At 42.9% G+C, this 71087-nt stretch overlaps 5 protein-coding genes across 5 annotated transcripts; 3 read left to right on the top strand and 2 right to left on the bottom strand.

Moving 5' to 3' along the window:
• Positions 1-10750: 10750 nt before the first annotated feature.
• Positions 10751-27559, top strand: fignl2 (fidgetin like 2). Its single transcript, XM_047570043.1, has 3 exons — positions 10751-10977; positions 12412-12552; positions 22993-27559. The coding sequence occupies exons 2-3, from the start codon at positions 12528-12530 to the stop codon at positions 25026-25028; spliced, it is 2061 nt and encodes a 686-aa protein (XP_047425999.1). The 5' UTR covers positions 10751-10977; positions 12412-12527; the 3' UTR covers positions 25029-27559.
• Positions 27560-33241: 5682 nt separating this feature from the next.
• On the top strand, positions 33242-51730 carry stat6 (signal transducer and activator of transcription 6, interleukin-4 induced). Its single transcript, XM_047579814.1, has 23 exons — positions 33242-33762; positions 38440-38585; positions 38775-38919; positions 39555-39635; positions 40442-40607; positions 41619-41719; positions 42041-42189; positions 42987-43103; positions 43232-43399; positions 44059-44146; positions 44233-44355; positions 44523-44615; positions 45637-45840; positions 45916-46010; positions 46105-46238; positions 48107-48256; positions 48358-48415; positions 48510-48557; positions 48906-48971; positions 49542-49601; positions 49804-49863; positions 50032-50109; positions 50247-51730. Exons 2-23 carry the CDS (start codon positions 38452-38454, stop codon positions 50290-50292), a joined length of 2364 nt encoding a protein of 787 aa, XP_047435770.1. The 5' UTR covers positions 33242-33762; positions 38440-38451; the 3' UTR covers positions 50293-51730.
• Positions 51731-52441: 711 nt separating this feature from the next.
• mipa (major intrinsic protein of lens fiber a) lies at positions 52442-56095 on the bottom strand. Its single transcript, XM_047579827.1, has 4 exons — positions 55390-56095; positions 55096-55260; positions 54901-54981; positions 52442-54791 (listed from the first exon to the last, which is right to left on the bottom strand). Exons 1-4 carry the CDS (start codon positions 55747-55749, stop codon positions 54606-54608), a joined length of 792 nt encoding a protein of 263 aa, XP_047435783.1. The 5' UTR covers positions 55750-56095; the 3' UTR covers positions 52442-54605.
• Positions 56096-58104: 2009 nt separating this feature from the next.
• ptges3a (prostaglandin E synthase 3a (cytosolic)) lies at positions 58105-61595 on the bottom strand. Its single transcript, XM_047612068.1, has 8 exons — positions 61427-61595; positions 60538-60651; positions 60310-60379; positions 60127-60225; positions 59781-59870; positions 59639-59695; positions 59491-59518; positions 58105-59072 (listed from the first exon to the last, which is right to left on the bottom strand). Coding segments are annotated over exons 1-8 (480 nt in total). The 5' UTR covers positions 61429-61595; the 3' UTR covers positions 58105-59052.
• Positions 61596-65153: 3558 nt separating this feature from the next.
• On the top strand, positions 65154-70721 carry dtx3 (deltex E3 ubiquitin ligase 3). Its single transcript, XM_047569909.1, has 5 exons — positions 65154-65649; positions 65855-65895; positions 66385-67187; positions 68308-68525; positions 68778-70721. Exons 2-5 carry the CDS (start codon positions 65883-65885, stop codon positions 68851-68853), a joined length of 1110 nt encoding a protein of 369 aa, XP_047425865.1. The 5' UTR covers positions 65154-65649; positions 65855-65882; the 3' UTR covers positions 68854-70721.
• Positions 70722-71087: the final 366 nt, after the last annotated feature.

The following is a 71087-nucleotide window of genomic DNA, read 5'->3' as shown; positions in this document are numbered from 1 at the left end:
TTGAAAATCATTCAGACAGCTGTACAGTTTAACCTTGCAGGACCATGTCTTAGTCACTAATTGATGGGTTGGCACGCACACCAGTTTTTTAATTGATGAGTATGTGGCTAGGTATTAGTGCACATGCTAGTTTTCAAGCGCGCTTTACAAAACACCTTCAGATCTCTCTGATGTCTCTTCACATTTTCCTTGAATTTTAATCTGCAGAAGCCATTGCCGAGAGGGCGGATCCACTGTCCACTATTGTGATTGTAACTATATGTCTTTAAGACACTGATTTCAACTCTGCAAACTACCCTCAGCCACGATACTGTCTGATGTAATAACACAATTCCTGAGGGCGCTCGTGTTTGGGAGCGACACAAACCAGTCAGGCTAGTGAGTGAAGTCCAGGAAGTAATAGATCCGTCTGGCTGGTCGGAGCAGAATCCTGTCTCCTTCCTCCATGCAGAAGGCTGGATCAGTGTGGTCGTCTCTACTCTCATGGAACCAGATGCATTATTGATGGATGGCTGATTGGGAACTCAATTACGCAGAGATTACTGGGCTGGCAGACACTGGGACACCACTACCCTGTCAGAACTATTGAATTAGAGCACAGGAGAGGAGGGAAAGTGTCCTTCAGAGACGCCTCTTCTTCTCTCTCCGGACCTCCTGGGGATGCCAAACGGCCACGGCCTGGTTCAGACTCTGACAGATGACCTTCCCAACAACTGTAGCTTTAGCTGGGCAGCCAGCTGGCTGGATATTGCTGCAGCGAGCAGTGGCGAGAGGCTTATTACACAACAAACTGTGCCTGAACGGCGTGGTGTCGCTGTACATTTCATCGCTGCGGGTGCACATGCACACGCTCGCGTGTGCCTCGGTATAATTTGATGTATCAAATGACAGCTGCTCTAGCTGCGGCACTGAAGTAGATGCAATGATGAAAAAGGCTCCGAATGTGAATGTATGTGCATAAATATTGGCATTTCACCAAATCTCATTCATATAACATGGCCTACCTGAATGAGAATCGTGCCTTGCAGGGTCGTATGCTATTACAAGTTTAATGTGAAATCTGGATCGAAGAAGATGAGAGAAGGGGGGCTCGCCATCTGAAATGGAAGCATTCATCTTCCTTTTCTGTTGGTCAGCAAATGTGCGCAAGGGAAAGGAAAAAAGCAAGGTGAGAAAAGCCGGTCTTGAAGTGGAGATATCATTTTATACAACGTAGTGAAACCTATTTCGCCCCCTTTGTTCTGGCGCAACTGCCTGTCCAAGGCTACTGTTTCCTGCATTCATCAGAGAAGACATGACAGACGGATCCCACATGTTTGTGGCTTCACATTTCCTGAGATGATCCCTTAGAGGGAATTGCATTTGCTTTGGACAAGTCGCTTACAGCTGCAATGTTCTCCTGTATCATTGGTGAAGAAAGCACATGTGTGATCATGGACAAGTTTTTTTCCATTCCTTAAGTGTCTTCTTCTATTGTTGCTATGTCAGTGTGTCAGTGAAGAGGACGACTCCTGAAAGAGACCATTGTGGCGGTCGCCGTTGTCAATGGAGACGGGGCCACAGCCAGGATTAGCCGGACAACAGGCAGCTTTCACCGGGCTCCTGCTGTATCCAGGTCTTCTCCAACAGGCTGGACGCTCAGAAAAGACTCGATGGTGAGCCATGCCCTGCTCTGTTGCCCCCGTTTCCCTGAACACTGGGCACGAGTTAGCCCCTGGAGAAAGAGTTTAGTAAGGAGTGGAGAATAGCCATTAGCTCCCTACCAACCTCTGTTGATGGAGAAGAAAATAGAGGGACCATTAGACCAACCAGAACTAGTGCAGCCTGTGACAATCACATCACAGGGGAAACTAATTCCCTTTCCTGAGGTTGAACAGAAAAGACTCAGCGCCGATCATTTGAAAATGGTTCGTACATATAGCCTGAATTTTTTGTCTTTCCGCTTTAATTCACCAAAGGGTCCCTCCATTATTTGTGTGTGCTCTTTAGGTTGGGCCTGCCTCCTCTCTTTATTACCTCTTTATTACACTCGGATCTGCAGCGTGTTCATGCACAACACACACACACACACACATAAACTAACCACCGTCTTATATGTGAAACTCATATTCCCACACATTTCCTCCCAGCGACGCCGCAGTGTCACCGGATGCACTCACCACTCTCCTATTTTGCATGCAGATGGCAAACATTGATTTTCCTCTCGCCTGCCCTGCATATATGAATTGTCTTCTCAAAATGAAATCAATTCCGGTCAATTTTCCAGAAGTCTGTTCTGTCACAAACACATCTATCAATAGCTGCTGATTTGGGAGGAAGGTGAGTGAGTCATAATTAAGTGGGATTTTTATCCACACATTCCTGTAGCACTTCAGTGGACAAGCAGAGGTAATTTGATCAATATCTTGCTCTGTAGCTTAGACAAACAAGTGAGAAATTTATCTCTGTTAACTTGTTTCGATTGATATTTTTTCTGTTGAACTTCCCATAGTAAATTGGTTTTGTTTGTCAGTATTTCTGTATCAACCGGCTCCAATTTTAATTTTCCTTGAATCAGCTGAGTAAGGCCAAAAGTGCAATGTGCTCCTTTCCAGAAGACAAAATCTGCTGGAAGATATTTGAAATAATGAATACATTCATGCAATTTGAAGCTGACCTATTCGCTGTGAATAAATGCATGCCATTATTTAAGGAAATCATCTTCATTAGGTAAGCATTTTTGCAAATTAATGTCACTGACTTATAGCATCAAGTTACAACTTGCCTCAGTAAGCACGGCTCTGCTTTGCATCAGTTATCATTTTTGATCAACCTGCCCTCATTTGTATGACATGAAAGGAAATGTGCCCCTGGTATATGTCATTAGATATATCAGTGATGTGTTCATTTGATTAAAAGCAGACCTCTGCAGACTCAAGGTGAAATTGGGAAGGGAGTTGTGGAGGAGTTGAGCTGCGCTGAAAGAGAGGTTAAATCATCTTTAGTGTTGCTTGCTTGTGATAGGGCGAACCAGTGTTCGGCCGTTTGCTGAGTGTTTGTGTTCCTAGTTTTTTAAAGTGCTCGAGCCCATTGGAAAGAGAGATCCTTGCTCAGCTTCGCCAACCAGCGAACTAGAAGGCTCATCTTGTTTAACATCTTAAACATTTGAACATTTCAATACACAAATGCAACATTGAGCCTCATCATTCAGGTCTGAACAAGAGTTTTTCCTCCCAGCTCTCCAGCTAAGCCTCGCTCTTCCGATTTCTCTTTTTTTTTCATGACAAATTCAGACTAGTGCCACCTGCTGGCCTTTTCACGGGGGCTTGGGGGCGAACTCTACCTGTTAGCTGGAGATGGGACAGACTCCACTCAGTGAAGCATGAACTCAGTAGTGAGCATGAACTCAATCACAGCATTTTAATTCCTCTTTTAACGAGTCCACAGCTCTTTAACAACCTCAAGTCCTCAGAAAAGGTTCTGGATACTGATAAGGATTTAGTTTGAAGTGTTCTGTTCAGAAAATGGACAAAATGGACAAAGAATACTGCCTTGTTCAGTCTTTCAGTCCATTCTACACCTACTTTATTTTAATACATGGTGCAATTATATTGGTATTATACTGGTAAATTTATAGATAGATATATACTTCATTTCTCCCGATGATGAATAAAGTAATAAATAAATTCGTCCTGACCAGGGCATACCCGATATGTCGATCCAGATCCTGACCATTAGACCACAGAGGTAGTGCGGGTAGATCACATTAGTCTATTATCTATCCTTGCTATGGCATTTGACACTTGGTTGTCGAACACTATAATGACAGACTGCCAGTCCGAGGTCTTCAAAATATGTGCAATGAAACATAGGAGCTGCTTATATCGACTAAAGAAGGGTTATAAAAAAATGTGGACCAAGTAAGAAACTAAAAATCTTAACACTTCCATCTGGAATATATATATATCCAGTTCAATTCAACTCCATTTTATTTATATACTGTAGCATCAATAACAATACACATTGTCTCAAGACGCTGTGTGTCACCTTAAGCACTGAGAGCAAGCGAGGAATAGCCCCCATTTAATAAGAAGAAACACTGAGCAGAACCTTAAGCTCATATGGTTGAGGTCGGCCCAGTGGAGACAGAAAAAGACGAGTGGAGAAGAGAGCAGAAGGAGGAAGGAGATAAACGTACATCTGTCAAAGGTACTTTTGGGTAAAGCCTACATGTAGAATCTAATCATGATAGAAGATATAGCTGACGATGATACATGAAAGATTTATAATGAATATAAACCAGGGCACAGGGACATAAACCTATTAGTGACAACAGTACTTTTGTTACAGGGGAGGTAGCCTATGTAGCATTTTGAGCCTAATCATTAAAATGCACGTTTCTGGGAGCTTCTGCTAATTTTCAGTTGCATTATCTGGCTGTCTTATATAAGGTAAATTAAAGGTAAATCCTACCACACTAGTTTGAAGGCTGCATTCTGCCTCCCTATTGCATCAATATATCTTCAGGGGATTTAACATTATCTTTAAAAAAACATTATTTCTAAAGCTTTACATGTTCTCATTTTGATGTGTGTTTTCTGATTATTAGAAACACACTCTCTTCCTTTCTTTCCTGTACCTTTTAACCTCACACACTCATATTATATTAAGCTGTATTCAAATCCAACATTTTGGTCCAGGAGTGGGAGATGCCTTCGTTACCAGCAGTTCTTTATTGTTTAATAAGAACATGCACACACACGCACACACAACCCAAACATCTTTATCTAGGGTTAACATTAACAATTAAGTCATCTGTGTTGACTTTAAACTGGAACCACTCAGAAAACACCAAACGATGACAACCTATAGCACAGATTGTAATTCGATCCAGCTAGAAGTCTAGTTAAAATCTAAATTCAACTCCCACGAGATCTGTTTCCATGCCATCGAACTGCATGCCTGCATGGTGTGGAAAGTTCAGGTTTCCCAGTTCCCAGTGTCACATGTCCCTCCTCCAGATTAACAACATGCATGGACGTGACCACAGCCCCTCTGACGCTGCAGGCTCACGGCGGTGTGGACAGGATGCACCGAGAGGCGGCTAGCCGGTGTTTAACATGTTTAAAGACATTGTTGAGCTGGCTCTCTGAATGGTTTCTCTCTGGTCACATGGCGTGGTTAGCAGCATAAAATAGAGAGTTTCTTTGTAAATCCCACACATACACACAACTTTAGGGGAAATTGAATAAAATTCCAACAGAGTCTCAAGCTTTTACCAACTACTGTTAAGTTTTTCAAAGGTTCGCCCACATGCGAAGTGCAAAGCTATTCATCGACCTGCAAAGTTTGTGAGTGTCTTATCGCTTCAGAGCGGTAAATCTGATGTGTCTGTTAAGTTTTGTGAATGACCTCTACGCTGTGTGTGTGTGTGTATGTGCTGCGTCAGGATCTGGGAGCGCCGTCGGTGTGTGTAGCCATGCCACGGGGTTTAACCCCTCCGCATTGATCCCCAGGTTGCTCAGGGCTGCCGCCTAATTCTCCAATTTTCAGCTGTTAGAGATAGAATTGGAATAATAAACAGCTGAACCTCCCACTAATAATCCTGCTGACCCCTCCTCCTCCTCCTCCTCCTCCTCCTGTCTCTTTCTTAGGCACACACTGTTTCTTGTCCCTTCCTCCACCGCTCAGCCAGCCCTCTTCAGGACAACTGGGGCTGGGGTAGAGTTTCTCCGTCTGACCTAATCCCGGCCAAAGCCACGGCACTCGCTCCTCTCCTCTAATGAAATGATATCGTCCGTCCTCAGGAGCCTGGAACTGATTATCACCACTAGCACACGCCCACGCACACCCCTCTAGAGCAGGCACATCTATGGATTATTTGCACATTCGTTACACACGCCCTTCGGCATTTTTGCAAAAACGTACGCACACCGCTGCTACCTATAGTCAGTGGGTTGTTTTCATTCATCTCGTTGTTTCGAAGCCTCTTTGGACTTTTCACACGGGAGGGAAAACAGGAAATGAAATGTAATGCGTGTTTTGAAAAACGAAATGTGGGAAAAAATGTGCGTGTCATCGTTTCTATTTGTTCTAGCTGGTGTTCTGAGGTCAGATTTCACAGCTTTTATCGTCAGTATGTCAATTATACATTTTAGTCATTTTAGTGACCTTTAATCTCAACTTTGCAAAATACTAAAAATATTTTACGTGAGAAGCTACAAAAGCAAACAACATCATTGGTTATATGTTAAATTATTATACATGGGCCCACATTCTTTGCATCTTGAATTTTAATATTGTTTTAACCATGTGACTGTCTGAGAACGTCACCACACTTTGTGTAATCCCTCACGACACTGATCAAACCCTTCAAATAAAACTTACGATGCCTGTTCCAGTTTTTCACAAGTGGCTCTCCTAACATCACCTAGAACTTCGACCTGTGCTCACTTGGTCTCGGGCGAGGATTTTTTTTTGTCCATGCGACTGTTAAGCGTGACATGTTGCTTAGCTAATCACTCGGCGGGGCTGCTCTGCATGCAGATTTCCATTTAACCAAATTAAACATAGTCCTGATTCATCAGTTCGTCCTCGAGGAAAAAAAGGCTGACCCGCTAACACGGTTCGTCGTTGGGCGAGCAACCTGCTGAACGGAGGTGTTGGGCTGACACGCACTGGAGTACGAGGTCAAACACTAGCATGTTGACCTGCACCCTTTGCCCATTCATGAGTCATTTTCAGCCGCCATGGCTCTTTTGTCTGCCTTTCAAATCTCTCCATTAACCTCCAACCAGCCAGGCACCTACGCAACGTCTGATCCCTGACAGTTACCCATGTCCCCAGTATCCGCTGGATTAAAAACGTCTTCTGAGCGCTGGCCAGGCCTGAGCTGTCACAGGTATGATGAAATATTCAATACGTGTTTGAAAAGGCACACAAGCCAGTCAAACTCACTCGTGATATGAGAACTTGTCCGTGCAGGCGCTAGCTGCTCCGTCTCATTGAAACTCTCTGTCCGTCTTATTTTTCTCATTTTTTGGCTCGCTTCGAGTCCTGGGGCCCTGAAGTCTTTGTGCTGCAGTAGTGCTGGACTCAGCATGCTGCCTGTGTCCACACACTGCTGCCTCAGCACTAATAAGGCAATAGAGTGATAGAGAGAGCGCCAGTTGTCTGCTTTCAACGTCCCTACTCAACCGTACCCTCACCTAACCCCCCACAGAGGCACCATTAGCAAATCTATTGAGGATCCCATATTAGGGAAAACATCAAGGAGTCTAATTGTGGTTCTGAACTGGGACTCTCTGGGTGTGTTAAGTTTTGTAACGACTCTAATGAGTTGCAGTGTTTCCTCCAATGGGTTTATTGCCCTACATTCCAATTTGAGCCATGTCACTGACCACTGGGGCATCTCCTGAAATAGCTCAACCCACATGTCATGTTACAAACGAGAATTTTCAGAGGTCATGTGCTTAAAGAGTCATTTTGGTTTATTGCACAGATTCTTTTTTTTTTTTTTTACTTGAGTCCACAACTTACTATGAATAGTGAAACCAATGTAAAGAGTTTGAAACAAGAAAGGACAGTCAGACAATCATTTACGAATAAGCAAACGTTACACGTGAGGAAAGATGTGTGGTTGTATTCGTTTTTTGCATTTTATCTTCAACGACATCTCAGTAGTAATCCATGGTAATTAAAGGAATAATGGTGATTACAAACAAGGCTGTTAACGATAGTCGGCGAGCATCTTAGTTCCAGCACAGGGCCATTCATTACATGTCAGCATGCCTCTGGGAAAACACTTTCTGCAATATTCTCACATGATGAAGTGCATGGGATGCTCAGGACGTCTTCCATATGATCACAGTGTCGCTCTCTATTTTCAGCTGACTCTTGTCGTGCTAACTTCTGTGTGAATGTTTGTGGCGTGAGTAGCTTGCGCGGCGGTGCGACAGGAAAGCCTGGCCGGCGGTACCGGCCCTGTGTAACAGGAGGAGATGACTGGGCCATGTGGCCCTCGATGTGGTGCTAAAAACAGCCTGACAGCTGTGTGTGAAGAGCGAGTAAATGAAACTGAAACAGCACCTGACCACGAGATGGGTGGAGCCGAGTGGAAGGAATATTAGATCATAAACACGTCAAATGCTTTTAACGCGGTTGTAGGAGTAGCTTTTGGTTTAGTTTTCTTTCAAGTTTTACCTTGAACTTAAAAAAAACATGTTTGTGGGAGATTCACCATTGTCTGTTTACACTTTTAGATGTATAACAAATTAAAAGTTAAATATAACTAATTTAAGATGAGACTTACGGTGAGATATTAAAGGTAATAAAAACACACACAGGGTTAAAGTGGTGATTTACTATAATTTCACCACTCAAATAGCAGTAATGCACTAATGTGAATAAGTCCAATAACTTTCCGTTACTTCCACAATTCTTCTGCTGCACATTTGATGACCTGAGTAGCTCTTTGAGCAGTTCACGCTTTAATGTTTTTTTGTTTTCAAATGACTTGTTAGTCGCAGATAAGACCTTCATTTGTTTTAATACTGTTACCCATTCCTGAGGAGCAGTTCTGAATTTGAATGAGAGTAGCACGGACTGTCGCCAGTTTAACACTCACTTGGTTCGGAGGTGGAGCCGAGGTGGGCGAGTGAAGCCGGGGCCACGCCATAAATTATGCAAAGCCTTTATGCAAACAGTTATATACAGTTAAAGTTTATGTACATGTGGTTATTTCCGCTGTATTTTTGGACATTTAAACATGGAGATTGACTTATTTGTGGAGCTCATTCAGGGCACTGCGGGACATAAACGCCATAACCTACGCACATATATTTGTGCGCTTGCTGCTGTTGCTCGTTCTGTAAAAACGCCACCCGAACTTGTTTCTACTTCCTGCTTCACTTTCTCCTTCCTGAAACTTTCTCCAAAATTTCACCGAAGTCGAGTTATGCAACAGTCTATACTTGCAAACCTTCTAGGTTAACTTTTCCTTGATGTGTTCCTTCTTTATTGATCCAAAATACTCAATTTGAAAATTGCAGAGATGGAGAAACAGACAGAAATACTGGACCAGTCACAGCTTTTGCAACCTGCGTCAACGCAGCTTGTAGTTACATTTCTGCGATTCTGAGGTCCATATCAGGCTACGGCGCTAGGGTCTGCATATGCCCTGTGTAGTTGTCATAGCTAAGGCATCAAATTGACACAGAAGCCTAGGACATTTGAGGAACTGTAGTTTTTGGCCCTTTCGCATGGGCTTCATATTTCCTCCCTTCACATTTCTGCTGAGCAGCCAAGAAAGTAATACTGCAGTGCCTAATGGTGCATTCCATTTGTACTCAGAAGTTGTAATTTCCAAGTTCCGAGTTGGAATTTTCAAATGGGAGTTGGATTTGAGTTACCAAGATGGCCGCCCCATGTGTAAACAGTAGTTAGAAGCTCCTGTGATATTCCATTTATTAGCACTTCTGATTAGTTTTTGTTGCATTACATCGGTTGTACAGACAGTATTTCTCCACATACATATGTTGAAATGCTGTTACAGTGTAATTCAAGTTTTTCATATGTTATATGGGAACTACAAGCCCATGACGCGCTAACAAAGGCTAAAAACAATAGCCTGGGAAAACCAAAACAGCACGATACACCATCGTGGCCAGTAGTGATTAATAGTGTATTTATTTATTTACATTAAATAATTAAAACTTTATTTTATATATTATAATATATTTTTATAAATGTCTTCCTTTTGTGGTCTTTTAAATTTCATCACTGTAAATAATTCAAGTAAAAAACTCATGAATTGGTTCAAGTTATCTGTTCCATTTACAATTTTTGTAGCTTAAATAGCTTAAATTTAGTTTAACATTATAGCAATAATATCTCTCTCTGCACGCAATTATTATTATTATTAAACACACCAAGTTATATTTGGACAAGGCAAGTGCTTTCATGGACACATCGGTCTAGTTTTCCGACTTCTGTTACTGGAACGCTGATAACTCATGTGTGACATCATTCCCAGTGCCAAATACCGCCCTCTGAGGTGAATGGAACGCACCGTATTTACTGTATGTGTGGATCATAGGTTTTCGATGCCTTTTTAGTTTTTAAGAAGATTGCAGACACTTACCAAGTTTGTGTCTCGACATTTTTGCAGTTTGTTGACAAGACCCCGCTCCACCCCCTGACTTTACTAATGTACTGTATATAGCGATCATTTATAGTGTGGCGGCCCTGGATAGTGCTGCCGGGTTAATGATGTGTTAATCAGTAAACACCTCCAAACCTGGCTGGCTGCTTGCCAAACCACATTGTCCTGTTTTCTATTTCTCATTGTGTCACATACAGTGCGTGGGTGTGTGGGTGTGGCAGGTTTGACGGAGCTCTGTTGAATGACTAAAAGATTAGGTAACTGGTAATGTAACAGTTTTGTTTCTGCTTTTGAGGTATTGGTTAAGTGGATTTTTGAGGTGGCGTGTGAAGCGTAAGTGGTTATTCCTGAGTATGTTGAATGTGACCACACTTCCTTAATCATCCAGGGCCAAATCCAACTTCTTCTTGTCGTTTCCCTCCGACTAAACTCCGTCTCTCCGTGGTCTTCTGTGTCCAGTCCAGGCTTCACCATGAGTGGCTTGTCTCTCTTTTCAGAGGGTGATTGGTCAGTCTCCCTCCCTCCCTGCTGCCCTCCCCTTATTCTCCCTCTCTCTTCGTACTTAAATACTTTTAGCATAAAGAGAGAGAAGGAGGGGAGGGAGAGGGGGATGGGAGATCCATGGGGGAGGGGAGCTCACTCTGTTGTCACTGGCCAGAGAGAGAGAGAGAGAGAGAGAGGGAGGGAGAGAGGGAGGGAGGGAGAGAGGTAGAGCGAGAGCAGAGTTGTGTCCCATATGTGGGAAAAAAGCATAGCAGTGCACACACAGGTCTGGTCTGCTCCAGGGATTATCCCAGCGCTTTCAGGTCTGATGGAGGACGTGCCGGCATGAATAGGTAAGGCTTCCCGTCTCCTCTGCATCTATGTGTTGATGTGCTGTCGCAGAACCTCTGTCCGCTCCGTCCGCGCTTTGACTCGGCTCTGCCGGTTGGATGAAGTTGGGAGGAGGACCGGAACTGTTGGAGCAGCAGCTCTCCTCTTTGGCCGCTGACCATGAGGAAAACCAAACCTCCGAGCTCCCCACTTTTTTTTTTTTTTTTTTTGTCCCTTCAACCTCTCTCTGAACTGTGCAGGCACTGAGCTCTTGTTTGCTCGTGGTGGAAGCTGCGGTTTGCTGCCACGGCGGAGTTAGTTATTCTGGGCTGCAAGTTAAAAGTTGGCTGTCACTCGGAGCAGAGGGGGTTGTAGTCCGAGACAGTGTTGGTGTCCAGAGGCGGCCGTGTGGTCATTGCGTAATTTTCTACCTCCATGTGAAGGGTACATGACTGGCTGTAAAACGGCCTTGTTGTTTGTTTTTAAGCAGAGTCTCTGTTTCATCAGTGACAGTTTTGCGTTTAGGGAAAAATAATCATGTTAAAAAGTTGTTTCTGTTGAGCTTGACTGGAAACATTTTTGTGTGTCTTCACAGATTTTGAAAATGGGAAGACAATTTTAATCACCTGCCTATCCTTCTCCCGTACGCTTCCCTTTTTGCGATGTAAAATAGTGCTTTGGTGTCAGCGTAATTTAGAAATAACACAAAATACATCCTGATAAGTTGTTTTAATCTCATGGACTCGCTCAGAGAGCTGCTTCGTATTAGAATAAAAACAACTGAAACTGGAAGATTAAACTTCCAGTTTTTAATCTGTGTGTGATTAAAAAGTGGTATTTACAACCCAAACCAGAATAGAGATTAAATATATTTTATTTATCTTTATCAGACAAACAGATTTGGTTGAATTAATTGTTTTCTGTGTATATATATATATATATATATATAAATTTTTTGTTGTGATTTCAGTCTTTTGTACAAACCGTGAATCTGAGGTGTTTTAAACGTAAAACTTGGTCATAACAGGAAACATTTTTTCTTCCTCTGCATTTTGCTTACAGGGCTCCAAAAGTGTTTGGTGTCCTAAGAATGCAGTCTTTATTGCCCCAGTGCACAGAGCAATGGTATGCATGAGTCTTTTTGTGAGGCAGATTTAGAAAGCCCTCTTTAGAGGCTGGATGCAGCTTCACAATCAGCTTAATGCCTCCCTATAATGAATGCCCTTGTGTGCTTCACTTTGGCAGGGCGCGAGTGTGAATTCAGTTTTTGTTACACTGACCGGGTTCTCAGGTTTGTCAGTAATTCTATCATAGCCTGCCTCACTTCTGCGCCGCGTGTGTTTGTGCGCGCGTTGCCGTGCGAGCTTCGCCTCAAAGCGTCGGCTGACATGTGAGTGTTTGTCCAGACATTGTGCAGCAGTCAGTAACTGCCTCACCTCTCTCCCTCTCTTCCTCAGGGCTGTTGTGTCGTCAGTGCAAGCTCACGCCAGTGATGGACTGCAGCCGGACGGACACTAACCTTAGCTGGCTTTCACGAAACAGCATTCCTCTTTACTGAGACCAGCTCCACAGAATGCTGAGTCCTATTGTCCCCTATAGTGAGTACACTACACCCTTCTTTTCTCTTTACCCTACACACAAAACAACCTCACTTGACTCATTTGGACTTTGCCTGAATCAATGAGCCCCCCCCTCGCTCCAGTCCAAAAATAAGCCAGAGTGGACAATGTGTCCTGTCGTTTGCGTGCAGAATGAAAAATGCACAGGTAACTGAAAATCGGCCTCGGTGCAGAAACTTGACTTTTTTCCTTGACGCGCGCCGTGGAAATGCTAAACCCCGGGCACTGGCCCTGTCTGAATGTTTCATCAGCAGGCGGAAGACACAGATGGGGGGGGGGGGAGAGGGACAGAGGGAGGTTGGAGGGCTGATGGTTTAAGCTGCAGGAACCCCTCAGTTCTGCAAGTGTCATTTTACCAGTACAGGACTTAGCACCACACACACATGCTGCCTCCTGCTCTCCCTCCTTTTCCCCCTTCTCTCTCTTTCCTCCATTCAGTGCTGACCTAATAACTGACGTGTCCAGTGTTGCCCCTACCCCCCCCTCCCTCTCCTTGCACCCTCCCACCAGGTTTCATTTGAGTCCAATGCTCCGGCTCTCCAAAACAGCATTGTTTGCCGGCCAGCATGGGGCTGCCTCTGTGGCCTCGGCCTTAAATGTCCTCTTTCTCCCCCCCTCCCCGGCTCTTTAACTCACCTCAAAGGAGCATTATTGGCACGACAGTTACAAGAAAAGAGGGAGAAATCGAGCAGAATGGTTAAATTTAAAAAAGTATTACTGTTTTAAAATTGATTGTTTCATTGTTTTGAGAATCGGTTCGCCGAGGCTGCGTAGGCAAGTGCGTGGGCGTGTGAATTCAAACTGCGAGCAGATGTTTGACAGTAACCATGACTCTTTGTTTGCTTTTTCTATATTTCACCCTTGGAATAGCCGAATAAGTAGTTGACCTCTAGTGTTGTTATGAAACATGTCCTTTCACAAGTGGCTCTTGGTTGATTCAATGCCAGTTTCCCCATTAAGTGTTGTTTATAGCTGCTAATACAGCTCAGATAACACTAATTTGCAACAACACGCACAAATATCTGGGGCCGGTTTAACTGGCCCTTCCATCGTCTCCTTGCACCCAGCCGGTCCATGCTGGCTGAGTGCGCTCAGTCCTGCTGGAGTGGACAGTGCGTCCAAGAATGTCACAAATGGATGGTGGAATATTTAACATGCCTTCACCGCTGGTCCTTCGTGGGAATCTTCCAGCAGACTAAGTCCTGCCCTTCATGTGTGACTTTCTTTTAATGACGAGGGAACAATGCAGGTTTTCATCTTCTCCGTCCAACAGCACGATGGTTTTCCATGCGCAGCGTAGCCCAGTTCTGCAGGACCTCAGAATAGTCCACTAGTGTGTGTGTAGACAGGTCGGGATCATATACACGGCAGTGTTAGGTAGTCGCGTTGTTTACTCTCAGACCAGTGACACGCAAACACGCCCCTGTGCTTTGCGGTGACACTGTAGACTGTAGTCACGGTTCCTCTGAGGAACGATCCCACTTTGAGGGGCTTCGCGTATGTGCAGGACATGCGAAGACTCTCACCTCTATGTTGGAATCCCCTTTGTGGGAATGTGGAGCATTCCCGCTTCCTGGCGCTACTTCTGACTCCTGCTGAAGACATTTCTCTTCCTGCACACAGCGAGTCCCACTGTATACTTGCGCACACAGTGACACGGGTGCGCACAGCTATATCCAACGCCACTCTTGCCCATCCAGCCTCGGTGATCCGGCCATCCCACATTCAGCCACCGCGTGGATCTCAGTCTTCCCTTTGCGCGTCCGGCCTCGGCCCTCGTCTCCGGCCAGTCCAGAACACTTCAAGCTGGGACGAGCAGCCACGGCCGGACCTGAGAAGAAACCTGAGAGAGATTCCAGGGGCCATGGATACTCCTGGAGGGATTTGGTGCAAAGAATCTGTAATCTGCACTTCAAACACACTCTTAAATCAGTCCCAGGCCGCCAACCCAGGAGTGCCCTAACTCTTGTTGCTGGGGGCCCCTGCTGGTGTAGCGATACCTTTTCTTTCAAAAAAAAAAAAAAAAAAGCGCACACACACACGCAGAGCCACTACACAGATCTGGCAGTTTTTATAGCTCTCCTCTGACTGACCCCGCTCCTTTCTCTCTCCGGCTCTGTTTTTATGTTTTGTGTGAGTGTCTTTGTGAGTGACTCTGCTAAGTCATGGAGCGGTTTGTATAGAAAAAAAAACAAAAAAAGGAGTAGATCTCGTCCTGGCCCCCTGAAGGAGCAGGTTGGAGGACGGCGCGGCGTCCATCACTATTGTAGGCCGAGTGGTATGAGTGGTGGAAAAGAGGGGCCTGTGAGGCCCTTGAGTAAACACACAGCCTGCTAAAGTGTGTGTGTGAATAAGACCTAGGATCATTAGAGTGGGTGTGAATGGGCTGTAATTAGCCTCCAGTGTGCGTGCGGGTGTGTGTGTGTATGTGTGTGTGTGTGTGTATGCTTGCATGCGTCTGTGTCCACAAGAAAAGAAGGGTTAGGGACCCACGGCCCTGTGAGTCCACGGGCCCTGTGCTGTGTCTCTCCAAGGGTTTATCAGCTCATTAAGGAGACCTCCGCTCCCATTAAGGGTCCAATTAAGAAGCTGGGTGGTGAGGCTCATTTAGATGGCAACACTTCACCGGATTCCTGAGGCAGCAGAATTCAGAGCTTGACAATGTGACACGTCTTTCACACCAGCACAGCTAATTAGCAAATGACTACACTTGAGAAATAACATTCTTTAATCGTTATGCCGTTAGGCGTTTGTTGTGTGTGTGTTGGGGGGTGGGGGTGGGGGTGGAAGGGGTCGTAAAATGCGCTGCCAGAGAGGGAAGCGTGGCCGTTGATTGTATCGAGCCCTGCTGTAATTTGTGCATATACAAACAGAAAACAACAAATCCCAGAGCTGTCCATGTGCTGAGAGCATAAGCTGGGAGCACAGAGGGGCCGGGGGATTTGGACAGAAAAAAGGAGCGAGGGGTGGGGGGGGGTGCAACATGCTCGCTGAGAATGGGTGAAATAAGGGAGGTGGAGGAGCAGAGGAACAGAGATGGAAGGAGATTGGATGGAAAAGATAGAGCTGAAGAGGAGGCGATGGAGTGAGTGAGAGATTGGGTGGGAGAGACAGATGGAGGGGGTGATTGGTCATCACAGAGCCTTAGGACAGCTGTTCTTTGATATATTAGTGGACACAATGACCTAAAGCCAGCCTGCAGTCTCAGAAAATAGGGACCCTGTTTTTCTTGAAGGGAAGGAGGGGGGGACGGGTGGACGGGCTCCTGCCATTTGTGGACGTGCGTTAGCAGGCACGGGGGATGGGGGAGTTGTTTCTAAAATTACGAGCATGAAGTGACGCATCCAGCAATTATTCCGGAGGCTTTCTAGTTTCGGAGAGTGCTGAGAAAAGTGCTGCTGCACGCTCTCAGATGGGTCTTTTTTTTCCTTTTTTTTTTTGCTGCACTATCATTAGCAATTCTAAACGTGTTTGTCAATTAATCAATGTTTAACAAATGCCATCAAGTAGTTTGGCTGCTGCTCCACTTCACCCACTCTGCAAAATAACAACTTTTAATGGCGACGATTAGTCGACGAATTTACGATTTTAATATTGATATGTCAGTAGAATTTTATGATTCAGTCTCAAAATACATCAGTCAGTTTTATCGTATTGTATTGTTTGTGTTTTGTTTTTTTTTTGTTTTCAATGAAGCAGTTTTAGCTCCACACTCTTGACAAAAACTCTTCTGACAGCTGCCCTGGAACAATCCCACAGGAGGGGGAAACAAGTCAAACTGTCACTCTGATGCGTGCGGTACAGATAGTTCTATCCACCGAAAAGACAAAAGTATATAGATAGAGAGACGCACGCATAGACACAGAGGACATCCCTCAATGCCACTGCAGGAGATGGGCTCCTTCCTCCTGGGACTGGACTGTTGAGGCGTGTTTGAAAAGAGCTGCGTCTGCTCGCGCTCTGGGCAGCAGGTGTGAAAACTCCCCACCAGAGCTCCTGCACTCTTCTGTTATTACGTCTTTTTAGGCCCATGAAAGAGAGGAGCAGATGAGCCGGAGGGAGCAAGAGGCAGAGCGGGAGTGTGGGATTGCGTTTCTTTTGAGCGATAGCGGGCCCGTGACTAACGCATAGATTTATAATAATTTTCCCAAGCAATGTCCAATTATGCACGGCCGATATACGATGATCCCCGTCGTCCGGTGTGTGCGTTATCCCCGTCTTAAGGCGGTGTGGCTCAAGGACTAACCTTGCACTTAAACAGCTTTTCGGCAACACCCCCACACGGTAACTCAGGCTGTTCAGCGTCAGTGGGGCATGATTGTTAAGGATCATTGCGTAACATGAGTACAGGACAACACAAATAATTCACAATATACTGTACGTGAGGAATTTATCGCCATTTTGTTTTTTTTACATGTTCAGGGACAAACTGTGCACGAGCTCATAAAATGTGTATTTCACACCGAAGTGAGAAAATGTCCGCAGACAATTTTCTACTGTCTCCACCAGCCGCGCTGTGAAATGCGGCCGGCCTCTCAGGATGGTGTTTTTTATGACAGGCCGGGAGTGTGCAGCGACGTACAGCCGAGAAAGAACGTCCCGCTTGATATTAGTGCCATAAATCACTGTGAACTTGAGAACAGAGGACTTTAGGGGCTGCGCACAACAAATCAAGATAACAAACATAAATAACACATTCAGAGTTTATGCTGGTCCCACACACCTCACCTTGTTTGAAGTGTCGTCATACCTCTTTGTGTTTTTACCTTAAGAAGCAACAGTAAGTCAACTGGAGGGCTTGTCAGTCACGATTAAGGTGACCAGTAGTTAATGAGCTGAGCAGAAAATTAATAAAGCCAATTGGGATTGTTGCATCCATATAACCATACTACTAGCTAACTGCAAACTGCCTCAACTCAGCTCTGTTTATATAAAGCATGGTAGTTGAAAAGGATCACAGCAAAATCATATAGCAACACTATTTGTTGTTGGAAGTCTCACTAAAGGGAAGGTTTTTTTGTATGAACTAGTTCAATACACCAGGCTTAATCTTGACTGCAGCTCTGGTCATATTAGCAAACTTCTGCTAACGCTAACATAACGCTACACCAGCAGCAACCTTAGCACACAAAAACACACTATTGTTAATTTAATCTTAACTTCTTACCTGGACGAACAGTTCTGTTTTTTTTTGTTGTTGTTTATTTATTTTGTTTGTTTTTTGTGGTTATAGAAGAAAACTATTTTTGAACAAATTCTGGTGCATCAGTTTTCTTTGCAGTTTCACCCCGTAGCCGCGTGATGCTGTTTTTTATTTTCACCCTTTAACTTGCATTGTAACCACATGGTTGATCTTTTTTGTAGTGGTAGTAGTAGACAATAAAATGCCTAATTTCTCATTTTGTGCCCGTTTTCTAACCATTGCTAGTCATTCAGTTTGTAAGATATACAAATTTGCCCATGTGTGAACACATTATATCTAAGCCGTGGCTTTTATACTTTTTGACATATAGCACTTTTGAACAGATGACAGTAGAAAATGTACAACATACAGCTTCAGTATTTATATTGTATGAATCTGTTCGATAATGATATGTCAAAATAATAATAAATAATAATCAATGATATTTAATCGCGATTAATCGTATTTCTTAGTGAGGAAGTCAAAGGGGTTGACTTATTTATTTGTTTCAGTTTAGTTCCATGTTCCAGTTCCATTAATCTGTTTTTCCATGCACGTGGCCAGTTTTAGCTGGAGGGACTTTTCAAGCCAGAAACAACGTGGCCGTTTGCTCTTATTGGCCAACCTAAAATCATCATAAATTACAAACAGCTAGAGGAGAAACAACCATAACCATTTCAACACTAAATGGTTCCCTTTCACAAAGTTCACTTGCAAGTGTTGAGGTCGATCCTCATGTTGCCTCTTGATGAACAAAAAGGGTTCGAAGAGGCTACCTTCAATAAACATTATTTCTACATACCCTATAGGCCTTATTTAGATTCATTTTAAACTACAAAAAAAAAAAAAAAAAAGATTCTTGATGACAGACTTAGCCCAGTCATTGGCTGGAGTTACACCCAACAACTCATTGATCATCTTGTGCTTGCTGAATACATAACGAGTGATGCAGTCACCAGAGCATCAACTTTGTGATTTATCAGCACAAACGCTGTGTCCGTCACACTCGGCCCCTCTCGCTGCTCTCTGCCTGTCGTCGGTATTGTAACTGCATCCCTTCAAGCATTTTCTTCAGAGTGCCTCTCTCTGAGATGGCGTCTAAATTGAATCACTGACATAGTGACACAACAGCCGGAGCAGCATTCTCCTAGCTGCTCGACGCTCTCTGAAACTTTTTTCGTTCAAGGTATTGACAGAATTTTGTCCTTAGCACAAAAAAACGTACATTTTTGCATCCATATTTTCTTTCTTTACTCCCTCATTGAACAGACAGAACGACCTTCTACCGTGACCATTTGTGAGGCCTCTTGAAAAAAGATTTGGCTACACAATGTCACCACATGTAATATAGATTTTATGTCAAGCTTTTTTGTTGTTGTTGTTGTGGTAGCTTAGTAAATGTGACGTTGTTTAGACAAGTTAAGGTCCACACTTTACAAGAAATAAACAAAAGTATGAAGAAGTTTATAGATCTTGGTTTTAAGAGCATGTGGCTCTACTTATTCTGTGTGGAGGGTTTTGATGGAGTGGTAGTGGATGTGGGTGGAGCTCGACCCTGAATAGACCCCTGATTGGATTGATCCGCGCCGCTCTTGTTTACAAGCGCCCTCTTCACAATCGGCACAGTTTAATAGCGCGCTGTCCCTGAAGGCTTGTTGCATCCGTGTCCGTTTTGTTCCTCGGGGCTGGGAAAACAAAAGTGCCGGGAATGGAGAAGGGGAAAGCAACCTCAGGGGAGCTGTGAAACTACACTGGAGCCCTCCGTCTCAGGACTTCCTGCCAAGATAACGTTTCAGCTCACCCCACTGATATTTCTTTTATAGGAAACCACAACACAGTCAAGAGTAATACCAGCCTTTATGGGAGAAAGGCGACTTTGGTTTCACCTAGTCAACAGCGGATTCAGTCACTCTGTAAGATCTGAGCATTTCTGACAGGAATCACAATTCTCCGCACACTCTCCCCTCTTAGCCATAAGTGGTCTAATTTTAATTTTAGGGCCTCCTCAAAGTAAATCTGCTGAAGAGAGCCGTGCCACTGTCTTCATCACGCACTTCTACAATAGGATGCAGCTCACACAGGTCCCTCAATAAATCCCAGGCTGACACAAAAGCTGTCAGTGGACTGCTGCTGAATAGATTAATAAGATTTCCATAATTAGACAGGCCCCTGACAATAGGATCCTTTTGGCTTTGTCTCAGGGCCAACTGGATGGTCTGATCCGCGTACGTCTGCTGGATGGTCGTCCACTACAATGGCCGCACAGACAGTAAGGCGGTCAGCAGAAGAACATCTGTCTCTCCTGGGGCCAAGAACACACACACTTTCAAACAGTGGGAAGTGTCATGTGCATACACAGAAGGTTCTTATCAACCTCCTTGCAGCCAAGTAAGACCATCAGTCAACAGAGGAGCAATCTCATCATTTATTTATGCTTCACCTAGTCATCACGACTGATTTCTGTTCACCATAAATTCAACGGTGCAACAGATAAATGAAAAAATAAAAATAAAAATAAAAAATACATTAAATACTTTTGACTACAATGCAAGAGGAGCTTTACTTTCCAGAAATGAAAGCATGCCAAATTTTCAAATATACCAGTGTACTTGCAGTTTTTAATGTGGTTTTAATCTGTAATCCCCCTCTAATATGAGTGAGACAGAGTTGATGGGATTGATGGGCAGAATAAGAACGCGCCACTGTATGCGAGCTGAAAATAGTGGCATGATAAGAGCTGCAGCTTTTCTACATGCAGCTGGTTCACAATGCAAATTGTATTTCCACATTTATGTTCCCATTTGCCGTGCATTGCCTCGTCCCTCTGTTCTACAGTTCTATTTAGCACTGCACCAAAGCGTATACTGAAGTTAATCTAATGATTGCACTGCTGTCCACAGTGTGCCAACATTGTCCTGATTTCCTCGTTCTAATCTTAGCTTTCTTCCTGTCCCTCCAGTGAATTAATCTACACGATGGCTCTGATTTAAGCAGAAGTGTAGATTAGAGCTTGCTCAGTTTATTGTGCAGTGCTCTAAAAACCACAATCCAGCATAAGGCGGGATCTAATTACATGGAAACTGCTAAACAGCGCTGCAACCCCGCGGTTTCTGTCAGGGGTGACTGGCGCCCTATCACTCATCTAAGCGAACCTACAGGAAGGAATTATTGTATAATGAACTTTTTAACAACTCTTATAGAAAGTAATAACTCTCAGACTTAATAGCGAATTGCTTTTTCAGGTATGGGCAGCTGCTCATTACCCTGCTCAGGGGGGTAGAGTACCATTCTGTTTTGGTGCTGCTCTGATGATGGAGTGGACAGCAGTTAGCCCGCCTCACTGAGTCCTCTAATGTCTGCTCCAGTCCGCTTAGAAAGGACGAAGCGCCTGCTGTCCACTCTTTCCCCTCCCTCCTTCCCTCCATCCCTGCCTTCTTCCATCCCTCCCTCCCCGCTGCAGGTTTTATGAGCTCCCCTGGGCTCTCATCCATCTCTGTCACACACAGGCCCCATTATTGGGGCTGCTCACAAACTGGTTGGGCTGCAGATGGGAAGGGCCTGCAGGACATATATGGTTTCTGCAGCCTGGACAAAGACCTGCAAGTCAGACCACAAAAAAGGAAAAAAAGAAAAAAAAAAAGATGTGGTCATCTGGGTGTGGACAAATCAATGTCTTCAGCATGTTTGTAAAAATACAAGTGAACACAGTTTGAGAATGTTCTTGTGCATCTGTGCCTGTGGGAAGTACTTGAACTGGTTTGGCCACTGGGAACTTAAGGCAGTGCATTTGAATATGAAGGACACGATAATCCAATGGCCATCTGGTCTGCTGGTCTCATCTGACTGAATAAACAACAGGCGTAATCTGAAAACACACATGGGAAGGTTTGGAAATCGGGTAAAGAAAGAGGCCAAAGTTTAGGAGCGAGCTAGAGAGCGGGAGAGCAGAATCTCAGGCTGCAGATATTGAGATTTGATTTAAATGGCAATAAGAATCCTGGCTCCACACACACGCAGACAGCCATGAATAATGAATCATCAGGCGGAGAGGGCAGCAATGACGGCGTTTGCCATATTCCTTTTTACCTTCCTGTTTCTGGCCGGAGTGGTCCTCACCTCGGGGTAAATCGTGACAGTTCAATAATGCCAAGCTATGTGTGGAATGTCAAGCTAATGCCTCAGCAAGACGCAGTGCTACTCTTCGTGAAACAGACAGTTCTATAACCATAATATTCTGATATTTATATATATATATATTGGCAGATGCATTCTACATTGGCTGACTTTCATTCATCTTATGCATCTTTCACTGAAAAGGGATTTGTGGAACAAATATCTTCTCCCTCTTCTTTTTTTTTTTTTTGTTTGGTTCGTCCTCCCCTGTTAACTCTGCAATGATCAATCAGAGGTAGTCCAGTGCTGAAGTCAGCCAGAGGAACAGACATTCCACTTTCCCAATGTTCCATAGGAGACTGTGCTGATGAATAGCACACTATGCTGCGTTTCCAAACTCACCCCCACCTTCTTTCTTTTTCACTCTCTCCACACCACTGTCCACACACACACACACACACACCCACCCCCCCCCCCCCCCCCCCCCGCCTCCCTCTCTGTGTCCAGCCGGCCACTGGGCCTTTGGAGCTCTGGTGTGCGGTGGGTGGGTGGATTGGTGGGTGGTAGGTGGGGGTGCAGGGCGGAGAGAGCAGGCATTCAGAGCAACATGCATGGGGAGATAACAATAGCTCCTCTGGGCGACCTGCAGATGCTAGCAGTATAGGGAATAGTGGTGGGATCTTATCGCTACACCAACATAAGATGGGAAACCGCAAAACAGCACATCCAACCTACAGATCTGCTTTCTCTTTTCTCCCCCCAATTTCCCTTTTTACTTTCCTCTCCCTCCTCTTTGGGAAATATGGTCCTCTTCTGCTACCATGCATGATGGTAACACTGAAAAAGATTCATGAAGTTTCCTGAAGAAAGGTCTTATCTTCTGGGCTTTCACCTTTTTAATGTTTTTTTTTTTTTGTTAAATAAATAAATTGGGACATGTGTGACTTTGGTTATACAAAATCTAAATGAATGTGACGGATGTCTATTCCAAATGTCTATTGGATAAATAGTGGATTAAAAAAAAAGACATCTACTCTGCAGTCACAGAAATAGTTGGCAACTAAACTATGTGCATGTTTGTGTTTTGAAAAAATATATAAATTGGTTGTGTTTTTTTTTTTCAGGCCTGTTGAAGATGCACTGGAACCCAGAGCATGCCCAGTCCCTCAGCCAGTGGCCTGAGCAGCACCTGGACGTCTCTTCCACCACCTCCTCTCCGGCCCACAAGTCGGAATTATACTCTGCCCGCGGCCGTGGTTCCCACAACTACGCCTGGGCCAACGACGACATCTCTGCCCTCACAGCCTCCAACTTGTTGAAGCGCTATGCTGAGAAGTACGCTGGCGTGCTGGACTCACCGTATGACCGCCCTCCCGCTGTGGGCGCCTACCCGGAGCCAGCAGCCTTCGGGGCCCTCAAGACTGAGCTGGACCCCTGGCCACTGACGCACAGCAATGACCCCTCCTACCCCCTGGTGCCCCCTGGAAGCCATGACGGCCTCTCGGGCTCTAAGACTGTGGCCACATCCGCAGGCCCTCCGGGGGTCGGCAGCGTGTCAGTGGTGAACAGTAATCTGTCAGACTCTGGCTACAGTGGCAGCAGTTCCTGCAGTGGTTCCGGGGAGTACCCCTCTAGCTACAATGGCACCTATCTTTCCTCAGGGTTCTGTCCGCAACCCAGCCTAGCACTTCCCCCCACCTCCCTCCACACTCTCCAGTCCACCCCGACTCTAGTGGCCAGCTATAGCCCTACCACACCTGTCTATAACTACCCCCCTAGCACATACCCTCCTCAGACCAGTCTGGCTCCCAGCTACAGTCACCCTTCTGCAACTTACCTTCCCTCAGGTCTACCGGCCCCTACTCCCGTTCCCTCACGACCCACTGTGGTAGGAGGCAGCTACAGCTACCAGAGCACCAACCTTGCGACATCTGAGTCTGGAGGGACGTTGAAAAGAAAAGCATTCGAGATGACTGTTGAAGAGGATGAGAGCGGGGACAGGTCTCGGTACAGGAAATACAGCTATGAGCCCTTGAAAGCTGGGGGAAACTCACCTTACAGTGTGAGTGACAAAGCAGAGTGCAGAGGAAATGGCTTCGGCAGCTCAGGCAGCACAGACCCACAAACCTTCAAGCCCAGCAAACCCTCCTCTCAGCCCCTGGTGTCTCCTCAGTTTGGGACAGCTGGCGAGTACAGCCCTCCAGCGGGTATGACAGGGGAGAATGGCGTGGCAGAGCAGGGCTTCACCCAGCAGCAACAGCACCGCTCCCAGGCTCTGAAACGCCCTCCGTTATGTAATACAACTCTTGAGACTATGAAGAGCCCAGATCCCCGAATGTTGGACCTTATCAATGGGGAGTTGTTGGACTGCAGCCCGGCCCTGAGCTGGGGTGAGCTGACTGGGCTCACCCATGTGAAGACTGCCATGGAGGAGGACCTGCTGTGGCCTGTGTTGAGGCCCAGCCCGATGGTTCGGCCTCCAAGAACCGTCCTGTTGTTTGGCCCCAGGGGAGGGGGTAAGACGACACTGACTCGTTCATTGGCTACACAGCTGGGGGCTTCCTTCTACCGCTTGAGTGGAGCCATGCTCGCCTCTAAAGGGAAGCCTGAGGCTGAACACATTCTGGGGTCTCTGTTGCAGGTGGCAGGGGCACGGCAACCTTCAGTGGTGCTCCTTAGCCAGGTGGAAGCTATGGAAGAGGAGGGGCTCAGGCAGACACTGCTGACCACCCTGGAGAAAGCCCAGGCGGGGTCCACAGGTCTGCTGATTCTTGTGTGCGCTACTGGAAGACCAGATCTGCTGCAAGATGCCGTTCATCGCAGCTTTACCAAGCGATATCATGTTGGCCTACCAGATGTTGGTATGCGCAGGCAGGTGCTTCTGCAGGCACTGTCCCCCCAAGGCTGTAGCCTGAGCGACAGGGAGCTGAACGCTGTGCTGCAGCGCACGGAGGGCTTCTCAGTGTGGGAGCTGCTGCAGCTCAGCCAGCAGGCGCTCTCCTCAGCGTCATCCCCAAACGGGGCCATGCACGGCCTCACAACATCCTCCAAACTCCCAGACTTCACAGACTTTGAGAATGCCTTTTGCAAGGTGCGGCCACACACCGCCACAAAAGAACTGGACACTTGTGTAGAGTGGAGCAAGATGTATAGCCACTGAGAAAGCAGCCGGTCACTGTACTCGGACTGCACCACAGCCCTGTCTTTGGTTTGTTCTAGCAAGCCTTGGGAATGTTTTGATGTTGTTTTGTAATTACAGTTTATGCAGCCAAAAGAGCCAGAGATGCTCAACAAAACAGGAGAGCTGGCAAAGTTATTTCACTGGCAAAAAGCATGCCATGATGTGATGTTTTTGTTTCGCTACAAATACCCGCAATATTTAATTTTTTTCCCAAAGAAAAGAAAGATGGATAGGCCTTTTGAGTGGTCGTTTGGCCAGTGGGAAAATCAGATAGCTATTTGGATACTCTCAGAGATCCTGATCAGCCTTGGTCCAAGACAAAATCAATTATTTGTTGCGAGGTGACGTGGTCCAAGAATATGGATAATCAGGGTTTGGAAAATCCCCCCTTTGGCTGCTACTCTCAGGATCCTATTTATTACCAGTCCATTTTCCATGTTCTCCTAATGTTGATTTAGTCATTGGATTGTCACTAATCATTCAGTGCAAAGGGCTTGGGATACGTTTGAGCAAACCACAGTTTTTGACCAAAAAAAACTTGTCAAGCCAAATACACAATCAGCAGTACTGTTAAATTTATCAAAATGGACTGGACGTCAAAATCACAACATAATAGCTTGTTACCAAATCACGACACAGCAGCTGCTCCTGACTCTTTGGGGAAAAAAATGTAAGAAATTCAAACCCAGGAGTTAAAGTTGCTCAAGTAAAATCTTCCTTCTCATCCTTCTCATACATGCTTATTTAAGTCACCAATGGCACTATGCTCCCACTTAACTCGGTACAGTTCAACTTGCTTCATATATTATTCACATTCCACATCAAATGCAGTTTTCCTGAGAATCCTACTTAGAGATCAACGCCTCCTGCACATCCAGCTACAGCATGTCTGTTTGTTGTTTTTTTTGTTTTTTTTTCTATTTCACGTACTCCTTTTTGTTTTCATAGTATGTAGTCTTGTTTGAAATGCTCAGGAAGAATTTCTTTACCTCAGAAATATGAAATAAAGAATGTATGTAATCTTAGGGTCTTAGTAGAGAGTGGCGCGGAGCGAGATAAAGGAGCGAGGAGAAACCTGACAGTCTTGTAATACCCACTGCAGCTGGGCTTTTACCTCGGGAAAGAAACTTGAATATGCTACAAAGAGTAACATTGAATGTAATTCAGGTATTTCAAAGGATATTTGATGCCATAAATCCATGTATTATTATATATGAATATATAAATACGTTTTTTTCTGTTCTTTTACCCTTTGTTTTTATTGTAGTTTATGGTGGAGTGATGATTGTCTTCAAGAAATGCTACGTAGAATGAAGAAAATATTCCTTTTTTGTTGGACAAACTGCTTTCAAATCTCCGTCTCATCTCGTGTTTACACATCCCGTATATGCATGTCTGCTCTTCATCGTTTTGCTGCCGCAACACTTCATTTGAAAATGTAAATACAACACACACAATCACACACGCGAATCACCCACGGTGAACACCCGAGCACAAGACACCATCCAAAAACACGGCAGCACACGCGCGAAAAAGAAGTGCGAGGAAGGTTTGTCGCTTTTAGCAGATCCCAAAGTCTAAAAACAAATCACAGCTGATGAGTAAATATTGCGGATGACATGGAGACAATCCAGAAGAAAAACTCTCCTTTTCCAGCAGCGCTACAGTTCTGTTTTAACAAGCTGGAAAAACCCAGTCACTGGCGTGCAAGAACAGAGGTCGTACATATTAGACTGTTGCCATGGTCCTGAGGAGGTGTACACAGAATGATGTAATATTTCCTACCGTCCTCTCCTCTCTCTGTCTCTCCCTCCCTCTTGCCCTCATCATTCTTTTTCTCTTTTTCTCCCTCCCCAATGCAATCTCATTAGATTGGATTGCCCCCCTGGCCACAAGCCCCAGTGACCATGTGGCGCTGTATCTTCTCCCCACCCCCTCCAACCTTCTCTTGTATCTGGAGTGGAAATGGTCTGATTGATGTCCGGCAATCCTATATCAGAGTGCAGCCTTCCCTCTCCAGCTGGTGGCTTCAGTCATGCCATACAGCTGGATCAATCGCCGTGACCCCCACTGTGCATACTGATCACTGTCTCAGAAACCGAAAAACACATTTACAAATAACGTAACAGCCCTGGCTCCGAGCGGCAACCTTTGGGTAACGCTAGCGGTTCTTCTCGTGTAATTACAGAAATTAAATAATAATGATGACTTAGAACTTGATTCCTCCTTCCCTCCGCTGACAGTTTGTCCAACAAAACAAGCTTTTTATTTTGTACGTTTTGGTCTGTTACCGCAGCGACTTTTGTTCTTGGTTATTGTACATTTTCCGTAACCATTTCTACCTCATTTTTGCGGCATATTGTACATGAAAGTATTTATTTCATGTCTTTTTTGATGTCTGTTTTAAAAATGATAATAATGTTCTTGAACTGTAATAGTCTACCTCAGAAAAGACTGTATTTTAAGAGAAAAGTATCACACAATATTAAACTGAATTTGTCAATATTGCATTGCGGCTGTGTCGTTGTTTTTTTTGTCTTTTATTTCTGCGGCCGAGTGCAGACACTGCATAAGGATGGTGGATGACATGCTTGACCTCGGTGTTAAGGTCACAGTTTCTTAAAATGATGTTAAATCACTTCATGTATAAACACGGCAGATTACGTCATAAGGTTCTGAATGCGTTACACTGGAGTCATGTGCATTTGTGTGAAATATTAGAAAGAAGCTAAATTTTGTGCGTGTTTGTGCGCTGAGGTTTAAAAACAGTTTTATGTGTCTGCGTGTTCAAAACTTTGCCAGCTTGCGTGTGCTTTTACGCGTGTGCTGCAGCGTCCAGCACAGCAACAGAAGCAGAGCTAGCACCAGCTCCCCCCCTCTCCTCCCGACCCACCCCACCCCACCAACCCCCGGAGGCTTCAGGCCTCAGCACCAGAGCGCAGAGGTCCTTCATCCCTGTCACTGTCTGTAAACAACAGCTCGTCCCGGCGGCCTGCCTAATGCTATTTCTGGCCTTTTCCTGACATTTTTCTCAAAGACTCAAAAACCAACTGAGAAAAGAAGTAAATCCGAGCAACTCCGTGGCGTGAAGTGAAAGTTTTGGCCGAGGCCTGAAACTGGATCGGTTCCTCTCCTGTTATAGATAGCGGTGTCAAAGCGTAGCTCGAAAACATCTGCGACCGAGTCCCAGAAGAACAGTGGTGCCGCTGGTGTTAATGACAAGAGTAATTAATTGTCTAATAATGATGCATAGCTCAGTTATAAGCTCAACCTTGTGCAGCAGCTGCCCTTCATCCTCTGGTGAAGGATAATCGTTTTTGCAGCTGTTTAAAAATTATTTCACCTAAACTCAATAACAGCATCTGCAGAACAACATAACCTTGTACAGGTAGAAGGGACCACGTGGAACGTGAGAAGATGTGTATTCACCTCTTAAAGATTAAATCCTTGCTACAGGTATTGATAAGGAATAGTCCTAACACAGAAGCAGTAGTGACTCTCTCTATATTCATATTTTTTAAGGTCTAATGTGCGTCATGTGAGTTTTCCTTCCCGTGACTACTCCTTTTTGTCCTGATCCGAGTCTTGTCCTCCAGGAAGTCAATCATTTTCATCTCCCTGCTGATTGGAGGTAATTAGGCGAGCTGAGTTTGTAATTGGATAATAAAGGATGCTAATGAGTTGCTGTCCTATTTACTCATACTCTTGCGGTGAATAGCAGGACACGGCTCAGACACACTTTTCCTCGCCGTTATATTATCTCTGGTAACAAAGTGATATTGAGAACACGCTCCAGAACAGTTAAAAGATTAGCAGACTAATTCCTTTAGCTGCGTTTTTATACATTTTACATGATCTGATTAGAAGGGAGACCAGAGAGAAGCCTTTAGTCTCTATATAGTGAAGGGATCCGTGTACGTGTTTTCGTGCTCACCTTTAAGTGCACTCACTTTAAGCGGCGTATGACCGTCGAACACTTCTTCAGCACGCACTCAACCCGAACGTCTGATCTTTTTCATGACTGTCATCAGCGCCTGCTTCACCTAGAGGCAGCTCGACAAAAACCTGAAATGTTATTTATGGTAACAACCTTCATAAAAAAAAAAAAAAAAAAAAGGTCACTCCCTGAATCTCATTTCACACAGACCCTGTCGTCCTCTCTACCTTCGCTGTGCTGCTGCTGCTGCTGCTGCTGGCCCTCCATTGTCCGGGCCTTGATACTGACAAGGTTGACATCAGAGGAGAGCCCTGACACCGGGTGAGTTAGGACTGCCAGCTGTTAGCAATCAAGTCTATTTTGAAGTCAGGGACACACAGACCCCCAGGGCCAAAGTAGCAACCAGCCCAGCTCCTCACCACCCCCTTCAATTCAGCCTAGAACCTCCAACCTCCCTGGTCCCACAGATAGCCAGCACATCTGTATTGGTTCCAGATGTTGCAGGCCCTGAGTACGGGCCCTTTACCTAAGAGCACCCTGAAAACGGTGTCAGGCCTGCACAGAGTGTGGTAATGTGGCAAAGAAGAATAAGATAAATATTTACCTATAGGTTATGTGTCAGGGGGCAATCTGAGAGCTACAGAACTACGAAAACTTCTAAGTATACTGGTCAATTCAAAGGCTTTAAAAACATTTTTTGAATTCTTATGCTTGATACGAGAAGACCTCTTTGATGAGATATAAAAACATTTCTATACCACCTCAGACCAGCTTTAGACCATGTCCTTTAACATTAAACATTCTCTTTCCTGGAAGACCTAGCCCTCATATGCAAATATTATCCTGAATATTTAACCAACATCAGACATGAAACATTTGTCAATTTTGAAGCAAGTAGCAAGAATTAACAGAAAGTTAATTATAATCATTACATCGAGTCTGATAAACTGATTAAATTAAATCTATATCATGTAATCAAAATAGAAGGCACAATGGAGACCGCTCCCATCGAACCTTTGCAGCTGCATTGTTTCAGAGTTGGTCAATCAAAACTCTCAGGAAATTGGATCTGACAGGTGGAATGTCCCGGTAAAAAGCCTCGGCCTGCCTCATCTCACGTGACTAAAATGTGATCTCTGAATAAATAAATAGTAAATAAGTACACGTGAGAAAAAACAGACCGATGCTTCAGGACAATTGAAGCGGAGGCGTGTCTGCAAGAACAGCAGCAGACACTGATAGTGTTTTCAAGGTAGATGGAAGGGAAAAACGTGAATCCTTCTACAGACGGAGATTTACTTCATGTTGGGTAGTCTGTGGATGATCATGTGTGGTGTTGCTATGATGGCACCTAATTTCAAACAGACCCTTCAATGCTGAAGGCAGGGAGGTTTTCATGTGTGTCCATACTTCCCTCATGTGGCCGAACCAGGAAATACTGGCCTCACAAGCGGCTGAAAAAGCGGATGAATCCACTCTGATTAGATACCGACAAAGTCTCATATATATATACAACAATTTAAAAAAATATCAAATGCAACATGACAGCAAAACGGTGGGAGAAGCATTTTTACAGATATACACAACCATAAATGTCTATACTTTATTATTATGTCTATACCTACACAGCTTCAAAACCAAAGCAGCAGGTCAGTCATAATATAGTTAAACATTACTGACCCCTGGTGGAAACACACTGAACTTCTGTCATTTATCCTGCATGGTTAACAATCATGTATTATATATTTTAAGAGTTAACATTTGAGTTTAAGCAAAATACTGCCGCACCAATTTTGTGCCCCAGTCTCTACTAATTATGGTCCTCTACATTCAATTTTTATTCAAAGTCATTTAATAGACAATGGTCGGCATTCTGCGGTCTGCTGGCGATGCAGCTAATAGCACAAAATTGCATGGTACATCTGGGTATTTTGGCAACAAGACTTATCTTACGACATTGGAAGTCAGATACTGTACCTACATTTGAGACGTGGCTGAGGTAAATCAGTGAGACACCGTGTTTGGAGAAACTTAGATACAAAACTACAGGCAGAATACAAGCTTTTGATAGATTATGGGAACCAGTGTTGAGATATCTGAAGGGTCTGAAAGAACAAAATGCTGCAGTATGAAAGACTGATTGTTGAGGCCTCTTCCATTCAGCACAAGCTTGCATTTTCTTTAGTTGTGAGATCACCCGTTATGTGCAAAGATATTGCTGTTGCTAATTATACTGCTATGTTCTATGCCGCTGTTTAATTTTCTCTTCTATTTGTTATTTGTTTTACTTTTCTTTGTTATAAAACACGAAAATTAATGATTGCCTTGTCGGCAACAACTATTTTATACTGTTCCAATAAAAATATAAAAAGCTGACATCAACTGCCTTGTGAAAGTACAGTGTTCTGCTGGGAAATGTTTGGACCTGGTATTCATGTGGATGTTACTTAGACATGTACCATCCACCTAGACTAGATCAAGCACCCACACCCCATAGTAATGACAGTACATGATGGCAGCAGCCATCCCCGGCAGGTTGCGGCCTGCCATAGACACACACACGAAAACAGTTTTGAGTTTCACTTAAAAAAAAAAAAAAAAAAAAAAAAAACATGAATAAAAGCACAAGTTGTTGACCTGGATCTCAAACTGATCAAGTATCTGTGGTATGATCCACAGAGGCTCCTCCTCTCAACCCATAGGGCCAATAAAGATTATATATTATATGTTTTTACATATTTTATACCACTTTTTTTTTTTTTAGAATGTCAGTTTAGTCAATATATAATAAAGTCCTGCTTTAAGGTTAGAGTATTCAGCATAAGTTTCAAATAACTGACAAAGCTGTTGATTCAACTGTGTTTTCATTATTTTTTAATTATTTCTGAAACTCTTTCAGGCAGGGGTGGTTGGGGCTGTTATGCTATGTTGGAATACATTTGTTTTCACAAGGTACATTTAAAAAGGTATAAGTACATGCACTTCATGTGTTTCTACTCACTTGACCTCAGGTTGACGTTTAAGAGTTGGATTCTGCTCAAGTGTTCCTCTTGCAAAAGGAAGTTTTTACTTTACCTTAATGCTTACATTAACCATAAGGGTACCATGAGACGGCTTTATTGTCGTTGAGACTATATAAATAAAATTTTCTGACATTTGATAGGGGGCTATATAAATACAAAACAGTTATGTCAGTAATATAAAATCTGCACCTTCTTGATTTTTATTATTGTCTTTTTTTTGCAAAAGCATAGAGTAGATGACTTTGTCCAACTATACAGCATGATGGGACAATAAAGACATTCTGATAATATAATATAATATAATATAATATAATATAATATAATAGGATTTATGTAAAAATAAAGAGAAAGGTTGATTATTGTGTGTGTGTGTGTGTGTGTGTGTGTGTGTGTGTGTGTGTGTGTGTGTGCCATCATTCAACGAACAAGGCCTTGCATCAGGCGATGCCATCATTTGCACTGGAAGTACTTTTTCCACCGTACTGTAGTCCCAGAGCACATTAGAGAAATCAATAGCAGTCCAGCTTGTTTACATTAAAACCAGCTGCCTTCCTGTCATCTGCCGGGTCTGCACTGTGTTCATCTGTTTCTCTGTTTTCTGCGGACTGTTGCTACTGCTGTGTTGTCGGCTTAGTTTCTAATAAATCTCTTTACAGTTCATTAATGTCCATCCCACGGCACAACACGGTCAGTATTGAATGGTTTTTACTATGTAATCCTTTATATATTCACTATTTTTATACTTCTTTAAACTCATATTCATACTTTGTCTATCTATTTTCTAATGTAGTCAAATAAATAAAATGATATATACTGTGAAATAGCTGTGAGATAAATGATAACAAAAAAAACATAGAATATTTGTCTCTGAATGATGATGAAGAATAAAGGCTGTATGAGGAAATGCAGGTTAATTAGTACCACCGCTAAGGCATGATAAGGAATTTAATGAGCCGCGCAGAGAATAACCAGAATAACACCCAGCTACAGGGGAATAAAAGTATAAAACTAAAGAGTTCCGGGTCAGACACATCTTGGATTCTAAAGTCTGGCGATTATCCGCCAATTTTACCGTTTGGAAAAGGTCCGACTTGAAGGCACTGCTATCTGCAGATATGGTATCACGCGTCTCCGTAGAGACTTACTGGAAGTTACAACAGGAGGTGAAATGACTCAACGATACTCCGCCCACGACTTGTTCTGTGGAAGTTTACCAAGCCCACTGGGCTCAGTTGTAGTTTCTGTTTCTAATGCAGCAAACAGGCGCAGTCATATTCGCGGCCGTGTGTTCTGTGTTCTGTACTGGTGCGTTTAAGGTGTGTAGGCTGAGTGTCGTCGCGGGATTCAACGTTGTTTCCTGTTCCCCAAATATGACCGCTCGTGCTGGCGCACAGCAGCCCTGATGTTAAAACCAGCACACACAGGGGTCACGCGTGGACGCGGACGAACGTGCAGGCAGGAAATATAGAGCGCGCTCCACGGTCTAGCAGCAGACTGCGCGCTACAGGGAAGTGAGTCTTGCCTACTTTGTGCGTTGTTAGAAGTTGCCTGCGGCCTGTGGCAGCCCCCTTTTCTCTCCGGGTTAAAAAGACGGTGATCGTCCAGCCTTTCAGGGGGAACGGCGTTGAAAAGTGAGTGATGAAGACAGGAGATGTCAACTTGATGTACGGAAAGCTCCACTTATGAGACAGGGGAGGAGGAAGAAGAGGATCATTTGTCAATGTTTTGAAATCTAAATCTCTGTTTGACTCAGGTAAGAGTAAATGTAGTTTGTTTTATCACACGTTATTTTCAGCTAGACACGCTCACGAGGCATTTCCATTCGTGGGAGCTGCGTAGTGAGTGGTGCTGTCCCCTTTCTGTCATGTTTGATATATAGGATGGACATCGGCCTTTTACCCTGCGACAAATATGGTTTTGTATTTTTATTTTTATTTTCAACAGGGGTTGCAATCGCTTTTATTTCGTTTTTTTCAAGTTTTACCACTTCCGGATATCCACTATGTGTTATTATTAATCGTAGCCCACGTAGCTGCTTCAAAAAATGTGGAAGAAAGTTACGTAATGACCAACAAGCATGTTGTACCGTTCACCAGTTCCTCCCTTCGCTCCCACAAGTGATATTACCACTGACGCTTTAGTTATGTTGTGATCAGATCACGGTTTTCTTTTCTTTTTTTAACAAGACTTGAAAGTCCCAGGCAGCCGCCGTTTGTGTTAGTGTGCCAGTGTCTTTATACGGAGCACGAGTAATATTGCGAAACTCTGGTGAGAGTCAGGAATAGTGAAGCACCAGACAATGCTTATCTGTGTGTCGACACAACAACAACAGGCCAAAGTCTGCAGTCTACACAGTCTACAGGGTCACGTAGACGCACTCCTGGGGGGAAAGGGTGGAAAATGTGAGGCCAGGGCGGAGTGCTTGGAAGCTGCTTGTTTCTTGGTGCATCGCTCATATCGAGTTGGCAAGCTGGCAAAGAAAGCAGTCCTAAAACGATCCAGTCAGCACCGCCTCTCTTCCTCCCGCAAAACACAAAAGGCGGAAGTCGCTCGCTCGCACTTTAAATCCTATCAGATCAAATACTCCGTATCATCGCCTTGTGCTGCACGCTACAGGTGGTTGAATTCTCACGACTGCAGCCGTGTTTGCACAGATTCATGTCGATTATCCTGGATAATAACATCAAACATAAGTTTGTGTTAGTAACCTGTCCCCTCTTGCTCTGCTGACACTTCCTCCCAGGTTGTACATGTCATTCCTGTGACATGTGACACACACGTCTTTGCCGAGCTCATCCTAAGTTTTAGGGAGTGTAAGCGGGCTCGTGTGATAAAAGGCGACTTGGACCATTTGATTCCTAGGATGGTTTTTTTGGTCAGCGAACTCGTGCTGCGTGCGAGGGAGTGAAGCTGTCGTGTGGTGCTGGTTATTTTCAAGGTTTTAGAGTTTATTATTCAGTCAAACTGGAAATTAGTTGAGCTGCTCTTCAGATAAATTAGAAATTCAGGTATGTCTGGATGTAGATTATTTGGAGACAATCAAATGCAGGTTAAATAATGGTTCACTAATTAACCAGCTCTTATTTGAACACAATCATAAAATAAACATTAGTCACCGTTCTGATCTGCCAACATATCTTAACACCAAGCACTTGAAATATATTGTCAAATTTCCCCCACATTGATTTCTGAGAATGCCAGTGGAAATATTCGGGTAGGACTTCCCATTATGCCATGACATCAGCTTTACATTTGGTCTGTGGTCTGGCATGCCATTTTCCACATCTTAACCAGTGACATGACTGAGCAGATACTGATTGTTATTTCAGTCGGTAATCTCCATCCATCTCCATTTTTAAAATTTTTTTTTTTTTTTTGGAGGGTGAAGTTAACCTTTCCAACTCACATAAATCCCTCATGCAAACATTATATTTTGCTTGTTACAGATATCATTACAGACTAAAGTTGAAACAGAAGCCTCTTTTAAAGGGGTACTTTCTCTAACACTGTTTCATACTGTATGATAGATGTCTCTATGGCCTTAAATCAAAACGCCTACAATGCATCACATAATTTGATAAGCATTTCCCTTGGCATTCAGCCTGCAATAGAAGTTTACATACAGAATATAAATATATCTTGAGAAAGGACCAGTGATTGTGAAATCTTATTATTCCCTTGAGGCATGTTCTTGGCAGGATAGAAAGTATGGCAGGGTTTCCCCTGCACAAGGAAGACATTGTTCAGAGGAATGTAAGTATGTTTGCTTGTGGAGTACAGAGATGTAACCTACTTTGCAGTTCATGTGGAACATATCTGAAGATTTGTGACGCTTTCTAAGTCAAACCTTCTGCGGTTACATGTTGAATAATGCAAGGATGCCAATGTGCATTATTTTAGTATTCTCCTAAACCTAATGCTTGAAAGCTGACACAATCTCACATTATTATCGGCTGGTTGCAAAGACGTTTATGTAAATAACGAATTCTTTCGTAATGGCACTCTTACCCTTGCAGCAAAGAGATACCTCGTTATGTAACCTGGCTAAATACGAGCGACATTTGGCTCAAAGTTGCAGCACTGGACCAGGAGGTTTGCAGAGACAAAACACACAAGTTTTAGGGGACATACTCGTGTAACTACAACTGCAGCCACTTTCTGTGTGATGCTGTGATGTTGCTGGTGGCGGTGGTTGTCTTATAGCTAGCTACAGGTAGCTTCTGGAGGGCTGTCAGGTTCGAAAGCTGTTGCGCTGAAGCGGTGATACACATCCCCTCACAAAAGAATCAAAATGTTTCGCTACAAGATTGTAACACTTGAGGATCATCAGCCAGCGTGTGGGGCATTTGCAACACAATGTAGCTAAGCAACCAGTTAGGAAACATGACAGCCTTAAACTGAGCTTAGAGCTGAGACCTTAAGTGCCCTAAGCTTGGTTGTAAACTGTTAGCTTAAACTATAACCCGAATAGTCAACTGATTACTTTGGAGTTAAGTATAAATAAGCCACCGGTGCTGCGTGGCTGTCTTCTGTGTTTCCTCCTGCTAATGTCCCCTTTGGAAACATGAAGCAACTTTACAAAAGAAGGCAAAATAGTAGGGAGTGTACTCATATTAAATGGCTATGCTTTAACTTGTTTAGTGCTATTAAAAAAAAAAATCTCCTTATATAACAAAGGAGCTGCATTCCAGGCTTTGTTTTTTCTCTGCTGTGTTGTGTTGAGCAAGCGTTGTAAGATGGTTATCAGAAGGAGTGAGTTGTAATCCGCAAGCCTTCATTTGTCCGTCAGATGTAATTCGATTCTGTTTTGAACAAAGCAGCAGGTAGTGGAATAACAGGTAGGGCAGACTGAAGATGCTCGTGATTTCTGTAAAACGTCTGTGTTTGCCCGAAGCATGTTGAATATCCCTTGTTAAATTTCATAGTTGATCATATTGATTATATTGCATAGAACATTGATTGTGTTATGTGATGGACACCTGCAGCTCATTTAGACCATGTAATATCCAAGCGAATTCATCCAGGTATGCCCCACATGTTCATATGAGACTTTTATAGTGCTGTATATAAATGCATGTAAAATACTTAAGTCTCAAGTAAACATGAAGACGTGCCAAAAAAATAGTGCAAAAAAAAAAGAAAAAAAACTATGACGGGCAAAAGGACAAAACAGGACATCTGAATTGACTCATGCTGGTGTAAATTTAGCAAGTGGCAAACACTGGGGACCTGAGCTAACATTAACACGAGTGTATTGACATTAGAGGTTGTCGGCCCATAACCTCTGTAAACTGTAACTACTTTTTCTAGACAGCAATGCCACTGACGCACATCTCAGAGTAAATGGATAAAATGAATAAACTAATTGCATAAGTAAGAAAAGAAGCAAGAGCCATGTGCCACAAAGAGCCTACGAAGCAGCGTTTGTGAGCTCATCGTAGAAAAATGTCGCTCAGGTCGGAGTTACAGAATCGTTACCAAGGCGGGAGGTTTAGCAGTAAGTTAAGCAGGGATCTGGTTTGGGAGGCTGACAACAACAAGACATGTAGCTCCTTCTGGTTCTGGTTACTCCCCTCACGAAACAACTTATTTATGTCTAAAACATGTTGTTGGATATCAAGGAAGGCATGTTTAGAGAAGTCCTTTAAAAAAACAAATCTGGACAACCTCATACTATAAATGAATGTACACGGTTAACATGGAGTCTTTCAGTGTGCCTGAATGTGTTCAGAAACGAATGGCTGTAACATAATTTGATTATTCAGTTATTATAGTTAGTGTGTTTATCTCCTCGGAAATGCAGTCATCATGGATCATGATGACTTCATTGTTAATGAGAGATATTGCTCAATGCTGCGTTCTAGACATCATGACTGTGCTCCTCATTGGCTTGCTGCCCGTCTTCATGCAGTGGAGTATATGTTGTGAATACCGGCACCAGTGGGGCAGAGTGCAGCGACATGTGTAAACGTTTGGATTGAATGAAAATAAAAATGGTCCTGATAGTGATGTAATGTTTTACACATGCTTTTCAAATGAATGGTGCATTGACCTTCTATTGCACGGACTATTTACAGTACATGGTTCATCCCACGTGCTGGAAGCTGACTGTGGCGGCAGATTTAAGACGTCCCTCTGTCTCCTTTTCCAGATGACTGTTTAACATTTAAACAAGTTAAAAATGTTTGTTTTTGGGCATTTTGAACGTTTTAACGTTTTTTGTTTTTTTTTTCTGGTAGGATTGAATGTGTTTGGGGCGGGCTAAAGACATGGAAAAATAATACAGTTTTGGTTTATTTCAGGATTTGTCCAGGAATAATTTAACTTAATGTGTTGTTTAACCAAAACATATGCTCAATTCAAAATGTTCAAAAAAGCGATAAATCTGCATAGACGTACATAATGCCCTGTTACTCTGTTCACTTTTTAGCCCCGCTTGATCATGGCCCAGTGGGCACACATGTCCAATCTTCTGCAGTGCCTCCCTGATGACACCGTCAACACCCTCTATCCTCCATCCACCTTCCCTATTGAAGTCAGGCATTATATATCTGAGTGGATCGAGAGCCAAAGATGGTATGACACATACACACCCATGCTATACAGACACACATACATGCTTGTATATGTCCACATGTGTATGCTCACTGCATGTTAACATGTGGACTTGTTGGTGTGGATTGACAGCTGTGTTACAGCCATGTGTGTGTGTGTGTGTGCTGGCGTAGTGTTTACGTGTGTGCATTTTATCGTGTGCGCTTGCAGGGAAGATTTTGCGCTGGAAAATGTGGAGCAGGAGAGCAGGGCTCGAACTCTGTTGGACATGGCCGTCAGCATTCTACAAGAAACTGCTCAGCGAAACGTCAACGTAGTGGACAAGATGAAGCTGATGCAGATCAGCAGGAACATGGTAGGAGGAGAGTGGCAATCGGGAGTTCTCAGAACGGCACTTAGCTTCCATCCTGCTTTCAGCAACACTTGTTTACAGTTGAGATTGCATGTTGCACCTTCGAGCCGTTTCGTATAATGTAGGGCAGCCTCCAGTGGTTGCAGCGATCTTTTATTGCACTGACAAAACAGAAAAAGAGGTTTTTTTATATATGTTGTAAAAGTCCACAACCAACGTAGGTGCTGGGTCTCTGTTGCGACTGTTTAGGTTACTGTGTTACGTTAGCGTAACCTCTATGAGCACGTATCTGGATGTGATTCGAGCTATCAGATGAAGATCTGGAGCCACAGGCCCCTTAAGTTTTTTTCACATGCTCTGTGAAGCATGTGAGCAGTTGCTCACAGAATGATTAATCTTTGTGTTGTGGTAATATTAATCCGCTCCTACAATTCTGTGAGTTCTAGGATTAAACCAGAACTCACCACGTGTTCCCACGTGGTCCTGGTAACACAGGCGTTGCCAAATCGACCAGTGCTGAAATGCTGCCAGCTGCCACTTTAACAGCTTCCAGAAAAGACCTACACATACACACTGAGCACCACAAATCTATGAGGGAAAACAATTAATGGCGGTATCATGTTCTCTCTGCTTCACAGGGTGTGTTTCAGGCGCAGTCTCTACAGTTTGCAGTCATGGTCAGAGACATTCTCAGGCAGGAGAGAGTCCTGATCGGCAGGGTAAGATCTTTTAAACGTGCAAACCCTCACCCACATGCACTGTGCGATCATGTTGCCAGGCCTGACATGGCTTGTTGTCACAGATGCATTAGTATGAACTTCAAAGACAGCAAGTGCTATGTTGCAAGCACAGAACCTAAAACAAAACACTGGTTTTGCATTACAAATGGCAAAGAACGGATTATTGTTATTTCAGCAGTCCTTGAAAATAAGGTTTTAAATTTACCTGGGAACACTCTCCTTTGGTGCATATGTGTTTTGGGGGGCAGGGTGTGGTTTGATGACAATTTAAATTCATCCAGCAAACTTGATTGTTTTCTTAATTGTTAGTATTTTGGATATAGCTGAAATGCAGTGCAATTCACATGTTATGGTGTACCCACATATACAGTAAGCAAATGTTGTAAATGCTACGAAAAGGGTGCTATGAACAACTAGATGTCAGTAATGTATGTGCCAGTAATATGGACAAATCTGAACTGTTCCCAAAGAACTGTGTACTGCCAAGCACATGTCAGGTCTCGGATATTAAATTTCCATTCTTTGAGGAAATAATATGTGTGGAAAATGAACGACTGGCACAATTTCTAGTTCATTACAAACCCTTCAGTATGGCTGTAGGGCTTTGAGGTTAAGAATGACTTGCACTTCCCCACCATGGTCACACGAATCTACTTAGAAATAATCAGTATCATGTTTTCTGAACAGAAACAGAAACTGCTGTCAGTTAAGTGAATATGCTTTTACTGGGGCTTCTTGGGTGAATGTTCATTCACACTTTATTAAGTGCAGTTTCATGTTTGTAGAACAATGATACACTGTTCCCACCCTTCCAACCGCCCCGCCCCGAGCCCCTACACGATGTCGACCACCTGGTTCTGAAGGTGCTGGAGCTCCAGGAAATCCGGAAGAACATGCACCAGATGCAAGAAGACCTCAACTGGGAGAGGCAAAACTATGAGAGTTTACAAGGTGAGGGATACGTAACATGCACACTAAGCACAGATTTCTTTCAGTAGCACGCGGACTCACCATTAAGACTTACCGAAGCAGAATAAATGAATAAATAGCTGTAACAGATGGGTGGATCAATTACTGTACATCATTTAGTTTGCAGAGTCATTTCTAATATCATTGTCTTGTGCTTTCCCTTTCCCTTTCTTTGACATGTCAGACGAACAGCATGTGAAAAGGATCCTGTTTTGTACATACTAGTACATGTTTAAGACAGATTGCGAAACTAGCACCTATTTGTAAATGACAGAATGGAACGTTAAGCCCTGTTTGTGTAATCATACCTCCTACACCGTCTGGGGTGATGTTTATCTGAGTTGTCACCTGTACGCCTGTCTCTTTCTGGTGAACAGTGTGAGGTTTTTCTCGGTGACAAATGTCTTGTTGGGGTTCGTCCTCTGCACTTGTTTTCCGTGGATGGCAACAAGGACATGGGGACTTCTCTTCCACTGGTAGTCCGCTACAAGTCCATTAGTTTTGATTTGTTTTGCACTTAAGGTGATTGCCCCACGCTTCCCATTACTAAAGACAAACAGATAAAAACTCACCGGACATCGTTTACTGAAAGCAAATCGTGTATCACATTTTATGAAATTCCTTCACTAAGCAAGTGATTCTGGACAAACGTGAACGTAAACAGCAAATCTATTGGCTGGAGGAAAAACTAGTAGTTAGTAGTAGTTAAAACTACCCCACACAATACACTGAAAGGTAACTCAGTTAGTCAGGCATCCACCCATCTCACACATTATTTATGTACAAAGAAGGAGGATAAAATGTGTATTAAGAGGATTAACAAAGAACACTGACCAGTTTCATTGTAACCAGTCCGAGTGATTTGTCTTACTTTGTCAAACCTGGTTGATTTGGGATGTTTGCATGATGCCCAGTCTAACCTGTTCTATCAGTGAAGAGGCGCACGTTATCAGTCAGTCAGAAAGTATTAAACGTGAAATGTTTTATCAACAGGTCAGTTCCAAGCGAATGGATTGGAGTCAGGAAGGACAGAAATTGCCAAACTCCAGACCCAGTTACAGCAGCTGGAGTTCAAAGTGAACTCGTTGTCTGCGGTACGTCAATACTGCAGGTGCCAACATGTCAGGCACCTTAGTCATGGTTTTTACTTCTACAGACAATAATTGCACATTATCAAGCAGAGGGATCTTAGCTTCATACCATTCATTTAGTTATTTATTTATTGATTTTTTTGTTGTCGTATGCTATTAACTTCCTAAAACAGACAAGACAAGTCTGTCTGTTGTCTGCATCGTGTTGTTTTTAATAAGTAATCACATTGGAATGGCAAATGTGAGTAGATTGTTCGTATCAGTGTCGTTATAACCTGAACCTCTGTTGGTGTGAGTAACGTGTTTGGATGTGGGCTGTCGTAGGCACGTTTCCAACTGCTGCAGGAGTGCGTAGACCTTCTTGAACGCTGTCAGGGTGAATTCCTCGTCAAGCTGAAGGCCTGGAGATGGGCGCAGCACAAGTCAGCCATCGGACTTCCCTTTGACGACAACCTCAACCCCTTTCAGACCCGGTGGGGTGCACCCTCTTTTTACACCTTTTCAAACATTGCACCACATCTGGCATGTTCCTCTCTAGGTGCTCCCTTGAAGGTTTTATTGTTTTATTTCTATGGTTTACAACCACTTACTCTCACTCAAATGATACATGTCCTTAATTTTGTGATTATGTTTTAATATAGATTCATCCAACAACTTCGGTAATTTATTATTACTTTTTTTTACGTTTTTCTGCTAATCACTGATGACTTTTCATCCGGGGACTGACACGTTAATTCCAGAAGCCCTGAGCCTATATTGTCTTTGCCAGGTTGATTCATTTCAATCTGCACCACCATCAGGTCAAAATTTGTGTCCGTCCAGCGCTTATGGACATCGTGTGAACACTGTACCTGTTTAGCAACAACCTGTTCTGCATGAGCATTTACGTCATCAGTTTATTTGGAGAAATGTAGATTCATTCATTCATTTTCTGTAAGCTGTCACTGGGCGAGAGGCGGGGCACATCCTGGACAGGTCTCCAGTGTATCTGAGGGCAAACATAGAGACACAGACAGCCATTCACACTCACAGCCAATTCCCACTTCCCAATTATCCTAATGTACCCAAAGAAAGTCACATGCTAACTCCACCCAGAAAGGCCCCAGTCGGCCGATGGATTCAAACCTATAACTTTCTTGCTGTGGAGCATTAGTGCTAACCACCTCTGTGCCTCCCAGAGAATCTAGATTGTACATTATAAATAGAAACACCAGGTTACTCAACATGTAAAATTACTGATTTCACTTTCTTTATATGTTTTCTCCATTAGGTGCGAGCAGCTGCTTGGGATGAACGGGAACTTGAGGCAGGAAATTATGTTGATTGGGGAACAAATGGTGGACCTCCAGAAAAGGCTCGCACAACTTCTGCAAGTTTTGATCGAAAGGTATCGATTTCTTTTCCGCACATGTAAATAAATGTATCTAACTCGATCCTTCTCCTCTCATTCCCTCGCTGAAATCTGCATAAAATGCTCACTTTAACATTCCCCTCTTTGATGTCCATCTCTTTTAGCTCTCTGGTAGTAGACAAGCAACCCCCTCAGGTCATTAAGACTCAGTCCAAGTTTTCTGCAACTGTGCGGTATCTGCTGGGGGAGAAAATAGCTCCCGGGAAGGCTGTGATGCTGAGGGCTCAGATCATAAATGAACTGCAGGCCAGGAACCTGGGCAGTGCACCCAGGTGAGTCACGTATACGACCTGGCAACAAGGACTCTCAGGGTGGAGAAGGCAAACACTAAACACTGCTATTAAACATACAGATTGGAACTTCATTGGTTAAATGATGTTCCCAAGTAGGTTTGTTGGATTTGTAATCTAGGATGTAAATCTGTACCTTATCGTAGTTTATGACAACACAATAAACTATAAACTCTGATAATGTGAAACATAGGCATTTGAACCAGTTCGCTGGGATATCAGATCAAACTTACCTGTGGACAGGTTTACTATTTGCAAACATTACAGGGCGTCTATCCATCCAGGGCCTGGATCCAAATTGTAGCTTTGTGCAAAGTTGCACAGAAACTCAACTCTAAAATCCTTCCTTCATTGTTTATTGCTCCATATTCTTAGAAGTCTGCTATATAACAGTGGAAAATCGTGGTTGTTTGTCCAGTTGTAACATAGTAAAGTTTGTTCTTGTTTCTCTTAATCATAGGAAATTTCCATCATATCAACTGGATCTTTATTTGACATTTGTGAATTTGTAAAAACAGAATCATAGATCACCATGCAGCACATTGTTACGTGTCAAAAAACTGTCACGTAAAACAAATCATTCATTTTTTTTTCAATTCATATGAGAGAGTAACTAAACACTTAATCCATGTCATCTGCAGTGAAACTGTTGGCGAACTGATCAACAATTCAGCCGTCCTAGAACACAACGTGGCCAGCAAAAGCACATGTGCCACCTTCAGAAACATGGTACGTACCACTGGTCGCTTACCACTCTATATTTAATCATTGCTCACCCTTGCCGGCCGATTTAACTCTTGATTGTAACCTGACAGTCCATCAAGAAAATCAAGAGAGCTGACAGAAAGGGGTCCGAATCTGTGACGGAGGAGAAATTTGCTCTCCTGTTCTCCGCAGAGATCCCCATCACAGGCTGTGACACTCCTTACAAGATACAGGTTTGTTAATACCCATTAAACTGACTGCTCTTTAACTCCTCATTTACACTTCTACGCTTCTCAATGGTGCCTGTTTCTCATTACATTTAACACAGCATTGTTTAATATTCTCGCATATTCTTCCACAAAGTGAAAACGTGTTTTGCGAATTATATCTATGACTCTAGATGATCTCTCAGCCCGTGGTCGTCATTGTTCACGGCAGTCAAGACAACAATGCTGTGGCCACCATAATATGGGACTGTGCATTTTCTGAACCGGTAAGTTTTATTTCCTGCTATCAGTAATGCAGCTGAACTTCCTTTGTTGCTATGAGTTGCTTGGTGGTTTTTTGCTTGGCTCGTACTTAAAGTCTCTTAAAGGAAACGCCACTGAATGATGAATGTTATGAATGAACAAGAACAGATGGAGGCAACATAGTTTTCAGCTGATGCAGCATTGATGGTTGAGATAAATACTTATAATAGCCACAACAAGGAAGTGATGGCATACCTTGCCAAGGGGATTTTATGTGGTATGGAAAGCTTCACTTCATTAAGTGTTGGTACAGCCTCATCAGTTTTTAGTTTTTAGTGACTTACTGTATGTAAGTTTTTCAGAGTTGATGTGTGCCCACCGCAGATACCTAGGCTGGTGTTGGCTATTCATTGGAATCAGCCCACTCTGTGTGAACTGAGTTAGATCAAAGCTTGTGGCATAGCTGCAGCAGCAGGCTCTGACATGTTGGCTATGCCTGCCAGGGCTGGTGGAGATGTGCCACTGTGGCACCGTAATTAAAAATGTATGTTGAGTTTTTATCAGACAACAGAACAGAGAGGAGTGGCAGACATTCATCAATGCGGAATGAACGTACAATGGTAGGAAGGAAGGACGGACTGATCATGTTGTGTCGTTTTTTTTGTATATCTGTCAGTTGCGACACGCTGGAGCATCAACAAGCCTGTACTTCCTTGCCTGTTGACGCGCAACACAATGCTGTCACAATGTCTGGTGTGGACTTGATGACAGAATGAATACATAAATGACACACACTTCTTCAGAAGCTACTGGAGAAATGTGTAAAATTTAAATTTATTCTTCACTGTCCTGTTCTTTGAGGCTGTGAATGGTTTCTTCTGATGACTCTCCTTGAATGGTCCTACTGGTGCTACTCTGGACGTCCTTGACTCTTTGTCTGGATTTCACTCAAATGATGTGGTTCAGTCTGCTTTAATCTGTTTTCGCATCATTGTAAATGCGTAGGAGCGTTCTCACCCCGTAAACCTTTTTTGTCATCATCAGGACAGAGTACCCTTTGTGGTGCCGGATCGTGTGTCCTGGAGTATAATGTTCAGCACTCTCAACAGTAAATTTACTTCTGAAGTACAAACCCAGCATGAACTAGATTACTACAACCAACACTTCTTAGCCCAGAAGATATTCGACAAAACCAACCTTTCTGAAGACTACACCAACATGCAGGTTTCCTGGGCCCAGTTTAATAAGGTATGTACGTATTTCCTCCTGCACAGATTCATGCAGATTTAAATACAAATCTCACAGTGACTTTGAACCTTACAGGAAGTCCTCCCAGGTCGACCGTTCACTTTCTGGCAGTGGTTTGAGGGAGTGATGGAGCTAAGCAAGAAACACCTGAAGGACTACTGGAGTGAAGGGTGAGATGATCACGCAGATGTTTCAGTAGTGAGTGTTTGCAGCCCGTGAAAGTCCGTAGCAATGACACATGTTTACAATGTTCTTCTCCGCTAGGCTGATATTTGGCTTCATTGGGAAGCAGCATCTGCACCTGATTCTCAAAGACAGACCTGATGGGACATTCCTGCTGCGCTTCAGTGATTCAGAGATTGGAGGCATCACCATTGCGTATGTGTGTTCTTTGGAAAGTAAGTAAGGAGTCAAGGACGAATTGATTCAAATTTGGTCCGAGGGTTAGGGTTAGGGTCACTGAATTTCACACAAACATCAACATTATAAAATGAAGTGATACCACTCTACACTCACTTGCCACTTTATTAAGCCCACCTGTTCAATTGCTTGTTAACGCACATAGCTAATCAGCCAGTCACATGGCTGCAATTCAATGAATTTAGGAATTTAGGTATGTAGAGGTGATCAAGAGAACTTGCAGAGGTTCAAACAGGGCATCAGAATGGGGAAGAAAAGGGGATTTAAGTGACTTTGAATGTTGTATGGTTGTTGGTGCCAGAAAGGCTGGTCTGAGTATTTCAGAAACTGCTGATCTACTGGGATTTTCACGCACAAACATCTCTAGTGTTTACAGAGAATGGTCCAAAAAAGAGAAAATATCCCGTGAGTGGCAGTTGTGTGGACGAAAATGTCTTGTTGGACTGGTTGGAGATGATAGAAAGGCAACAGTAACTCAAATAACCACTTGTTACAACTAAGGAATGCAGAATACCATTTCTGAATGCACAACAATGTCCAACCTTGAAGAAGATGGACAGCAGCAGAAGACCACACCAGGTGCCACTCCTATCAGCTAAGAACAGGGAACTGAGACTACAGTTCACACAGACTCACCAAAATTTGACAACAGAAGATTGGAAAAATGTTAGCTGGTCTGACAAGTCTCGATTTCAGCTGCGACATTCGGATGGCAGGGTCAGAATTTGGCGTAAACAACATGAAAGCATGGATCCATCCTGCCTTGTATGAACGGTTCGGGCTGGTGGTGGTGTTGTAATGGTGTGGGGGATATTTTCTTGCCACACTTTGGCCCCCTTAGTACAAACTGAGCATGGTTTAAAAGCCACAGCCTACCTGAGTATTGTTGCTGACCATGTCCATCCCTTTATGACCACAGTGGACCATCTTCTGACGGCTACTTCCAGCAGGATAATGCACCATGTCACAACGCTCATATCATCTCAAACTGGTTTCTGGAACATGACAATGAGTTCACTGTACTCCAGTGGCCTCCACAGTCACCAGATCTCAATCCAATAATAGAATAATGGAACGGGAGATTCGCATCATAGATGTGCAGCCGACAAATCTGCAGCATCTGCCTGATGCTATCATGTCAATATGGACCAAAATCTCTGAGGCATGTTTCCAACACCTTGTTGAAAGTACGAAGGATTAAGGCAGTTCTGAAGGCAAAAGGGGGTCCAACTTTTAGGTGAACCTAATAAAGTTGCCAGTGGGTGTATATCCGTAATGTCAAAGAACAGTTTCATTTATGACATCATAATTTTCCACATCATGTGTGAAGCAACAACTTGACTGGTTGGTGGACACGTAGAGTATCTTTGTGGTGGTTAGTCAACTTCCCCAAATCAAGTCCTTTCCTCTTCTCATTTTGACTCTAATGATGCTAAGATACACACAGTAAATTAATTATTGACTTAGTTTAGAGGGAACTGTACAGTATACATTTTATTATGTTTATGTGAAGATTTTTGTGGTATATTTTTAATAAATGCAGTTATTATTTAACATGTAGATTGAACAACTAGTGTTTTTTTCAATATTTAGACCACTGTTATAAATATAATATGATTTAAAAGATTTTATTATATTTTTGGAAAGCTGGACTGCTTTAGGTGTATAATAATGAAGAATGACCGGATAGGCTCTCATCAATAAATGCACATCGTCGGCAAGGGTATTACTGCCACTTTTACAACAGCAGCTTTCTCCATTTTGCATTTCTACATCAGTCACTTCCTCGCTTGCTCACTCTCTCAGAGACATGTGAACTGACAAATCCGATATTGTTTTCTCCTAGCTGGCGGACAGAAAGTCCAGAACATCCAGCCTTTCACCAAGAGAGACCTCGACATCCGTAGCCTTGGTGATCGCATCCGTGACATCAATGAAATCACACACCTTTACCCCAACTTTCCTAAACACGAGGTTTTCAAAAAATTTTACTCAGGTAAACAACATTATGCAGAAAGTCCAATGTATGTTTAGAAATTTCATTAAAAACGGATGGCTGAAGTGCTTTTTTTTCCCTCCATCTTTTGTTTGAAACAGAGACTCCAGCGCACAATGGAGGTTACATCCCTGTGTCTCTCCAGACTAAAGTTGGCAAGTAAGGAGCTGCTTGTTACTACAAATCATACCATTTGATGCAATTTTACGAAAAACAAACAAACAAAAACAAAAAAACGTGTGTGATTTTACAGGGATGTCCAGGGATCTACACAAACTTCCAACATGCCGCCGGTCTTCATGTAAGTTTCATTTCGCTTCCTTAGCGTGTCCACATTTTGGTCTCCAAAGTACAAGAGGCAAAAGTCCAATTCATCCCATGTTTAAATTTTCTGAATTCTTCTGGAGCAGCAGTATGTCAGTCTCCAATGTTTCATTGTGTTTTTGCGTCTCGCTAAAGCCAGTGAAATATGTGTTTATTACATCAAGCGGGACATACCTATTCTTTGACACGTGCCTAACAGACCTTTTCTGTGTCTTTGAATATTTGCGACATTCTTGTACCAGTTCACACTGTGCTACTTTTATTTTATTTCTATTTTCACTTCCTTACTGTCCGCCCTGAGTTTTCTCTTTACTGTCACGTACAGGGAAACAGCAGCCTCGCCCTCTAGTGTGGCATCCCTGACTGAGAACAGCCGTAGCCACTTCCCCATGTAAGTGACCTATTTCCTACTTTGTCCTTGTTTTCCTGCAACCTACTTACTCACCTGTTATTCGTGTTGTATTGTGTTGTCGTGCACCAACGAGCGGAGAAGATTCTAACACACGGTTAACCTTGTTGTTTATCTCAAAACTTTTCCTAAACTGAACTGCGAGTGGAAATAATAGAAAAAATTTACATAATGAAACGGTTTAGTAATAATAAGCCCACACATATATTGGCTTATCATTTTCTGTGGGCCTGTGACAATAACGGAACACAAATGAATGCATCTGTTACATTAAATTATACGCCCGTGTTATTTATACCCGACTATAACAGGCTTTTATTAAGGCAGTCATCTCACAGCGAGAAAGGTTTATTAATGATGCACTAATTTCGTTTGGGAAGCTCCTGCAGTTTTGTAAGACATTCAACTTACTGGGATAATTAAGTGTCATCATTAATGTTAATAATTCAATTCATGAAATTGTGAAAGAAGCTTAGATTTTTTATTTTTTTTTCTCCACTAAAGCAGTCTTGATTGTGCTTCATAATAGTTTAATTTTTCATACGTGCGCAGGGAAACTCAGCAACCTCCCGGTATGGTCTCTCCGTCTGACCTCCCTGGTAGCTTCAGTATGTAAGTGTCACGTGAACATTTCTCTCCTTGACTTTTATTTTCTTATTGCCTACTCATTCTGTCCATAATATGGAAAATATCTGGGCAAATCAAAGGCGACTGTGTCGCAAAGAGCGAGCGAGGGAAGCTTGGGTCTCACATTTCTACTGGTAATAGCACTGGTTGTGTTTCTTACTAGTTTCTTTCTTTCATACATGTGCAGGGATACGCACCAGGCTCCCAATATGGTTTCTCCTTCTGACCTCTCTGGTAACTTCAGTTTGTAAGTGTTTCTTCTACATTTCTCTCCTTGACTTTCATTTCCTTAATAAAGGAATATTGAGCAAATCAAAGGCTACTCTCTGAGTGAGAGAAACTCGTATGTCACATTTGTACTGGTAATAAATGAATGTGTTGGTGGCGCTTCCATCATTCCTGCTATTTCTTTCAGACTCAATCCATCGTTCACCCCCGATTTGCCTTCAGGCATGATAGAATCTGCACTTTCTTCTGAGGACGACGAAAACATGTACGTTCTTTTTCTTACTTTATTCTTTCAAGCTGTGAAATCCATTGCAATGCTGTTTTTTTTTTGTTGTTGTTGTTTTGGTTTTTTGTTGACCATATTACTAATTAATTAATCATTCGCTTGCGCTTGTCTTACAGCTCGAATATCGACTTCAACAGCTTGTTGGAATTTGAAAAACGTTAGAACTTGGAGTGCAAGGAAGACACTGAACAGAGACTTGGAGCAAAACTCTTCTTTCTTTCACGCTGGAGTCTCATCTACTTTTGAGTGTGAATGTATCAGAAACAAATAAGATCTCTCTCTGGAGCTCGACATGTTCGGCTGGTACTGCGGGAAAGCGGGAGCTCTTTGCGAGGACAAAGTAAAACGGAACACATCAGGAGGACGACGACGACGCTATGGTGCCGCCCAGCTGTGCCTTGTTGTGCCACCTCTTCACAAAACTATTATCTCTCCCTCTTTTGATAGGTTTGCTAGTTTCAATACTTTGCTTGTATGTGGAAATATAAGCGAATTACTGTACATATTAAAGACTTTTTCCAGCAACAACAAAACCAGACATAAAAAAGTAATGATATATGACATTCCCAGTGGGTGTTAGACTGTCAGCTGTGAGAGATGGGTTCGTTTAGGCTGTGGAACATATTGCATTTAATCCTGTTTTTGCTCATAATATTTTTAGTGATCATGAAGTTATGTCTGTAAAGGTCCCTAGTCATCCAGGTCATGGTAATCCAAGCCTTTATGACTATGAGCTAAGCATCTTTCAGTAGTATTTCCCGATTGTATATAACCCTTTTCCTTGAAAAAGCCTTGGTCACACCCTTTCTGTGAACACACAGCATGCATGCATGAGCCAGAGTTTGCGGCTTGCTCTAAAGTACAGTGGAACACGGAGGGAAGAGTGATCCTTCCCATCACAGCTGAATGAAACTATACCAGACTGATGGAGACTGACAGTGCAGAAAATGGCATATTTCCTGTGGCGCTGATGGTGGCGGGCAAGGCTTCTATTCCATATCACTTAAAGAGTCTGTTATGTCATGTTTTCTATTATATGTACAGTGCAAGCTTTTGTTGATTAGTCTCCTGTCCTATTGACTCATGTAGATGCGTAAATGTTACATTACATTACCTGGCTTTCTTTCAGATTTTGATGCACGCAAACACACAAGAAAGCCTTGAAAGCACGGTACTCCTTGCTCCTAACACATGAATCCTGAAGTTTTTTGTTTTTTTTGTACATTTTTGTAACTAAATTAAGGCATTTGTGGCTTTAAAGATTAAAAAAAGCAGTCAGTGATATAATACGGATAAGCCAGGGAAATTGAGTAGCTCCACATTTAAAAGGAAACACTGCAGTAAAGAGAAATATTATCCTGATGGAGGATAGAGTGTCTTAGTTTGAGCTCTCGCACTCAGTCACATTTCTTTTGTATTCGAACGTCTCTGTGTGGTGCATACAATAACATGATGATGTGTTGAATGTTCAATGTTGCATGTATCCTTTGCTTAGGCTTTTATATCTGGTGTCGTCAGACGTCTGGATAAATCACTCAAGAGGCTTCTGCTACGATCTTTCAGTGTAATGACAAATAAAATTTCAGCTTTTTTCAAAATATCCAAAATAGCTGAGTACATTTATTTACAGGAAATTTGTCATTTCCCCCTAAGTCAACGCCCACTATTAAAAATCACAGCTCCTTTAGGCTCATATTATTATCTATACAAGCAGCTGCAGAATTGAAACATATACTGCTCACAGACATAAGCTCCTCTGATTTATGTAAATCATTCCTGGGTTTATATGTCAGAAATTTTAACATGTATCTACTGTTGTACATCTAAAACATAAGGGGTCTGTGACCTCTAGGGGCTCTGCAGAAGTACTGCAGGGGGGGGTCGCCAAATCTTTGGTTGATTAGACATTTTCCCTATATATATTTAAAAAAAACTTTAATACACATTAACATGAATCGAACATATTTTAGTAAAGAGATAAATGGATATATATATACAGTTATATCACTGTATATCTATGTTTATGTTTCTACTTGAACCTGTGTATTATTTGAATAGCTTAATATTGAATGCACAATGATGATAATAATGTATATTTATAAATAGCACTAGGCCAAGTTTAATATAGAAGACTATGTAGGGAGTCCCTACTTAATCTCTCATCAGTTTGGGGGGGCCTTGGCCTGAAAAATGTCCCTGATCTAAGACGTCTGTCCACTTTGGAACTTTCTAGTTAAAAAGCATTATTTCGAACACAGTCTAAAAGAAAACAGACAAAATAATAATTAAAAAAATCATTTGGAAACTTGAAGAATTTTCAGATTTTTTTTTTTTTTTATACATATAAAAATTATGAATCTGTGGCATTTTGACTGGGAAGGCATGCCTGTTTCCATGAAGGCTGTCCAGTGAATGAAAGCATATTGGTGTCTTAACACAATCACTTCCACAACCCATCAGCCATAGAGGAGACATCGCACGACTACCAAATTATATTTCCTATCCATCCAGTTTCAACAATCATTTAAAAAAAAAAAAAAAAAAAAGAAGAAGAAGAAACTTTACACTGTACATCACAAAGCTTTTCCATTAGAAAATCTAATTTCAACAGGTCATTAAAATGTAAATTCTACTCAACCACTGTCAGGGAAATCACACTGAAAAAAAAAATAAAAAATGTGAAAGCAGAAAGAGAATCAGCTAACATGTTGGTGGTGAAATGCCCCCTTCCCTCCATCCCAGCAGCTGTAGATGTCCCCTCATTAGAGCAGAACAATATGGCTGCCTCGTAAACAAAGGGAGGAGGTAGGGTGAACGAAAGCGGGATGGAAGAGAGAGGGGACACGGGCCAGTTCAGCTTCAAAGTTCATTCTCTTTTGTGTAGACTGGATTAAAATAAAGGCGCACATCTACCACCCCCGTAACAAACACACCGAAGATTTCAGACGCCTCGCGATGACCTCCTCTCTTTTCCGAATATCAAAGAGGGAGAAGGAGAAAACATCCCACTCCCGGAGAGCTCCCGCCGAGCTCCGTGCAGAAAAGAGAGGGCCCCAGGTGTTTGCTAGCTAACACCAGCAAGAAGCCACCACAACTCATGCACCCTTTCATTTCTAACCTCGAGTTCATGTACAGAGACCATTCAGTCATGTCAAACAACACAATTCAAGTGGAAAACGCCTGTTTCTCGTGACGGCTTGTCAGGTTTGCTCTCTCTTTGTTTTTTCCATGGCATGCACGCAAAAGTAAAAGCAAACCAACTGTTACACACCTGTACATTAATCTGTGGTAAGCGCTGCTCGAAAGTGTTCAGGACAAAGTTAAACCCTGCACATTTCCCACTGATTTTGGTTTACGTATTTACAATTGTAACCGGATTGATCACTGAACTCAGAAAAAATCAGATAGTTTAGTACGATTTTCTTTTTTGGGGGGGAGGGAGGGGTGGCTGTCTTACGATACTTATGAATGTGCTTGTGAGCTTCACTAAATGAGACACAGTCTGTTTGAGTTTGGCTTTGAGATGTAACTCAAACGTGTGTCTTATTTTTTTTTTTTCATCTCATATAAAAATGTAACCACTCTAAACACAAAAATTGTAGAACTTGTGTATTAAACTTTTCAGTGAGGTTGTGAGGAAAAGGCAGCATCCTTCCCTAAATAAGCTTGCATGAAAATCAGAAAAAAAACTCACAATACAGACAGGATTGTGGCATTGAAAATTGAAGAAAAAAAATCATCTGTTAAAACAAGCACACAAGCATACGCATGCACGCAGACATGAATGCACTCCCTCTCATTCTTCCTGTCACACACACACACAAACACACACACACACACACACAAACAGCTAAAAAAAATAGAAGCCAAATAAATACTGGTAAGGTACAATTAACCACATGCAATTTACCCAAAGTTCATGAAACAAAACAAACAAAGGGCGAGATCACACTGGATCAAAATGGAAAAGCATGCAGAAGTCCACTGCTCTACTGTAGCTTCACTCCTAGCAGACTACAAAATAGGCAGAAAAACAGAAAGAGAGAGAAAGGAAAAGGAAAGATAGATATAGCGGCCCCTGTCCTGAGCAGTTAAAGCCACCTGGTCAGTCAGAAGCGACCGACTCCCAACACCACAGGGCACAGGGTGCTTCCTTCAGTGGCAAGTCTTCTTCTAACCCTCCATCTTTGTCCTGCACTCCAAGGGGTGAGAGGAGAACGAAGGTCGAGGTGACATCGGGAAAGATGGTCAGGGCGGTGGGTGCCCTTTCACTGTGATTCAGCAGGTCCAGTTCTGGATACAGAACGAGGATGACAAAGGTGTTCGGGGTGTGTGTTAGCATGCGTGAAGGTGGGGGAAGAGGTATGTGTGCAAAAACAGTGTGTGGGCTGAGGATGGACCGGGAACTGAGGGTGCAGAGTGAGGTGTCACAGGAGAGGGGATGGGGGTCAGGAAGCCAATCTTCTGCTCCAGGCTTATAGGGCCTGAGTCTTGAGCTCGATGGGCTCTCCCCTGGTCTCCTGCTGACCCTCCGCCTCTGGGGGCCGGGTGCCCTTCAGTGTGGCGAGCCTCTCGGAGAGGCCGCGCATGCGGGGGAACAGCATGAAGTCGTACAGCAGGGCTCCCATGGCACCGCCGATCATAGGACCCACCCAGTAGACCTGCCATCAACAGAAAAGTAGGCATGTGTTGTTGAGTCTGACTACATCACAGTACCACAACAATTCAAAGTAAAAAAAATAAATAAATCGACAGATTTAATCGTCTCACCCAGTGGTTGATGAAATTCCTGACCATGACAGCCGGGGCAAAGGATCTTGCTGGGTTCATTCCTGCTCCAGTGTAGTACATCTAAGTAATAAAGACACAGGTAGAGAGTTGTAGACAGCTGTGTATGCGTGAAGTGATGCTGAGGTATTTGCATAAACCTAGAATTAAATTTCTATACCCTGAGTTCTTCCTTACCCCAAGAAGATGCCCCATGAGCACAGAGAAGCCGATGGCCAGAGCGGCAGAACCCAGGCGTCCATTGCGCCTCTCATCCGTCACGGCAAAGATGCAGACGACAAGCTGGAGGGTGAGGAAGACCTCTATTGTGGTGGCCATGCCCAGGCTGATGCCTGGCTGCAGCTGGGACAGGAGAAGGACGGGAAGTCACGTAATGTGAGCGCATGAGTTCAAACCAGACACGCAGGAAGACAGCAGACTGAGTCAGTGTGATGGCTGCAGTAATATGAGTGTGCCGGGGACAGGACTTACCGTGTTCAGTGCCAAGTTTCCCCTCATATTGTTAGGTGTGACACCGTAGAGGACAGCAGCACCAGCCAGAGCTCCGAGACACTGGGCGACGATGTAGAAGAAAGCACGGAACACGGACATCTGAGAGCCGATCAGGTAGGCAAAGGTAACGGCTGGGTTGATGTGTCCTCCGCTAATGTGGCCGATGGACTGGATGAGGGTGGCGGCCGCCAGCCCAAAGCAAAAGGCAACGTGAAGGACATTGTGGGGCCCGGTGGTCCAGCGGAGGGCTGCCCCCAGCCCAAAGAACACAAAGAACATGGTGCCGTAGAACTCGGCGAACACCGCCCGCCAGAAAGACATGGATCTGAACTCCCACATGATGGCAAAAGTTCAAAAGGCAACTTCAAAACAGTGGAGGGATGAAAAGTCAACTGAACAGCTAACTAATGAGCTAGTCTGAGACCAAAAACACAGAGCAAGGGACAACAACTTGCCCTGAAACAGAAACTGCCTTTCTAAAGCTAGATGCAACAACACATAAACTGCTCAACATGCAAATCTCATGTAGTTGTGAATAATCTGCTGCTCTGCCTTCTGGTTTCTGTCATAGAGAGCTCCCGAGAGGAGCAGTAAGCCAGTCTCTGTGCATCTATGTGCCAACCCCGCAGGTTGCTAGTAGCAGAACACGGGTAGACGAACGTTAAGCATGTCCTGCAGACATTCAGCCTCTTTACCAGAGCAGGGGGAGCTCGGAGGCCTTTTTATAACACGCCAGGGCCACAGCGGTGCCACAGAGCTCAGGGGAGGGGTCGGGGGGGACACAATACTACAAATCAAAACAGGGTCATTTAACCCTTCTCCTGCCTTGACCTCCCCCTGCTCGTTGCTGCGCTGACCCTGGGCCTACAAGTTGCACGTTTTAGAGGAACTAATCAAAGTGGAACTGAGAAACACGTCACTCATGATGTGGCTTAGCCACAACTCTCGTTGTACTAGAGGAGACACAGATCAAGCACCTAAGTACCTCCAACAGTCAGAGAAAGTGTCATTCACAAAAATACTAACAGTGAGAGACTGTGGACTGTAGTAGACTTGGGCTTGGTTTACAGTAATTTTGACATTTTTATTTTTATTAGTATAAATTCATTGAACTGTTATTGCCCCCTCTGATTTACTGCTACTGGTCAATGAAGCACAGGAAATTTCTCAATTTCTCCACTCGCGATCTGAATTGGTACAAATTTGTTTCGTTGCAGCAGAACTGACTAGGCAGAGCTTTTCACATTGTGCTCGGTGGGCTGGTTTTGGAGGCTCAGGTCGGATAAAGCGGTGGAAAATCCACAGTTGGAGAGGCAGAGGGGAGAGCAGGCCTGGCATTGAGCGTCTGCAGTGGAGCATCATGCTGACCAGGGCAGCCGAAAGGGACGGCCGCAGTGCTATGAAAGGATTATGCTGAGCTCACTACTTTCCCCCATTCATGCATGGAAACCAAAACGCTGGCAGTAACAGTTTCTGCTAGTTTCTATGATCTGTTTGTCTGTCACTGTTGAATCAATCTGCAAGTTCCCTTTTTTTTTCCATGCGAAATGAACATATGTGCTTGTAAGTGTTCCAGGATTGTTTTGCGGTGGTCAAATCAGTGCATAAACAATGCATTTTATGTTTCAAAGTGTGTAACACTTTTTCAGTTCTGTTTTTCATTTTATGGACAGAGGAGTTTTCCCTGGAGAAAACAACTTTAGAGGTAGAATAAACGAGTTTTGCTCTGATCCTGACAGTTCATTCATTTGCTAGTTGTCGCATCCCCATTGTAACGGGCATTATGCTCTTCTTGTGACTCCTTAAGCCGCCTATTGTGGATTTAAGCCCACAGTTTAGTTTTATAGGGACAGGGTGCTGAAAAGGTGTTTGCATTGTGTTTTCCTGTTCCCTGGGTACAGACTGCTGACACAGACAGAACACGTAGCCACCCAAAACCTCACACTGGATTAGAAGCTCCGGGCTACACACTCCACACTGTGGTGAAAACATGAACTGCAGAAGTTAGGAACATATCTGAAAAAGAGGATCAACTTCCTTCAAATTATCCAATGACATAACATTTCAAGCACCACAGACCGCAAACACAAACATCTGTGGCTGATTTTAATAATAGATGAGCATGAGATAATGAGAACTCTTCTATGACTGAGTGGGAAGTTCACATGTCCAAGTTGCCACGGTTTGGAAAATGAAACAGCAAAATGCCAAATAATTTTCAGTGTAAATTTGCAGCATCAGGGAATTTCAGGCTGCTGTTTCCCTTTTTGAACGCCCGTGCTAAAGAACAGAAATGGGAACCCCCTGAAATCCCCCATGTAGAGAGAAGTAGACAGAATGTAGCGCTGTGAAGTAGACAGGACGACACAGTGGTCACAGAATGACGTTCATGGAGAACGGTTAAAGGATGGATTCGTTTTCAGTTCTCTAGTCACACGCCCATACATGAACATTTGAAGAGCTGCCAGTTGCTGCAGCTGTTCCTCCCCTCTTACTGGTTCTTAATGGGACTCTACTTGATGTACTTTATATTAGAATTAGATACTAAGTCAAATTGATGTTACTATTGCCCTACTGCAGCTCAGCAATAAATAAATAAAATAGTATTTTAATGTGAACTATGATGTGATTTGCCTCATATTTGCTTCATCTCAATGACTTTGTCAGTACGGGAAGAACATTCTGGTGACACCCTTTTTTTTTTTTTTAAATGATTAAGTTTATTAGAAATGTATACCCAAACTCAAACAGCATAAGACAAACGCAAAAGTGTTCAACACGTGTCGACTCAAACACACAAGCTTCCAAAGGATATTTCTGGTGTATATGATAAACATTTAACCTGTATTTTTTTTATTATTTTTTTTAACTATTTGGGTAGCTCTTGGTAGACATAGGATTTCTGCCATCACCTCAGTATGCATATGGAAGAAAAATCATCGTTGTGCCTGCTACAATGTGTTATGGTTTGTATACTGGCATAGACAAACAAACGCACCTTTGCAAAGGGGCACGGCTATATGCAAAGTTTGTATCACTCCACTGCTGTAATCTCAACATAAGCTGTAAATTGCACAAGCGTACGTTTATTTTAAATGCTGAAATATGTCTTTAAAGAAAAAAAATACTGTTAAATATCTGCAGATATTGGCATACATTGGAAAACCCATTTCAAGCAGAACTCCTGCTTTTTAAATAAAACAAAATAAGTGCAAATTACATATAAACATTAAAGGGGAAAATCTGTCATTAAAAAAATCTACTTTTTTGAAAATAGGCATTTTGAGTTTTTTTTTTCATTAGAAATCACAACATTCAATACATAACCTGACATCGCAAAAAAATGAAAACGGGTGTAAGACGTCAGCACATCCCATTACAGTCATTTAAGTCAATGAACAATAACATTTTCATTTGAACAGAATTGTCCATGCAGAACAAAACAGCAAAGCACAGCACTGTATGTCGCATGTCTGTATCCAACAGTCACTCCTTGTCGTCCCCACGAGGGGGTTGCGCTTTGGAAACTGCGTAGAGAGATTAGCTTCTTCTCAAGCATGGCTGCCAACTCTTTTCTAGTGTCTCTTCAACCGACTTAGAACAGGCTTTGTTAACTACTGAGGTGGCATCCTTTTTTTTCGTCTACTCAAGGTCAGGCATTTCTGGAAAGGAAAGAAAAAAAAAAAAACATGATGAGACCATGTGATTATACTTCAACAGCTATCATCAGCTCAGTTACCTATGAACTCATAAAAACAAATGACCATTACTGAATAAAGGTTAGCCTTACTTAAACCAATATCAACATAGAACCATTGTGATGTACCAACCATTAGCCACCCCTTAATTAAATTGATTTAATAGATTTATTTATAGTTTTCTTCAAGTTATTAAAACTTTAACATCATCTCACAATAACATACACAGATATAACCATTCCCCCACATATTTTATGACTTATTCGAGTGAGTTAGTCATCTGCCTTTATGCACTGCTCTGTATTATGACTAATGTCCCCTTTGGTCTTATAATGAATATGGATTACAAATGACAAGACAACTCTTTTAGAACAGTACTTACTTTCATCGTCGCTGTCTGCTGAGTCATGCTGTGAAACAAACAAGTCAGAATCAAGAATTATAAATCTTCATACTTTACTTATCTTACCAATATTTCAAATTTATAGAAACAAAAAGGCTGTCTGGACAATGATAAAGAATTGTTATACCTCCTCTTCTGCACCATCTAAATCAGGTAGATCATCCCCACCCATGCTGTTCATCATCTGCAGAAATGCACAGGAAATGATCAACACGTCAGTAAATCTGAACTTAGCTGCATTAAGCACTGTGTTTGTTCGACAAGGTTACCTCTGAGAATTTGTCAAAACTTGACAAGTCCTCATCCGAGTCATCTTCCCAGTCTTTCCAGTTATTGAAATCCACACTCAGCCAGTTGCACTAAGAAAAGATGGATTCAAGTTTTTCAACAAGGCTGCATTCCAATGTTTTAATGGTGATATTTGGTGGCAGTTAAGCTAGATCACTATCACTATTCTTACGTCTAAAATTGTTAATCTGTCTTGACCAAGACATGGTTGGATGGTGTGATACTTATTAGTACAAGAGCTTGCAGAGATGTATTGTCAGATTCATGGCGATTATATTGCCAGTATTTTATAATATATATTTTTGTATTAATAAGAATGAAACTTACCTTCGTCTTGTCTTTGGTAAGGCGGGGCCATGACTTCCCAACCTCTGCTTTTCTTAAACAGCACAGCACAGACCTGTCAGTGCGCCTGTGTTTGGATTCCTGTGTATTACATAGAGAATTTAATATCTGGAAGAATGACTTGCACAACAGAACTGCATCTACATCTGCAGGTGACAAACTTACTTTGGGGTCTATGTCCCCGAAAAGGTCCACTGTATTCTGGTGTTTGATATTATCTGTTCCACTAACACAGCTGTCAGATGAAACAAGAGGAGGTCAGTTATTCCCATAAATCTGTTGACCAACTATACCGCAGAGGAAGAGGAAAATCAGAGAAAGAAGAGGCTCATCTTCTCCTAAAGATGCATGTGGGACAATGTGCGTGTGAGCAAAAATATCATATAAACCCACCTGAAATGAAATTTTGACGAATCAAACTTTACTTGGACATCTCTACTGTCCTCCACGCAGAAATCTACAAAAACAGAGTCTCTCCTGTCATACCACTTAGCTGTTGCGGGCTGCCTAATGACAGAAAAGAAAAGAGACATAAGTGACACTAAGATAACACAATATAATGCGTGCTTCAGCCTATGCTAATGAGATTCAAGGAGTACCCTGCACCGCTTGTTAACATCGGGGCGGTTATTCTGCTCTACCCACGTGTTTAGGGCGCAGTACATTTGAGGTCACGTTTTAGTCATGTTGTCATGGGCGTCATTCATTCATTCATTCAAATTTAGCATGAAATCCTCTAAATTATCCATCGTTTATTTTCCTAAGGATAGTTTATCCGAGAAAAAGGTAGTGATACAAAGAGTGGACATGCCAATAAAAGCGATAGTAGCAAAGATTAAGTCTTTACTTTGAAGGAGAGTTTAATAATACAACTTTAACAATAAGCTATAGTTATTTAACGTTAGTTGTGACGCACATTAAGGAGGCATATCATTTTAATATCACGGACAAGCGTGGGGCTAGCCTGTGCTAGCCTAAAATGAGATCTTCCGAGCTTTTATTAGTGCTAACCCTTCCCCTGTCATCTTGGTTGACATTAGCCTGCTAGCTAACCGGTACCGACATTGTGTGAGGCACGTAAACAAAGCCAGATAACGCTACGACTTTTCGACAAGATGCTGCCAATTTATATTTAGATGTTGGAAAGTTATACGTCGGTGTAGTCAACTGCGCCTTTTAGTAGCTGACCGTTGCCGCTAACTCGTGTGCTAGCTATGTTGGCTAATGTTAGCATTCTACCACACTACCGGGACTTAACGGCTGCAGAGTAAAGCCAACTTACATTTTCACTGTTCACTGTAGCAACTGAACTCCTTCGTCAGCCCACGATATTAGGTAATAACAGTTACCTAGCAGTAGTGCCCGGCAAAAAAATTAAAAAAAGATGACTGTCTGAGACCTAAACAGTTAACTCAGCGCTGGTGTCTCTATAATTATCGTGTGTTTTTGTGGTTCTCGCGAGAACAGTTTTACCCGCCTGAGCAGAGGGTGGGGGGAAGACGGGATTCTAGAAGGGACCGTGCTATGTGTTCCAGGGCGGCTCAAGAGCGCCCCCTACCTCCAGTCACACTGTACTACTGATACTTAGATGATCATGAAGTAATATATTAATAAATAAAATAATATATTATTATTAATTATTAATCATAAAGTAACATATTATATCATAAAGTAACATATTATATCATAAAGTAATATATTCTAAATGTATTAAGATTACACCGATTAGCCACAACATTAAAACCACTGACAGGAGTAAATTGTGTCTCTCCTTCACTGACATGTTAAGTTATTAATCTCTGACCTGACATTAGCTACTTTAGAGACCCACATGAAGCTCTAATTATAGGTCTTACCCTAGAAGTGTCCTTATGCAGAGTGATGTCACCTCAGCACTGCTTTTGCAGCAACAAAAGAAAAATCTCTACTACTACATGTAAACACACTTTATTGAGAAAATGCAGCATGTTAAATACGCATACTTTGCATACATCAACATGAACACATTGCTGACAAAATTACACACAGCCTGCTCATATTCAGTCCTTTAATTTGTTGATTCTTTTTTGTTAGTTAACAGCTACAAGGACAAAATATATCAGCACTAATAAAGAACACACATCTCTTACAGCCAGGACACACTGTGTGTTTACAGCAGCTCAGAGAACACACGCAAATGAGTTAGTGATCAGATCTCAAATTCTGGTCACTTTTAGTTGAATCACTTAGGATGAATGTATTTGTACAGCACTTTTCTCCCTTTTGGTGCTCAACTTACACATACAGCAATCAGCCATAATATTAAAACAACTGACAGGAGAGGTAAATAAATTTGACCATCTTGTGACAATTCAGTGTTCTGCTGGGAAACTTTTGGATCTGGCATTCGTGCTTATGTTGTTAACACGTGTACCACTCACCTAAACCAGGCCAGGCCACCTTCACTCCATAGCAATGACACTTCTTGATGGCAGCAGCCGTTCCCAGCATGAACAACAGTGCAGGGTGTTGACCTGGCCTAGTGTGTAACTATAAATTTAAATGTGTGAAATGGAAAATCTAAGTAAAATACCAATGTAAATTACCCTGAATTATATCTTGTAGATTTTAGTTAAATACATGTATGTATGCTTCTCACCAGCATGCTTAAAGTACTTAAAATGTGTTTTCAGTGCTATCACTCGCAGATCGGTTTGTGCATGTGAAGAATATTCTGCAGATTCCGCCCATGAAACAATCACAATGGTCTGTTAGAAGAGGAAGACAGCGAGACAGAGAAGAGAAGCTTCAGCTCGTTTTCATCATAGTTAGAAATGTCACAGCTGAACAAACCTTTGATGGAAACGTGAACTTGCATGAAGTCTTCCTAAAATTTGTTTGGTTTTTAGAATTAGAATGATTTTGGGTGATTGTAACAGTGATTTTTTTTTTTTTTTTGCAGTGTATGCAGGCTATTGGGAATCAATTACTAGCAAGCTACTTAACCATAGTACACAAGCCCAGCCAAATCTAACACTTCAGTTTAGCCTTGAAGTGGGTTTATGTTGAATATGTGAAATTATGCATGTGAATTATACTGTGCAGTAAGTGGAACTAAACCAATGATAAAGTGAAGAGAAGATCATGATGCTGTCCCAAACACACACACTGAGTTTGTGTCACTTTACTTTCACTTAAAAATATTTGACACTGGCTTTATCTTTTCTCCTCAAATGAATGTGTATCATCTTCACAGAAAGATACAATTATATACACATAAAAATTCTAAAACTACCAATTAGCCTAACTTATTTCACCATCAAATTTATGAAGGCCCCTATTTGTGGTCCACCATAACCGTGGGGGTGTTCAAGGGATTCATAAATGGCCCTAAGGTCCAGTGGGACATATGAGACAACAGTATTTAATATGAGTAATATGAGTCCCAGCGTCACCAACAAAAAAAAAAATTATAAAAAAAATAGCTGACTTTTAGAAGATGAGCTGACTCCTGTCCTGAGATAGCAGAAGACTAAGAGCGGTTCTGTGCTTGGAGATGATGAAACAAAATGGCACAGGATGTTAGCTTGTGGTTATTTTTTCAACAGAAATGAGCACATATTCAGTGGTCGAAGCCAAAGTATCTCCCTTCACAGCTTGCCTCTCTGCCTGCTTATCAACAGATGCCTCTCTGGCATTGCTATTGGCTTTAAAATCAAAGTGAAGCTGAACTTGATCAGATTATGTCCCCGTAGGAACGAAGTTTATCAGATGCACCTGCTGCTATGGCGTTTGACTTCAAATGTTTTTGATTTGGGAGCCAAAGCACCCAGGCAGCAGCGAATCCCATGAAAAAACTGACAGATGACTTTAGGCCAATGGTGGAGGCTCTAGCCGATGTAATTTTGGGAGATGATTCAGTTGGACTTGGACGAGAGAGGAGGCAGGCCGAGAGGCAGAATTACCAGTATGGAGCTGGCAGCTGACCAAGAGAGCACATGACAGTTAAGATGAGTGGGTTCGTGACAAAAATGATTTGTCTACAATTTTTATCAGTTTGTGCTGGATGTTGACCAGCTTGACCATTGTGAGCGACAGTACACTGAATAACTCAAAGTCTGTTTTTTGGAAGAGGGGAGATGAAATGCAAAAGAAAAGCTATGCTTCACCATCACTTACTGAATAATGTTAAAGGTTCAATCTTACGGATTTATTCAGTCAGTTTCGCTAATGACACCCTTGTGTGTTATAGAACTTTATTGAACTCAACTAAGTGCTCTACACTCAATCTGTATATATTTATTATTTCAATTTCTCTATCCAAGATCATCATCATTATAATAGTAGAACTTTCTGCAGCTACATTGTGATTCGAAACCGGGACATTAACAATAGTTTGGTCCAGTTGTTTATACTTGTTTGTTGCCCTGATTGTAATGATGCCCCTTATAGAGGTGACACATACACTGCAGAAAGTCTGGCATAAATGTAAACAAAAGACTGGATTATATTAATTTCTAGTTCAATGATCCACGTAAATCATTGTGCAATGCAGGTGGATTTTCACCAAATGCTCATAATGGTTTATAAATTCTGTCAGATACAATATGAATAGAATAGTTTTGACTCCATTGTCTCCAATATGTATGTTATTTATTTATATAAATGTGCAACATTAGTGTTATTTGCTTAACATTAACATTACCGTGTGCACATCTACAACATGCACGGTTTGACTGATAATCCGCAACATTTTAACTGTGACATTACATGAGAAGTAGTTTACCAGCATCTTAAAGACGCTCTTCCACACTCAGCCTGTCAACGTGTCAACATCACACACTGTCAGTTTATTGTAATAGACGGCTTTAATTGTTTCATGAGTGGGTCTTCTGTAAACGGCGTGTAGGCTCCACTATTGTTTGTGAAAACATTAATCACGACAAAAGTGTGATTCACAACACACGCGCGCGCGCACACACACGCACGCACACACACGCACCATCATCAGCTAATCATGTCAGCTCAGTGACGAACTTCCTGCTCACATTTTGTAGGAAGGTTTTAAGTCCTCTTATTGACGGCTGTGTTTGCTGCCGTCCAGCCGTCGGAAAAGACGCGGTCTTGGAGGCGCAATGGAACGGAGGGGCAGATTATCAGAGGGGAGACAGCAGTCACACAGTTAGATAAGAAGAGTGACTACAATCGCTGTTTACTCTGCGTTACGCCTAGCCCAAGGACGTACGAGGAAGGCGAACACGGGAGAGACTGAGAAGGTGGAGGAGGAGGAGGAGGCGGCGGCGCAGGGTTTGGATGGCATTTGCCAGGGCCAGGGGAGATCTGTTAAAAACCTACAGAGATATGAGCTGGGAATACCTTCCGATACCATGTCCTGACTACAAGAGACTAATTGTCCGCCGATAAACTGCAGCAGCACGTCAGAAACAGAGGCCTCCTCCGATGGAGCTCAGTGCGCTTTAATCCAGCCACAGATTCCCGACAGGCAGCGACGAGCTACGGCAAAGGGTGAGGTAGCCTATCGACGTAATCGACACTGTATCGACGCAGAAACGTTGACGACAATTATACCGAAGGCTAAGCTAATGTCGACAAATCCGTGAATGTCCCTTCGCTGCTGCGGAGAATGGCTCAGTCTGAATGTCGGCGAGCGGCTGAGATAACGTTTGTTCCACTCCTTCAGCCTTTCTTCCTCTCTTTTTCTGTTCAACAGGACGCTTTATTCGCCATTGAAGGAATTTATGGGATCACAAGGTAATCCTTCAGCCGAAACAAGTGTCACTCTTGTGTTTGCATGCATCTGTCACCGGGCGTTCATGTTTTGCGCGCATGACAGGGGCTTAGTTTCCTTTGTTTACAGTCTGAATTTCTGAACAGCTGATACGTCCTCAGCAATGCCGCGTTACTGCCTGTTGTGTATTTCATTGACATGCTGCGGCCACTGCACACGGGAGCCAGTGTAGACTCCTTTTACTTTGTCATGCTTTGATAATCTGCAGAAATGATCAGTGCGTTTGTCAGGGGTGTTGTATAAAGTCAGCAGAAACAAAACAATACTCTGGTAGCCATGTCTGATTCCACATGCTGAATTTTAAAATTGCAATATAGGTTTGTGCATCACCTTAAAGGGCAACTTGTACAAACTAGATTTATATACAGTCATTCACACATTCAGCTGCAAACGATGTGTTTGTTTGGATCCCTGTTCAAACACTGATGACTTTTGTGTGACTCTCTGTGCAGTTTCCTCTGATGAGATGAGTGTGCGTGCTGGCCAGGGCAGTGATGAGGTGCTGGTTTCACAGGCGGTATGGGATTACCTGGCTGCAGCTGGGCGGCCCTGGCTCATTGACTTCCAGCACAAGCAGGGGATGAGCGCTGGTATCATTAGGCGAGGAGAGAGGGGGGGCTGCTGTGCCGTGCGGCTGCAGCCGGTGGAGGGCTCCAGGAGCGCCGGAGCCGGGGTGATGGATGGATCCATCTCCAGTGAGACGCGAAAGGCCTTCATTGACTTATGCCGTTGTGCCCGCAAAGAGATGAGCAAACAGGAGGGGGGATCCAAGAGGAAGAGGGCTCTGCTGCCCTGTGTGGGAGTCCTGGAGCCGAACGGAGAGGGGAGCCGGCTCCAGCCTCCACCTCCTCTGCCTCGGCGCTCGCAGAGGCAGCAGCAGAGGTTCAGGAAGCCTGCTGACGAGGAGGCCTGCGCCATGCTCCATGAGGCCGCCCAGAGGAAGGACATGGACTCCAACCTGGCTTCCCAGAGCGAGGGAGAGGACAATAATACGTGCTCAATCTGCATGGGAGACATAGTGGAGAAGACTACCTTGGAGAAATGTGGCCATTCCTTCTGTCGCTCTTGCCTGGACCAGGCCTTTAAGGTGAAGAAAGCGTGTCCTGTATGTCGACTAGTGTATGGCCAGCTGATTGGGAACCAGCCTGCCAATGGTTCAATGATTGTAGAAAGAGATCCTGATCTGGAGCTTCCTGGCCATGAAGGCTATGGATGTATCTGCATCATCTACAGCTTCTCTCCTGGCCTGCAGGCGGTGAGTAGACTGAACACGGACTTAGCGTAGTCACTACTCATAATCATCTGCAGGTGTATTTCAATTCACTTTACAATAAATAGTACAGACCATTAAAATATTGTACATCTAGGAGATAGAATCTACATATAATCTACTTCTAATATGTAAATGGAGACACCGCTTGACCCCTGGCTTCTGTCTACTTAACTATCGTGTCACCTCCAACACTCAGTTTCCTGAGAGAAATACATCAATGCCAATACATCAAACTGATCTGAATCTGAACCTGTTTCCTCTTGAGTTAAAAAGTCAAAATACTATTTTAAAAAAAATAAAAATTATTTAATGTTAAAAAGCTGCAGAACAAGCCTGCATTTGTGAATTTGAGCGGCTATATTTGTCCCTCAATGGGAAATTGAACCATTCATCTGTTCACACAGCCGTGTGTTGTACACTGTGCACGTCACAGGGGCTAGAAACCTTATGATATCAAAGCTTCTTCTCCTAACCACTAGGCCTTCACCGGTGTCTCAGTGTTGCAGCTTCAGTGACATTTGCTCCATTTTATAGGTCAAATACTAAAAGCGCAGCATCCTGTTTACTTTTACGTAACCACTGGTATCTTTTTTAGCTCTCTTTGTAGAGGTAAGGGGCTTTCCAAACCCCATGAGACCGGTCTGTTATGACTGTGTAGTCTTCAAGCCAAAGCAGAGATAAAATGTGATGACATCATTAAGGGTTTTGTGTCCCAGACTTGAGGAAACCTCCTCTTGGCAGAAGCTAATTTGAACAGTTGTTATAGTTGTGCTTCCCCTGACAAATAAACTGACCCTTTGGAGTAAAATTAGTCGAGTTCCTCCTCCCAGGGGATAGACTGCAGGCAGGTGTGAGCTATATTTGTTCATGACCTCAGGTTTCAAGGTTGTGTTTATTTATTTTTTTTTCCTGAAATTTGTGTTGGATTAAAGAAACAGCAGCATATACAGATGTATTCCAAAACAAAATGAATGGCACACCGACAAATGCCTCTACATAATGCACTGAAAATTCACAACGCGACTGTAGCAACGCAATCATGGCAGAGTTATTTACGCCGTCGTAAAAACTGATCCTGTTTTAACTGTTACGTTACCGACAGCCAGAACATCCCAACCCGGGGGTTCGGTACCCAGGAACAGACCGTGTGGCCTACCTCCCTGACAGCCCCGAGGGGAACCGAGTGCTGGGCCTGCTGCGCCGGGCCTTCGAACAGCGCCTTATCTTTACCATCGGTACCTCCATGACAACGGGCATGCAAAACGTCATCACCTGGAATGACATTCACCACAAAACCTCAATATGGGGTGGGCCGCGCTGGTATGTCCCGTTTTTTTTTTGTTTTTTGTTTTTTGTTGGAAGCGAATGCTTTGTGAGATGTGTTTGAGTAATACTCCGCAGTGCAATTCTGCTAAGAGATGTGGATGCTGAGAAAAGTGCTCAGTAATGACTGACAGATCTAATCCGTGTTCCTGACAAGCAAATGCTATCAGCTGATGTCCTTGGCTAAGTGGCACTATCGCTGCTCGCGCTCATACAGGTGCAGTGATGGATTTCTATTTCTTCTTGCAGTTTTGGCTATCCAGACCCCACTTACTTGGTGCGAGTGACAGAAGAGCTCAGAGAGAAAGGCATCACGGCGGACTGACGGGCATGAAAACGACCAATTTTCTTCCAGGACTTTGTAGGACTTTCCGAGTGTCCTTGCAGTGGGCATGACTCAGCTCCGGGTTGTGCTCTGAGACTGCCCGTCCCTTTTAAGATGACTGAAGACAAAGACCTCAGCAGATAGGCATCTTATGCTGCAGCAGAGCCCATATCACTCCAGTTGTTCCTCAGTTTTTTTTTTTATTCCCATTTTCCTCCAGAGTTATTCCAGCGGTACACGTGGAAGACAATGCTTTGAGTGCGGTGCATTCTTCTATCCTCTAACTGTCACTGGTGGCAATAGGACTGATATCTGATCCACTTATTTAGAGCATTGTGGCATGTTGGAATTCATGGTACTCATATATTATTTAGGAAATCTAGGTTTAATGTTATGAAGACAGTTTATGTTCTATCAGTGTTTGTTTCTATTCTGGGGAGTCTTCTTTATTTGTTACAAGCACACATCCTTGGTTATATCCCCCCAGAAAGATTTGAGTAAGACTCTGATTTCATTGTTACTAATGACCTGTTTAATGAGCAGTACTCGGTACATATGGCAGAATAGCACTGCTTCTATAAACAGAATTCATTTTCTGAAGTTATTGCAATCTAAAGCACTCACAGGCACTTTGGTAAGGGAGTCTGTTTTTTTTTTTTTGTTTTGTTTTGTTTTTTTTTCCAGTAAAGTAGGAGTGGTGTTTTTTTGTTTTTTGCTTCCTCTCTCTCTCTCTGTAAAGAGTGCCCGGGGCAAACAGGTTTGTGCAGCCATCAGCTATTAGCTCGCTGGCTTCAAGTTGATGTCAATCGCTTAGAACATTTGTGCGTGATCTCCACCACCTCGTCCTCTTTTTACTTAAATAGAATGAATGTCAAACGATGTCTCATTGCAGCACTTTTTTTAAAGCATACTTCCCACTGTTTTTTTTTTTTTCTCCCGTTGGTCACTCCTGTTATATCAAGATGTCTCCCAGGAGTTAAGCCCATTACCTCAAATGTAAGTAATGTGCTCCTCTGATTACCAGATTTATGACGATGTCAAATATGAAGGGCATATAGACCACTTAAACCAAATCAAAGGCACAAAAGCTCTTTAAATATCTATGCTTCTGTCCCTGTCAGACTGGGAGACCTGCCTGCTTATGTTCTCATTGAAAATGAGTTGTAAATTTGTGTATTGAAATAGGAAAACCACAATAGACGGTTGGAAAAAATAAAATGTTGCAGGAACAATTGACCTGATTTAGGGTGGGATAGTGATCTCATTTTGTTGTGCCTTTCTTATATTCACTTTTGATAAAAAAAAAATAATAATAATAATTAAGCATGATGTTTCCAATGAATGGTAAGAAGTTTGGGCTTATTTTAGTGTTATTTGATAGTTCAACAGCATTATGTTTGTAGCTTCGCCACCTGGCTTTTAGTACAAATCCCACACAAATCATAAAAATATGTTTTCTGATGTGTTAAATTTGCCTCTCCCCCATGAACATCCTCGTAGGACAAATGCTGAAAACCCCAGAGAACCCACTGATAAACCCTTAGGTGTGAATGTGCTCGTCTAGTAACCGGTCTAATCCACACATCCAGTACTATGTTTCCATGCCCTTTGTATTTTAGTTAAGGGACCAACTGATATATTTTTGGGACACAGGATTGTAGTTTACTAAAGCTACTGTGCAAACATTTCTATGCATTACATGGTTGAGGAGAAGCCAGGGGAACTGATAGTGGGAGAGAGTACACATGCTACAAATTGATTGTTAAGGAAAACTTTGAGTTTTGCTTTTCTAATTGTGTTGATTCGTACTTTGTTGATATTCAGAAATGTGCTTTACATTTTAATACTTGAATAAAAAGTTATGTTTGGGTTTGTGTTGGACATTCAATGTAGGTTCTATATGAAAACAGGATGCATCACAGGCGCGTCAACTTGGTGATGATTCAGAGGGGGTGACTTCAGGTTGTTGCGTTTTGATTTGCGTAGTTATCCATTAGTGTGAAAAGGTCTTGCTGCAGCACAATGATACTGAGCTCCACTAATGCATCTCATGCCATCTAAAGGACACAACAATTACTTTAAAATACTCCATATAACGTGTTTTTCTTTGTTTACGTGTTGTTAATAACTTGGGCTATATATGATGAAGCTTTTACTCCGTTCATTTCCTGCCTGCCTTTCTACTATTAACTGTCAATATAAGGCAAAGGTGCACTTTAAATAATGTCAGTAAA

The sequence above is a fragment of the Mugil cephalus genome, chromosome 1 (assembly GCF_022458985.1).
Source record: "Mugil cephalus isolate CIBA_MC_2020 chromosome 1, CIBA_Mcephalus_1.1, whole genome shotgun sequence".
Lineage (NCBI taxonomy): Eukaryota > Metazoa > Chordata > Actinopteri > Mugiliformes > Mugilidae > Mugil > Mugil cephalus.
This window is presented reverse-complemented; position numbering and strand designations above follow the sequence as displayed.

Bases quoted from the DNA above. Each gene is read 5' to 3' on its own strand.
- fignl2 (XM_047570043.1), top strand. From the start codon at position 12,528: ATGCTGAGTCCTATTGTCCCCTATA. The intron at 12,553-22,992 runs GTGAGTACACTA...TTTTTTTTTCAG, and splicing joins GAGTCCTATTGTCCCCTATA to GCCTGTTGAAGATGCACTGG.
- stat6 (XM_047579814.1), top strand. From the start codon at position 38,452: ATGGCCCAGTGGGCACACATGTCCAATCTTCTGCAGTGCCTCCCTGAT. The intron at 43,104-43,231 runs GTATCGATTTCT...CATCTCTTTTAG, and splicing joins CTGCAAGTTTTGATCGAAAG to CTCTCTGGTAGTAGACAAGC. The intron at 49,602-49,803 runs GTAAGTGTCACG...ATACATGTGCAG, and splicing joins CTCCCTGGTAGCTTCAGTAT to GGATACGCACCAGGCTCCCA.
- mipa (XM_047579827.1), bottom strand. From the start codon at position 55,749: ATGTGGGAGTTCAGATCCATGTCTTTCTGGCGGGCGGTGTTCGCCGAG. The intron at 55,261-55,389 runs GTAAGTCCTGTC...CTCCTGTCCCAG, and splicing joins GAAACTTGGCACTGAACACG to CTGCAGCCAGGCATCAGCCT. The intron at 54,792-54,900 runs GTGAGACGATTA...TGTTGATGGCAG, and splicing joins GGAATTTCATCAACCACTGG to GTCTACTGGGTGGGTCCTAT.
- ptges3a (XM_047612068.1), bottom strand. The intron at 59,696-59,780 runs GTAACCTTGTCG...GCATTTCTGCAG, and splicing joins GTTTTGACAAATTCTCAGAG to ATGATGAACAGCATGGGTGG. The intron at 59,519-59,638 runs GTATAACAATTC...TTTGTTTCACAG, and splicing joins TAGATGGTGCAGAAGAGGAG to CATGACTCAGCAGACAGCGA.
- dtx3 (XM_047569909.1), top strand. The intron at 67,188-68,307 runs GTGAGTAGACTG...CGTTACCGACAG, and splicing joins TCTCTCCTGGCCTGCAGGCG to CCAGAACATCCCAACCCGGG. The intron at 68,526-68,777 runs GTATGTCCCGTT...TTCTTCTTGCAG, and splicing joins ATATGGGGTGGGCCGCGCTG to TTTTGGCTATCCAGACCCCA.